The sequence below is a fragment of the Vanacampus margaritifer genome, chromosome 5, assembly GCF_051991255.1.
Source record: "Vanacampus margaritifer isolate UIUO_Vmar chromosome 5, RoL_Vmar_1.0, whole genome shotgun sequence".
NCBI classification, from domain to species: Eukaryota; Metazoa; Chordata; class Actinopteri; order Syngnathiformes; family Syngnathidae; genus Vanacampus; species Vanacampus margaritifer.
Window position 1 is genome coordinate 18,395,996 of NC_135436.1, and position 72,089 is coordinate 18,468,084.

Below are 72,089 nucleotides of genomic sequence, written 5' to 3' on the forward strand. Positions count from 1 at the left end.
CTGTGATTGGTTGTTACCTGAGACCTGAGCAATTGTGATGTCATTTTGACTCGACAGCAGGTAGCAAAATGGCCGCCTTCTGATATTGATGAAAACTGCTAAATTTTGCTGCTTTACTCATATTCCACTAATACAATATTAACCAAAATAGAACACATTGTCAAGATTTTTGGAGGGGTTTACTTTCACTTTAAGAGTAAGGTTAGGATCAAGTGGGTCAGAATTAAGTTAATACAAGACCAAATTTGAGTTAATACAAGGCTCCTTGATATCCACGTATACACTACCAAACTTTTGCATGAACCAACAGAGTGCATGGATTTAAATTACTTTCATGGATGGATACTCTACTGTAACTGTATATGACTCACTACATCTCTCTTTTAAAAGATTAAACTGTTGATAAAAGTAAAAACAAATGGAAACACAGTGTTGTTTTGTATTATGTAAGTCTGAAAAAAAAACGTAGTTTGTGTTCTTGTATTTTATCTTACCTCAGGTGTACCTAATGAAGTGTCACTTAACTTTTGCCGACGTTTATTTTTGCTGTATGCGAAGAGTCCTTTCATGCATGCACTCAATGGAGTGGATATGGCAGAGGTGCACACTGAGGTGTTATTGATTTGACAGACTCAAGCCCACAGCTTGCGTTTGAAGTCTCTCCATCCTTCTGTCATAATGTGTTGTCTCTCTGCTTCTGTAATGGGCCTTTAACTGCCAAAAGTCATTCTTCACTTGTAGTAAACAACAACACGCCTGTTCCACACCTGAGATTTTGGTTGTCAGATAGAAGAATGGCACAAAAGTTGTTCTTGAAGTTTCCCCTTTTGATCATTTTTCTCTTCATTTTATCTATTGTTATTTTTTCCCCGACACTTTCTGTCCTTCATCTTCCACTTAGCCTTATCCCACCAGGCCTCTTGTCCCTACATTGCACTCTCACAATGCATTTGGCTAGCTCTTACGAAACGCTCTTTTTCCCCGAGCTAGGCTCATTCTTCTGTATCCTGCCCTAAATTTTTACCTTCCATTAAAAACACAGATCCCCAAGGTTTATGATGACATGTTTCAGAGCTCCTCTCTCTTTAGGTGGTTTGTCAAAAAAATTGGATATAAATATATTTATGACTTATGACTAGTAAATTATGAGATTTCACATTTAAAATGAGATTGACTGGTATGAACCAGACGAATGTCAAAAGATATATGAAGTAAACTTACAACAAGCTTGCAAAGGTGATATGCTGAGTGTATAATATTGAGTTTAAGGCTTTCATGATCCTAGTAAAAGAAAGATGGAAACTGCCAGTGGTTGATGGCGCAAGATGCAACGAGCAGGTTGCATGTGTGCACAATGGGCGATGGACATTGGGTCTATCAAGTATGAAAAAAGCCCCAACACTGTTAGCAACTGTCTGCATGTGCGAGATGCGATGTGACAGTTGAGCAGAGCTGTGAGGGCAGAGATGATTTCACAAATGGTAGCCCAAGGGACCATTGGTTTTCATGACGGAGAGGAGGAGGTGGGCAGGGGGTAGCGTGGGCCATGTGGAGCACACTGGAGAGGAATGGATCGAGAAGGTCGGGAGGGTAAACAATCTTGAATAGGCCCAGGATTTTCCCGTAGTCCTCTCTGCTTTTTTAAATAAATTTATTTGGGGGGTAAAATTAGACAGTTGTGGAAATTATTTCATACTAAAAAAAAATTTCATGAGGCTACATAATTTGAAGTAAAAAAAAAACAACAACAAAAACTCCTTGGGATCCTGCCGGAGGAGCTGGTTGAAGTGGCTGGGTAAAGGGAAGTCTGGGCTTACCTCATAAGGCTGTTGCCCCCGCGACCCGACCCCGGATAAGCGGTAGTAAATGGAGGGATGGATGGATGGGAGGTAAACTGAAGAGTCTAAATTGTCCAAAGGTGGGAATATCAGCTTGAATGGTTGTATAATTATTACGGTTGTCAGGCAAAATATTTTAATCGTAATTAATCGCATGACTTCAATAGTTAACACATGATTAATCATAAATGTTATATCTGTTTTAAATTTACAATATAAAATTTTTTTCTAAGTTTTTTCCAAGTTTTTTTTAGTCATTTATACATTAATGTCATAATTCATAAAATTTAGTTAAAAATAAAAAGATGTATTGTACTGTAAAAAACGAGCGTGATATTGATTTGTGTTGAGGTAATTTTTCTGCCACTAGATGACATAATTGCATTTGTAAGATGTTGAAGTCTTTGAATAGTTTCATGTTGACAGATTTTAAAAAAAATGCCTACATACATATGGACGTAGCACTTCCATGATAAGCACAAGCCTGCAGAATTACAAATGAATAAATCAAGGGCTCTCAAAAACAGATCACACAAGCCATGAGAGTTATAATAAAAGATTAATTTATTGTGGAGATGTTGTATTATACTGCCGTGGTAAAATCTAGGTGTACCTATAAATTGGCAACGGGGATAAAGCTGCCAAAAAAAGCTTCACTGCATCTTCCCGTTCACTTTATGAGTCTGTCTCCACACAAGTAATGGGAAATTGTTCATTCTTAATATATTTTCTTTAGTTTACTGAAGTTATTTCCTTTAATTTGCCACCTTGTCATCTATATCAATCAAATGACTGATAATGGGCACATCTGCGCTATTTCTTGCAACATAGCACAAAGTGACTGTGACTATTCCTAATGTTTCTTTTTCCATTTAATGTTTCGACATGAACGACATCTGGATGTGCTAATGGGAAAAATTGACACCATGATGATTTTAACACATTCACATTTTTTTCCACATGGAGCCTCTTGAGTATACGTTGAAAAGCATCTTCTATTCTAATATCATGATTCAGACATTACTTTCTAGTAATGCATAGTTAAAGGAAGATCACATTTAGTCATCAGCCGCACCCCTCTTTACATAATTGCACACTCTAACAACAGTTGTGTCAAAAATAACCCAGTCAAAAATGGACCGACTTTTTGAGTTATTCAACCCAAATTAAATTAATAACCCACAGAACAACCCAAACAAATAGGGTTGCATTTGGGTTAGAGTTACTACAAGGCATCTTTTTGGGTCAATTGAGTTACATTTTGTTAAAATTCTTGTGTATGTGTATCTAACATTGTGGCTAGTGTGTTGGCAACATTTTATAAGATGAGCATATTCCAGATTGCAGATGACATTAAGCATCAGTCTATCATTACAGTTCTGTCACGTCTCGGTCATGCACACATACTACATTCACACTTGAATCCCTGCTTTCAGCAAAGGCAAAATTAATCACAGATGTCATATAGCGGGAGGATGACAGCGTGCACAGTGCACACACACATACGCTGACTGTGTGTGTCAGCAGTGCTGTGACTGTGCAAAGCAAGAGGGGAGAGAATCCTAAAAAACATTTAATATTTTAAATACCCGCACCGATCTCTCACTCAAGCAAGCCCCATTAATTAAAAGGATATGCCCCGGTGAAGCTCAAATGAAATCTCCCTCTCATTCATTGTAGGATACGTCTTTTAGAATGAGTTTTAGCCTGCCCGTGCAAAAAAAAAAAGCTTATAATTTAGGCTGCAGACTTTATCATAATTGGATAAGGGTGATTTATGGTAGGTAGAGAGGAATGATGAGGGAGAACCGCACCCCCTTCACACTTTCTCTCATTCACTCTTGCAGCCCATACACTGAAGGAGTTCTTAATTAGTCTGATTGACGTTCTCATCTCATTGGGAGAGTTGTTTGTGCACGATCGGAGGGGTTAATTTGTACTCAATTTGGCAAACTGGGGCTGAAGAGAGAACTCTTCTTTAAAATTCAATGACTGCATATCCAGAGACAACCTTCATAACAGCGTGTTGTGTTTCTGTAAACCTGCTGTCCCTGGTTAACTGTACATTCAAATGGTTAATGATACTTAATTTATATGGAGCTTCTCCTCATTACAAGGCCCTCAAAACGCTTTACAGATTGACTACTCATTCACCTCCTGATGATGCAGCATCAGGAGCAACTGGGGGTTCAGTATCTTGCTCAAGGATACTTCAACATGGTCATGGGGTTGAACCCACAACCTCAGGGTTGTGAGAGAACCACTCTACCACTGAGCCATGTCACCACGCTCAAGTAAGCTAACCCTAACCCTCCCACATTCCAAAAAATATGCATGGCAGATTAATGGCCGACTGATTCCAACAGTGTAATGGCTTCAGCTCATCGTAAACTGTTACTGTTGCTACGTATTGGTCTTAACAGCCTACAAAAAATGATTTCATCAGGATTAACACCTTTTTATGGAAAGGGTTGATTTTCTTGATTCCAAAGTGATTGAGAAAAATCATTACCCAATTATATTACCGAGCATGACCCTACTACTTAATCATAGCCAAAGTTTTCATTTTTTTGCAAAATAACTCTATTCTGTGCCCTTGAACTTTTTTTGTGCGACTATGCATGAGTAAGCGTGTGCATATGCATGTTCCGATGTATTTCCATTTCTCTATTTATTCATGTGTCATTGGTTTCCTGTGCTGTGGCTTTGCTGTTGGATGCTTGCTTGGGGGCGTGCGACCATTTCAGGTAAAATGACAGTCCTTTCCCTTCGCCTTCCTCCCTAGAGGAAAATCCTTTGGGAGGTCTTGTTGTTGGAGCAAAACTTTGCTGCGTGCCTTCAGAGCGGAAAGTAAAGGAGGTTGCTTGCCACTCTGCTGTGGAACATGCATCGGGGAGTTGAAGCTGGAGCTAGACAGAGGAGAGCAAGAGAACAGCGGCAGCTTTAAAAATACCTCTGCATGGGAGCTTTTAACTTGTTCACTGCTGTAGTCCATCTTGGGGATAAAGGGAACATCATTAATTCATACAAACCAATGGAATAAATTGTAACACTTATGTAGCCTATATATTACATTCATCTCTGTGTGCCATAGATACACACTACCAATTTAAAACACATTAAACTTGGGAAGATATTCTTGATAAGTGTGCTGCATTCTAGCCTTTTATCACAGATGCATAATGAATGAAAATAAGTGGAGGGATGACAATAATGAAGCTCTCACATTGTGAGAGGATGTCAAGTTAATGACATAAACAACACAAAGGACATGTTACTGATAAAATGACAATTACCAACTGCTGACACCAAGTCGCTCATTAAGATTTGGGCACTGCTCGGAGCAAGACGTGTCTCTCGTCTCCTGTCACTGCTGTTACACTATTTCTAATAGCTGTGCCCCGTAGCAAAGTAGTCAGTGGCCACTCACCTTTTTTTTAATATTATAGTTTATTATAGTGTTTGTGTGTCATCCGTGCCATTATTTCTAGCAGCGACGTGAACTGGAACAAAATGGGCTCTATTTTTGTGCCCAGTACAAATCTGGCGCGAGGTATGGTCTAAATCTGCGCAGGTGATGGCTGGACTAAGTTTTGGTATTTTTGCAGACCCGTGCAACCAGGCGCAGCATGTCAAATTTTAAAACAAATGTTGCCTTTGAGGGTGTGAACACAGACCATTTAATTCAATGGATCCTCTCATTCCCTTTAAATGTGCACACGAGAGGCACACTATTAGTCCTTTACATGACGAATAAATGATTTGCTTGAGTCCTGCAGTAGGTCGAGGCATGTAAAGTACATTTATAAAGAACTGCAAGCAGGCCTCTATGATATAAAGTTGTGTAGGGAGATCGCAGATCTGTGAAGTGGGCACTTGGAGACCACCTTCCACCTGGATCGTGTCTGGGGATTTGGGGACCTGGGGGCGGTTGGGGCTGTGTTGGGGTGGGTGGCGGTGGTGGGGGGCGGGGGGGGGGCGTGGGGGGAGCGGGGGTTGTGGGCCGGTGGGGTGCCTGGTGGGCCTGTAGTGCCCCGTCCTGCTGCGTTGGGTTGGGGGCGCGGGCCGCGTTGGGGTGGGGGGCGCTCCTGCTCCGGGGTTTGCTCTCCGGCCGGTGGCCCCTGCGGGGCCCGGGGGTCGTCCTTTGGCGCGGCCTGGGGGGCCCTGAGGTGTTGCGCTTGCTCTGTCTTGGCGGGGGTCGATGGCTCCCCTCTTTGGTGGAGATTTTCATGCATGCTAGATCCACCACACCAGCATCTATCGAGACTCAGACACAGGTCATTGATTCGGTGGAGGCTGGTGTCTGTGGATCTCACTCTGCTTCGTCTGTCCTTTCTACCTTTCCTCAGTTTCTCCTTTGGGCCCTTGAGATTTCCCTGATTTGTTGGAGTTTAGATGTCTCTGGGGTTGGTGAAGGTTAGTGGCCCGGTGGGTGGTGTCGGTGCTGGGCTTCGCTTTTCTTTCTTTTCTTTGGTCCCTCTTCGGGTCTCCTGGCGGCCCCACGACTCTGGCTGGATTTTGAAGTGTTCGGTTTAGGTGAACGGTATGGGAATTCTAATTTTTTTTTCTTTCTCACGCACGCACGCACGCACACACACACGCACGCATACACACACGCACAAACACACATACAAAAAAAAAAAGGAGAACAATGATGATGACATGTCAAATGATCAATACTGAGATCTCCCAGAAAGAAAGGGTAGGTGAATGACGGCCCACTACCATCTAATCATGTAGTGTACAAAGGCAATACAGGATCGATTAGCCAATTTGTGGTCATCCGGAATGCATCTTCATTGAGCCTACGCTTGTATCATGTTCTTTCTGCACAGAATTAGAGCATTACCTTTCGCACATTTTTTTGTGCTTTTTTTTTTTTAAACCTTTTTTTTACCCAACAGATGCTACAATTAACTTAGGACAAAAATACAAAGCAAAACCGACAGTATTAAATTAACACCTACAGAGTTAAATTTGGCACTTCAAAAGTGTCACGTTGATCTGGTGGGGAGGAGGACCCAAATGCAGGGAGGCAGGAGAATCACGGCAGGGATGCATGGAAAAATGAACACAATTTATTTGACAAAAACACTAACAGGGGCCCTGGGTAAAGCTCTAAATAAACAAAACCAACAAAGTTCTGAAAATACCAAAAATCAAAGCAACAACACAAGAGTGGTGACAGCGACAATGATCCAACAAAGGAACGGAAATCGTAGAAGAAGAATCAGCGAAGAAGACGAACTCTTTTTTTTCCCTAACTTTATTGCAATCTACAGAACAAGGCTTTCTTTACATGTATCAAAACAACATGGAAAAAGAAGAACACAGGAGAAGTAACAATTGCAGGTGATTCAAGTACAACACCGCTTGTTGAACGTGGGAATAAAGAAGCAAAATATGAATACAAGCCAAATGACGAGACAACGAGAGACACCTGGACAAGACACAAGTGGCTGGGGGAGATGATTGGATGACACAAGGGAACAGGATGACAAGTACAGGTGAAAACAAAACCGAGCAGGACAGGACACAAAGCCAAAACAATAAACCTAAGCATGTTATACACAAATCATAGTAAAAAGTGTCTATATTGGTCCACAGTAAATATAGTTAAAACAACACTTTTGAAGGTGTTACTTTTTTACACTGAGATGGAGTTAAAACAACTCTGATGGTAGTCGAAATTGAAATGGTCAGTGCTGATTTTACCCTATACTGTCTAGTGTATTTTTTGACACTCAAAACCAGTTGATTTCATTAACACTAGAAATATTAATATTAACTAATGAATGTGTTAAACTACAGTCTCTTCTGTGAGTGAAAATGACTTAATGTGCCCAAACTCCTTTTGTTTGAATGTCAGTGTTTCCAAGTGACAAGCGAGGAGGAAAATGGCACTGACTCTGAAATTGGAGAAGTGCAGGTGTGAAGGTGGAGCTTAATTATATCTCTGCAGATTTACTCTAACACTAGGTGATCAACTCTGTAAAATAACACCTACTCTGGACACCACTTAAAATTACACTTCAGCAGTTAAAATCAACTGCCAAAAAGTTAACCCTGAAATGTTAACACTTGAGTTGTTGCTGTGTAACAATGTAAACTTTATATCATGTGGGTTTAATAATTTGTAGTCTTCTTTAAAATGTGATTTATTTTCAAAACCTGTCATTTTCTACAGGCCTTCAAGTAATTACAGTGTCAAGAGATTGATAAGTGCAATGAATTGATTATGGAAAAAAATCTCATGTGGGAAACAGTAGAATGCAGTTGTAAAATTAAAAACACACCATTTCATCAACTGGTGGTCAACAAACTGCTCATTCTGCAAAATCTCACAGTGAAATCACACCTACAGGAGCCTTTAAAAAGGCTCATTTGCATAAAAACAAAACACCAAATCCTGTCAGTGAGAAATAAGATGGTGCAAATTAGACTTAAAAACCTATTTAATATTTAACCAAGTGATGAACTACACTATCCCAACGAGTATGCCTTCGGGCATGGTGAAAAAAATGGCTCTCATTAGTAAAACTGAAATGAATAATAAAATAATATGAATTTCTGCAGGCATGCAAGACTGCCCTGGGTGGAAAAGTCAATGAAGATTATGAGAAGAAAATAAAGATAATATCAAGCAAGAGCCTGGGACTGCTAGCGCTAACGGTTCTGGTAGTTTTGAAACCCGTATTTTCCTATGTGATATAAAGACGTATATATTTTAGACACATTCCAAACACACCTAACAGGATGTTTTGACTTTACAATACTTATCAACATTATTTTAATTTAAAAGTATTGATTACTAAATGGTGATTACACCATTTTTTCCAGTCACTGAGCTGCTGTGAGGGAAATGTCAATATTGATTTCCTTGTTGGTGGTCTTTTCGACCTTCCAAACAGCGTGTTTATCTTTGTGCAGCATCATAATGGAATTAAGTGAAAAAGAAAAGAAAAGCCATATTCCTAAAATGGGAATTATTCAAACCTTCTGAAGCTTCTTCAGATGTGGTCTATTAATGAAGTCATACATCATTATAAAAATTGCTTATCGTTCAGCTTTTGCTTTAGTGGGGCTCAGTATTTCACGCTCTCTGCCAGTCTAATGAAAACTATAGAATAATAATCGATTTGGAATTAGTCCATCATTAAAATCTTCTCATTTTCATCCTCTTCCTGGCATTTGATGTGTTTGTCTTTTGTCAGCGATGATGTACACTCATGCTGTACTTTATGACTCGGTGCCCTCTCTTTTCAAAACACAAAAAGCAAAACAATCAATCACCTTTTTGCATATACTCCGACAATATGATCTGCCCGCAATACCTTGGTTGTAAGAACGGAATGCAGTGCCATAAAGTGGAAGCATGTGTTGTTACTACAGCCACACGCTTTGCACACCGATGTGATTTATAGCATCGCTTGTCGCGTTCCTATGTATATCTGCCCGCATAATTACAAGCAACAGCATTTTCTCTTGTACTCCAGGCACTCCGCACAGGCTCATGTACATAATTTATTTACTTTCCGACACATTTTAAATAGAAAGCATCAAACCACAAAGTAACCTTGGTGAATCATCCAAGTGTAGTTATACTGCTGTCACTTTGTGGGAAAACACGGTGGGAACTTGCTAATTTATCACCTTTCCTTACACCCGCGCATAAGTCGTGGTTAGAGTGCAATGTTTTTATTAACAGTATCATTGTGAAATATGATAAGCATGAAAATGTAATGACTGGTTATTAAGTCATTTTATATATATATACAAACGTCCGTTTGGTTTTCCTCAGTAGTGAATAAATGAATGATCCCATTTGATAACCCAGTCGCCTGCGTTTCAATGTGACTTTCTCGTCATTTGCCCTCACGGCATCACGTCGATACTATCAATATCCTTTCTGCTCAGTATTCCATCGACAGTATCTGATGGATTATGTATGAACTTCAACTTTTTGTAGCCAGTCAAAAAGGACCCTGCCCCCCACTTGTAGATGACCAGACAGAGAATATAAAATGAATATTTCATAGGGCTTCAACGTCCGCCAGTCAAATTTATGTAGACATCCTGCCAATAAATGGGTGAAGGACAGGTGGAATATAACGTCCTTGGGTGCAGCGTGCAGCAGCTGGTATAGGCATGTTGATACAAGCTCTCTTTTTGATAGAATCAGTGGTTCACGCCTTTAATCTAGTGGAGCAGCCAATTGTAGCGTGGTGTGCTGGAAGAAAATGAAAAGTCATGTTACATAGAAGAAAATATCTTGGTGAGAGTTAGATGACTACAAATTTCAATTGCTCTTTCACTGACTTTTGACTTAAGACAAACTAATGATGGTAGAGTTTCTACATTCAGAGATTGTGTAAAACGGTGGGACTTAATGAGAAATCTATAATGCAAGGGAAAGATGCTCTATATGCTGACTGAGGTAATACAATTATCGGCATGAATTCGAGACAGATGCTTTGTTGGAGCTTTAAACAAAAGACATTTCAATCGTCAATTCTCAGATTTCATGCACCTGACAAGCATGGATGGAGAAATGTTCGGAGAAATTCACGGGTTTTTTTTCCCCCCTTGATGTCAATTTTTGAGACATCAGTTGGTGAAAGGACTGAGCTTATACTCACTGTATAGCGCTTTCTACACCACAGGTGCTCAAAGCGCTTTTCAATGCGTCACATTGTCCCATTCACACACGTCATGATGTATATTTTAGCACGTGTCAAAGTTTTCCATAGCCGAATATTTTCTTTCTCTTTTTTAATCTTTTCCTGTGTGAATGGGTGAGTAAGTGTTATGTTAAACATGTAATGACTTAATAACAATTAATATTGCATGTGTTAATTAAAGAAACAGTGTGTAAAGTTTTGTGTCATCTAGTTCAAAGAAAGGGCATTTTGAAGCAGTAGTCTTGTTTGAGTCACATTGAAAAAGTTTGTAAATCTAGTTCAACTAAACTAAAGCATTCTACAGTCAGCTTTAATCATATTAATCATAAATAATAAAATTGCGGCGAGTGAAAATGCTGAGTTGCTAGCAACTCTTGGAAACTAACACCCGCAATTGCTGGTAAGCAAAAAACTTCATGAATAAGCCTGTGTACAAGATACAGTATAACCATCACAACACATTACAAACATAAAGACATTTCCAACAGCCTGTTGTTGTATCAAGACTGACCTGTGAAAGGCAGCATAGTGCCATAAGGAATCCCGGTCGTCAGAAATAATAAATGTAAGGAAAAGAAATAGAAACAACTAGGCTAACTGTTAGCCTATATGGCAGCTACATTGCAGTGGTAAACTATTTTGTTTGTCGTCCTGGAAACCACATTCTACAAACATTCAACACATCCAATCGCTCCTCCATATAAGAGTACAAGCTTGTCTGCTCTTAATTGGCCATTGTTCCATTGTACGTTACAGTCACAAAGTCCATGAGTCATTCGAACATTCGACTTCTGACTATCTGGCCTTTTCTGCCTGGAATAGAAAGAAAGATGCTCAAATTCAGTCTGATCATTGATATGTGTGCTTTAGTCTAACTTTCCAGTTTGGCAGAACGCGCCATATAGCCTACATAAGTGTCATATTTATGCTCCTGTTTTCCATGAACTCACACAAATTTGCATCCGTTTTAGTGCATGGCAATGTAGTTAAAGCACAGATGTCTCCTTCAATATTTTTTTCATTGTGAGTGGTTAGTTAGATTGTAAGCCTGAATTGGAGATGCAAGTTAGTAGAGAGGCTTCTCTGCATGTGAAGCAAATATTTGCATCTGGAGGAATTGGCACAACATCCTGTGATCAGCTGATTACCATAGTGATGAAAAGCTTCAAAGAGAAGTGTGTTCTTCTTTTGGGGTTGAGCTCTGAGTTATAGGTTATGAGCGGCAGTCTTGGCTGTCTCTGCGGGCCTGTTCTGCTCAGCAGCAGGAATATGGAACACTCCACTGTTGATTATAACAAAGTGAGGAGGGGGGGAAACAAAGCTTACTTCCTTCTAGCTGGAAAAAAAGCAAGATTTTGACAGAGCTCATTATCGTCTCTGGAGGTGATTGGGCTGTTTAAAAATACAGCCACAAGCAAGAGGGCGGTCAATAAAGAAAAGAGCTGAAGAAGGGACATTCAATAACAGATTGGAGATTTGTGATGAGAAGAGCATTATACTGTTTTGAAGTGTCTCTTAATTACTTCTCAGGAACTGTCATTGCCCTTCCATAGCCATAAAACAACTTCTATATTCTGTTCCTTACTAGGGAATAACCAGGGATGAGCATGGTCATCAGAAATTTGCTGACACCCCACTTCTCGAAGCACTTGAGGGGGTCAAGGTAATACGCAAAGTGGTGCGGGGACACTTTTATAGCAACGCTCACTCCCCTTAAGTTAATATTTGTCGCCATGTATGCCGAGTGGAGAATATGGGGGTGTGGGTGTATTTAGTTAACTCATAGAAGCAAAGGGGGATTTGGATGCTGACACAGTCTTTTTGTACGTGTGTGTGTGGTGTGGGGAACGATGCCAGGCACGCCTCTCTGTCTCTCTTTTGGACACTGCTGCTCAGCAATACAGCACTGTAGCAACAGGATAGATTTCTGCTTTGAATGTGTGTGGAAGGGGAAAGGATGCCATACGTGAGTGCGGCACTGGAAACGAATACAAAGTCACTATGTGTCAAAGTAGCAGCAACATGCGGCCCTGATATCGAGATAACAAGCACACGAGTGGAGCACGATGTAGCCACTTGGACAATCCCTGCAAATATTGCATCCAGTATTGTGGCTCATTGCTGAATTGAGGTGGCATCCTGCCAGTGATCAACTTGTGTGAGTATGAGAGCGAGAGAGAGAGAGCGAGAGAGAGAGAGAGAGAGAGAGAGAGAGACCCTTCATAACACGTCAAAAATGCAGGAGGACATACTGTATATTTCCCATGTACGATTCTATTTTAAGCCTCTAAGCCCTTTGACACTCTTTTGTGATCAAAGTGGAAGTCAACCTTAAACATTTCTTGACAATAATATGTTATATGTGACCTCACTAGTCTAAACATGACATTCTGATTAATAATACATTTGTGGAATATGAGTTATGCAGCAAAATCCAGACGTTTTTGTCCATCGCAGGGGGCGGCCATTTTGCCACTTGCTGTCGACTGAAGATGACATGACAGTTGCTCAGTGCTCAGGCAACAACCAATCACAGCTCACCTGTTTTCTGAAGCTGAGCTGTGATTGGTTGTTACCTGAGACCTGAGCAACTGTGATGTCATTTTGACTCGACAGCAAGTGGCAAAATGGCCGCCTTCTGATATTGATAAAAACTGATGGATTTTGCTGCTTAACTCATATTCCACTTATGCAATATTAACCAAAATATCATATTTATACTAGTGGGGCTGCATAGAACATATTATTGTCACCAAAAAAAGGGGTTGACGTCCCCTTTAAGGGCTGTATAAATAAACTTGACTTGAGTTGACTTGTCATATGGGACAGTCCTAACAGTGTTCAAAAGAGAGCTTAAAACGATGCTTATAAGCTGTGATGCCGGTCAAGAAAATATGTCTTTTCAAATTTGGTAATTCAGAGAAGTGGTATCATCAAGAGTAGTATAACACGGGACAGAGCATGGGACAGACACATTCAAAACAAAGTTTAAAGAAGCACAGATCTCAGTCCAAAATAGTTTTGCATCTTTAGATTCCCAGGACATAAATACATAAAGTCCATTTGAGCAATGGGTAAAGATCCGAAACGGTAGCCTATATGCTTCATTAAATATAGCTCTTTCAAGGAGTACCATTTTATTAACATAATTAAAACGGATGTGAGACAACAATCCAAGACCATGGGCTCTATTTTCATAGATAGCGCATCTACTCCATGGTGAAATGGTGGTAGATCCTGATTTTCGGATTGCTTGCCAGTTTAGCAGACTGGTCTCTGCCAAGCTGGTTGGACAGGCACAGCAAAGGATGTTTTTGGGAGAGGGGTTTGGCGGAGTGACAATTTTGTGACAAATTGGACAATCAAGGTATGAGAAAGGCACAGACACAATCGGTGGTACAGATTAGCATCGGCCAAGTCAAGAATCTAGTGCAGGTTAAGGTTATGCTAACATGCTGGATTTAAAGGGGATGAAAGGAATCATTTTTGATTGGCCATCATTGAAGTCAGCTTTGACCAGCTTTGAGAGGCAGCTTCCCCTTTCGCAGATCCACTGGCCTGCACTCATCTGTGAAATTACCAACATCGGGTCTAACACACCTCGCAGGTTTTTATGCCGGTCAAGAAAATAGAGCCCCATATCTCATCTCAGGTTAAAGAGAGTCATTGCCAATAGCAATGAGTTTTTAATTTGTAGATTTGATATGGACAATTATTATGAGGAAATCCTTGGTTTCATCAAATATACACAGTATGCAACGGGCATTTAATCAATTAAGTCTAATATTTTTCTCCTTGCGCCGCCCCCAAATTTTAAACCTGGTAGCACAATTGCCCTGTATGAGGTGTAATGCATGAAGTAAGTAAACGCCAGTAGTAACTAACTTCAGGTCTAAATACTAATACAACTTTTGGTGTGAACAAGGCCTGTGGTCAGAAGTGAACCGTAAACACGACAATAATTTATGATTTATCTAAATGTTGCCATTTGAACCCTGTAATAGGTGTCTCTTGTCACGTTACTGCAAGACGCACTTCTAAAGGCTTTTCACTGCATGAGAATAGCGAGATATTCTGTGAAATTGCACTACCAAAGAGCAATGTTAGTTCACTTAGTTAAAAGTGAATCCAACAAATATTCACATACATTTAACGGTTCCGAATAACCACCCATGCCATGTAAATTAATCGACAGGAAGGAAGACCAGCGACGTCAGGGTTGCTGGTAGATGGGAGCGCCACCAGCAAGGGTGGGTGTCGGTCAAGGACAAGGAAGTGTCTGGCCACCAGTCAATCATTTCACAGGCTCACCAAGCGCTCCAGGCCAGAAGTCAGAAGTGGAATTGCTCAGTGTGTATGTGTGTGTGCATGTGTGGGTCCGTGACTAGCATATAACCTAGTATTTACATTAGCTGTAATGTGAAGTCATGGGATTACACACAGATCTGACATGGGCCTATTTCTAGGCTTTCTCCCTTTGATGTCATGCAAAAGACCACTGCCTCGCCCATCAGCAATGGCCCCATTAAAAAAAAAAAAACATTGTTCTCTTTCACTATTAATTAAAAAATGGGGCCAAATTTAAATCAGAAGCATACATATATTCAGTCAGAAAAACTGAAATAAATGTGCTCATGTTTTAATGACGCACTGTTCTAAATTTAGCTCCATTGTGTTTCTGTGAATGCTATCAATTAGTGCAATGTTGTTCTGCTTGACCACTGCTTGTTTCCATTGAATAAACACAAGACTCTTATCTTCTCAAAGTTGTACATTCAGGCAATTCAGTTTTGACAGAGTATGAAATATACTGTACATGTGCAGTACAGACATGTATAGTATATTTTTACTATAATTATACCTGTAATATATATTGATAAATATATTGTATGGAGGCAGAAGAACGGTAAATTAGATGTCATCATTTAACACGTAAAGTGTTAAAACAAGTTAAACGCCATTATTTATATTATCACATGTAATTATATATAATTAATTATATATTCCATCTACTGTTTATCTCTTGTGTGGGGCCAAAACCACACAAGTCACAATTTGGTAAATGTAATATTCAGTCCACACCATATATATATGTATATATATATATATATATATATATATATATATATATATATATATATATATATATATTCATCGACTTTCTTCTGCATTTCAAAAATATGTTAGGTTAATCAAGGATCTTAATTGTCCATAAGTGGGAATGTGAGCTGATTTATTGGTTTTCTATTCTGTATGTGTCCTGTCAAGTGTGCTAATCAGCTGTATTTCACCTCTCAATCAAAGTCACATGTTATGGGATCCTGTGACCCTAATGAAAAACAAGTGGTACAAATTTAATAATAATTAAATAATTGTTATTTATTTATTATAATCATATATACATACAAAAAAATCATCTTTTGTGCACAGCAACTGTTTGTCACCTAAAGACGCCACATGCTGACACGTGACAATAACTTAATTTGGTCAATGCTGCCATCTGCTGTTCTACTGCACTGATGTTTCTGCTTTAGTTTTGTTACTTAGAAGCAGTGCATATCAGAAAGGAAAGTCATATTGTATTGTTTATTCATCATGGAGTTGTACTGCCTTATGAGAATGTTCAGATCAACAACAGTTTGCGTGGGTGCATTTTTTTTAAATGCATTTTCAACAGATTCCACTTACAATTTAAATATGTTAAGAGAAACTATGAACACCGAGTGTGAATTGTGTTTGTGCCTTTCTACTGTTTTCTGTAAGACATTTGCTATATTTGTTTCTTTTTATTTTAATAATTTTCATGTAATTGCCAATCGTTTCATCTGTATCTTTGCTTTAGTTTATAAAAACTGATTCAAAATGAATCTACCTGGTTAGATAAAAATAATCAACAGCATCTACCTGGTTATATAAAAAAGAAAATAATCAGCAGCAGCAGTATCCCTGCAAAAAGTTGTACAAAATTGCAATTTAATTACCACAGGATGGATTGTGAAAACGTAATAGAGCCAGTCAATTTGTCACAGAGGCTTCAAGTATATTAAATCAAGAAGGCAACAGCTTGCAGCCAACTTGGATAATTCATTAATTAAGCTTAAATTGTTAAGAATTTAGTTGATTTATAGCCTGTATCTCTCTTACTTGGGCTTCATCATGCCAAAATCAGTGCAGTCCCTGAGGCATGAAGGGAAAAAATCATTACACTTTGAAAGGATTAAAAGAATATATAGCGACACCAAAACCCATCTTAGTATGCTTGAAGAAGCTAAGCTTCTCATGCCACTTGGTTGACCTCCACTATAAGTGATGTCACATACACCAGGAGAACTTGGTTCCAGGCACTTGAGCCTCTGACAAAATCAGCCACTGTGTTTAAAAGGCGGAGGGGGGAGGGTACTTATCAGTGTGCAACAGCTAGGCTGCCAAAATAGTTGGAAATGAAAATGATAGCAGGAGCAAGAATAGTGGGCATGTGAAATGTGCTGTTGTTTCAATTGAATGCTGTAATTAAGACACACATAGCTATGAGAGGTATAAATCTTGTTAACATATTCAATTTATTGTGGTTTAAAAGTAGGCAGTCAGAAAATATGACCAAGGTTATTTTTGTTAACTAAAACTAACGAAAAAACTAAAACTATAATTCAAAAAACAATTTAAAAACGAAAATGCTTTTTAAAAAAGTGTAAACTAACTGAAACTACATTTTTATGTTTACAAAACTAACTAAAACTAACTATAATTATAGCAAAAATGTCCTTCGTTTTAGTCTTTGGTAATCAATTAAATGCACGAGCCTTTGGGGATGATTTATTTTTATATTAACCCGAATAAGGACATTTGTAAGTGTGTCGCACAAAAGTGACGTCATCTAGCCGCAGCCAATAGAAAAGCACCTTCAGATGACGTTGCTCCCAAGGTGTTTTTTTTAAATATTGCGCACAAGTAATACACACTTTAAAAAAAATAAAACTAATACTGAAACTAACTAAAACTAAACTAAAACTAAGCATTAATGAAATAACTAAAACTAATAAAAACTAACAGAAAAACCCTGAAAACTTATTAAAACTAACTAAATTTAAAAAGCAAAACTCAAACAAAATAAAATTTTACTAAAATGAATTCTGGTCTGTAAAAAATGGTGGCATTTCGGAATGGCAGTAGGCTATGTAATTGCAGCCCTATGCAACATTGTCTGTTCATGGCTGGTGCATTTGCTTGATTATTGCAGACCTACATAAAGAGTAACATGAGCAAGAAGCCTCCGCTTCTTTAGCTAGAACGACAGCCGTCGTGATCAAAAGTTTACATAAACTTGTAAAGAACATAGTAATATCATGGCTCTCCTGAGCATCCAGTTGTTTCTATAATGCAATTTTTTCTCTGATAGATTAATTGGAATGGATACTTTATTGTCACAAAAAAACATTCATGAAATGTTGTTCTTTTATGACTATATTAGAAAAGAAAAGGTGAGCAAATCTGCTGGGTCAAAAATATACATACAGCAATGCTAATTTTTGCTTACATGTCTCTTGGCCATTTTCACAATTAGAAACTTTTGGAAGCCATCCACAAGCTTCTGGTTGAACCTTTGACCACTCCTCAGAATTAGTGCAGTTCAGTTAGATTTGTTGGCTTGCTTACATGGACTTGTTACTTTAGCATTGGCCACAAATTATCAATGGGGTTATGAATGTTTACTGTGACGTTAAAGTGTCCGTTCCAAATACTCTAGCAGAAAAAAAAAATCAGTGTTGTAGAAATAACTGGAAGCTCAGGAGAGCCATGATATTATGTTCTTCAAAAGTGTATGGACATTTTTGATCACGACTGCATGGTCCAGCAAACGTTAGTCCAGGCCTATACAGTATGTACTCAAATATAGCTCTGTATGAACTATTTCTGGAGGAATTCTTCATAGAGAACCCACAGATGAAAAAGTGTAATATTGTAGATAAAAGTGTGATAGTTTTATTTTATTTTATTAAGGTATAAACATCCATATTACCGGAATAATCTAATTTAATCATGTAAAACAATGCAAGATATGAAAAAAAAGTCAAAAATATCCACCCATATATTTCTCATTTGCAGTGTAATCAGCTTCACTGGGTTCCTTGCCCCCAAGAATGTGGATTGACCACTGAAATTTTGATTTTAGGTCATCCAGGAGGCGAGATGTTGAGAAATTCGTTTATAAAAAAAATAGCCATTGGTAAAAGTCCAAGATGGCTGATATAACAACCTTGAAAAAAATGGCAACAAACATTTTCTGATTTGTTAGGCTGTAGGGTTTCCAAAAACATATAGTTTACCAAATCTCCAAAGAAATCCTACGAAATTAAACAAGGAACCTGACAAGTACTTGTTGGCAATCAAAAACAGTTGGTAATACATTTTCAATGCAGGTCGGTGTGAAAAATCTAATTCATCATCCGGCACCACAGGTGGCAGTAGTGTACACACACTTAAACAAATGGGTGCTTCTATAGCCTCAGCGAAAAAGACTCTTCCGTACTCGTCACTATACATGACGTCATGGGCCTAGTTTCGTTTTTATCAGAGCTTTTGATAAGCTAGCGTTTGTTAGCATCTCCCAAAACGGGCCAGATTTGACACATTACAATGGGGATCGAAGAAGAAGCAGACCGGACCCTTTTTATCAGAAATTTGGATGCACGAGTGACGGAGGAGCTTTTATTCGAGCTGTTCTTACAGGTGATGTTTTCTTTGCATCTGCTGGCTTTTGCTAGTCGGTTGCGAGCGCTAGCTGGTAGCACAACCCCGTTGATCGAAAGGTGCCCTCCAATTACATTCCCGCTAAATATCATCGCAGTAACGTTAGTTCGCTTTCAAAGTAAAAATGAAAGTGTGCAATCGGGAGAATTAAACAAAAGAAGGTTTATTGCAAACTATGTTAGCAACACATGCTAGCAACGGCTATTTAGCCACAACATTAACAAAACTCTCTCAGCAGGCAGGACCTCTCATCAAAACCAAAATTCCAAAAGACGGAGATGGCAAACAGAAAACGTTTGGTTTTGCCGTGTACAAACACGAGGAGTCGGTGCCGTATGCCATGCAGCTCCTAAACGGGACGTCGCTGTTTGGTAGAACGATCCATGTGCAATTCCGATCAGGTATGTTAATGTTTGCGCAAATGCCGTTTGTTTTGACACAATTTATGGAAAAAACATGATCCTATTACTCCGATAGGCAATTTCTAAATGCAAATGAAAATTAACTACAATATTCACCAAGCAGGTGAATCCAAATATGATAAAGTGAACGTTACAATTTTTGCTGCTTTTCTCTAACTCATATAAATGAAATAATGAAAGGCAATCTACTCTTTTTGTGTGACTAAATTTAAAGAAACGGATTGATATTAGAGAGAGAACTAAAGTTTGTCATGTTTTTTAAGGTTTGTCAAATTGATCCTCCCAGACCTGATCCAAGTCGATGTAAATGGACCTCTTAAATTAAATATAAATGGAGGTGAAATGTCTTAGGAACCAGTTGCGATTGTTTCAATGCCCTTAGAAAAGGGGCGGGAGTGTTGTTGCTTGGCACATAAAGACATGTACAAGACATTCTGGCGGATCAAATTAATTGTACTGCTAATAGTAGATGAATTTGTCACAAACTCCTTAACCATTTTTAATTAAATGGAGCAACTATGCCAGCTGTGATGTCACCATTGACTCGTTCTAGTCTTATTTTCCAAGTGCATGTTAAATATTTCACTGTCAGTGAGGCCTTCAGTTTATGCCGGAGTTCCTCTACGAAATAACCTGGATTTGTAAATATTTGTTTGAAAAAACACTTCGGCTGTGGAAATAAAACTATGCAATCAAAAAATATATATCCGTTGAAAAGGAGTATATATATATATATATATATATATATATATATATATATATGGCAATAACTGCAAATACTGGTAATGTAATGCACAGTTTTCTATTTTGAGGGCTTGTCTAAGCAGGGCACTATATGATTGAATTTTTGCAGAGAAGGGTTACAATAGTTCTAGAATTTTCATTATAATTGGTTTGTATTTCATTTGGGTTTTGTTTGTTAGTTTTAGTTTCTTTTCGAAAATGTCTCATTTTAGTTGAGTTTTATAAATGTTGGTGTTTTTGTGTGTGTATTTCTTGTGTGCAAGATTAATAATAATAAAAAAATTGCGATAATTATTGTGTAGTAAAAACTCAGCAAAAATATGTTCAAAATAACCATGTAAGTGGGCTATTGCTTGTATAGTGCTTGTACCTACAAAGTACACAGAGTGCTTTAACACTGCCTCCTCATTCACCATCCACAAATCAAAGGTACTGTATAACAGACAAATTGATTAAAAGACAACTAATCGATTATCAAATTAATGGATAAGTATTTTAATAATTGAGGAATCATATTGGAGACATTATTTAACTTAAAATTGTCCAAATCCTCTGATTTCAGCCTCTCAACAGTAATTATTCTGATTTCTATCATCCTTCATGAAAGCAGATTGATTATATTGTGTTTAATGAAAATAAAATATTGGTAAACATTTTCTTTTACATTACAATGCAATGACTGAGTAACTGAATCAGTTTCAAAAAGGTTGGTGAGTACAACATCAGCGCTCTAGTGTGATATTGCTTAATTGTTGTTTAGTGATCGTTGTAAAAATATGTAACTTTTACGTTTTATAACAATATGTCAGGCTTATAACTGTTACTAATGTAATTTTGTTTATAGGCAGCACCCACAACAACAGTCCTGGGAACTCGAGTCCTACAAGTACTCCTAATCCTCATGGACTGAGGTGAGCTTGGAGAAGTGGCTTTAGTTAAGACCGACGCTTGCGGTTGATGTCACTTTTTTGTGTGCTTAATGAGGAGATCAATATTTGATTGTGTTGCTCTTGCAGGGTTCCGCCACAGTTCGCGTCTCCTCCACACACTCCTCCATCTCTAATGCAAAGGTCTTTCTCGTCCCCTGATAGTCTGCAGAAGCATGCCATGGTAAGCCCTCTTACTGTAGATGGACAAATGAAGCTTCATGAAGCACTTGTGATCTTTTTTCACTCCTCTAGATGGCCTTCCTGGTTTAAAGATGCAATGGGTAATTAATCATTTTCCATTGCACCTTTAAACCATGAGCACCATCTAGAGTATTACAGAAAAATATTGATAGTATTTCATGAAGCTTCATGAAGCACTTGTGATATTTTTTGACTCCTCTAGATGGCACTCTTGGTTTAAAGATGCAATGGGAAATTAATCGATTTCCTTTGCACCTTTAAACCAAGAGCACCATCTAGAGTTAAAAATAAATAAATGTTGAAAGTGTTTCATGAAGCTTCATGAAGCACTTGTGGTATTTTTTCACTCCTCTAGATGGCCCTCCTGGTTTAAAGATGCAATGGGAAATTAATCATTTTCCATTGCACCTTAAACCAGGAGCACCATTGAGAGGATTAAATAATTTTAAAGTGTTTCACGAAGCTTCATTTCCCATCAAGACTACATAAAGATGAAGTGCAGCTTGAATTTTGTTGATGCCCTCTTCCAATACAAAATGTATTAATTTCCGTTCTTCCTTTCCAAGATGAACATGATGTCTCAGCAACAGATGCAGCAGCTTCAGCAGCTTCAGCAATTGGCCAACAACTTCTCCAAGATGCCGAGGCAACCGTCTCCAGGGGGCGCAGGCAGCTTCAGGCAGAGTGACAGCCCCCCCTACCAAAGCCACTCATCCCAGACGAACAGCTGCAGAAGAAACCAGCGCTATGCTGACGACGGCCAGAGACATCAACAGCAGCAGCAACACAGCAGGAACAACAACAACCAGCAGAATTCCTGGGGGGGCGGCAGCCATCACCGCGACGGCCGGGGTGGCAACAGGCACCATGATGACAGGAGCGGTAACCATGGTTACCACGATGGTAGGTGGAGACGCTACTGATCTAACAGACTCATTTATGAACACGTCAACATATGCTCAGGTTGTTTTGTACAAAAAAAAATCGAGTATCTTAAACCTTTTTCTTTTGTTTACTTGAATAATGTTTTTAAATTTGTAAATAATGTGATCCAGATCACATCTGGCTAATGACAGAAATGTGATTGTTGTTTAAGTTGACAGAAAATGATATGGCTTTTGTATTGTTTAACCCCCAAAAATTGGTGCTCAGAGTAGTTGTACAATTTTCAGGTAATTTTCCACACAAAAAAAATCCACCAGCACCACCTATTGCGCAACATTGAGCTCTCAGCTCATTAAAAATGTTACTTTTTTATTTTTTAATCTTGACTTTGTAAGACGAAAAAAATCATGTTTTAAAGTGATCATGATCATAAACATTCTTTGGCTCAACATTTGCATCCTGTTTCATTGCTGCACAAACTATTGTATGCCGTGGGGATTCGTGGAACGCGTGGCCTTATGTGCACCTATAAATGGCCCACTGTGTAACTAATACGCTTGTGCTGCGGGTTAGGAAGTAATCTACAGGTGGCGCCACGCATATCCTTTCAATGAAGCCAATTACCACGGTAAACGTATCCCCGGCCACATGATCGGCTCCTACATGTGACCTTTCTATTTAGGATGTTTTCGAGGCTTGCCGTGGATTTGTCACCCACTCTGTTCGCTCCGCCACGTGCAATTACGTGAAGGTGTTTCTTGTTACCCCAACGTGGACGCAGACCAGCTATTCTAGGACAATCCTCTTGGAATAGGAACCGCTTTGATCCGCGGCATCTCATGTTGCTATCGTTCTCTTCGCATCCGTGACCAGGTGTCCCGGCAACAAAGTGATGATCACGTCCCATAACAACCAACGCGGAGGTCATAATCTAGCCTTCCGAAAGTGCTTAAAGCCGCCGAGTTGCATGCAGGAGCAGGAGCAATTAAAGCGTCGGCTTCATTTGGCAGTAAAGGTGTATTTACACTATTCTGTGTGCGCTAATCAATTTTATCCTCTGCAGGGTGTCAGGCGGAAGGCCTTTATTATTATTGTTGTGACACATGTGGTGGTATTACTGCTTTAATTGCTTGATCTGGCTGGCGTCTCCTGCTCTCAAGAAGCCAGATTAGACAGCCTGCTTGCTACTGGATCCACTTAAACTCCACCATAACCCGATGACCAACATCACACCCTCAACGAACAGTCTCCATTAAAATACATTTGAATATTATGATTGCACTTCCTGATAGCTTATAGCCAAATTAAACACAATCAGGTACACCTACCACAATTACAGAGGTCCGGTAGCATAATACTTGTGCTTTTTTAATTAAATTTTATTTATTTATATATTTAGTGTGTGTGTTTTACTTTTGTAAGATTTTTTTGTGTGCATCATTGCATGTGTACCCAAATAGGTAAGTTACCCTGTTGAATTTTAACGATAACACACTGGCTGGCCACATCATTAGGTACACATATGAATGATGTCCAATATAGAAATATAAAAAATGTCTAACAAAAACGTTTGTGGTAATTTTCTATGTTTTTTTTTTGTCATTTCATTGTGCAGGTGTCCCTAATTAGGTGACCACCGAGTATATTATGACTGCAGAGTGCTAGCTCCAATTTCTTGACTTTCTAATTACTACCAACATGCGTTATACTTCATCTAACGTTTTACACTTAAAATGAGAAACAATTATATCACTACATTATTATTAAAAGAAAAACAATGGAAATGTCAAACATCCCTTTTCATGTGGAAAAGTCCATCATTTGATTTTTGAAACTGGCAGATTTTTTTTCCCCCCGTACAAACTTCTGAACTAATTCTATTTTCTGTTTAACTTTATCGTTCTATTTTATTAATTGTTAAAACACAGGCAACAATTGTGAATTAATTTTAAAATTAGAAGATGCATCGTTATTTAACTAATAAGGTTATTTTGTTCCTGTATCGACTAATGATTTTTTATAAATACCGAAGTACTACATTTTCACAAAAATAATGATATAAAGATGTTGACGTTTTCCCTGTAGAAAAACTAACTTTAACACAATTTTATATATATATATATATATATATATGCTCAGCATAACCTATACATGTAGGCCTACTCATGAACAAAATAGAAACACATAGGCACTTGCAACAACAGCAATTGTAAACTTTTGCTTTATTTTAATAGCGTCAATCAAAGCTGAGCACTGCACACGGCAGATTTGTTTTGTTTTTTAGTGTCATGTGCGTATTTGAAGTGAGCATGCACAACTATTTTAACTATTCTAAATAAACAGTTATTAAACTAAATTAGAAATTAGGGCGAGTTCGAATGCTTCATTTCAATTTTACAAACTACAAAGGGGGGAAAAGGAGACAATTGAAATGAATGTAGATCGTCGTCCGTATTGGTCTCAATCGCGACAGTCCATCAGAGGAGGGCGGGAACAGATGGAGGAAGCGTGAGAGAGAGACGAGAAAACGAGCGAGAGAGAGAAAGACCCGCGCTGGTTTATATAGAAGTGGATGCGAGTAAGTGCGGGTCTCAGTCAGCTCATCTCTAAGCAATCGTCCTTACACAAAATGAGAGCAGCGGCACTAGTGGCGTAGCCAAGTGGTCTGACGTCTCCCCCTTCCCTGTTTCCAAGTCTTTCTTGCACTTGTTTCGACACTTCGCACTCAGCGAGCCAACATGCACTGTCAAGCGGAGGTGAGGCTCTCCTCCCCCGGCCAGCTGAAGGCTGCCAGGCGACGCTACAAGACCTTCATGATCGACGAGATCCTCTCCAAGGAGGCTTGTGATTATTTTGAGAAATTTTCCCTCTACTCCGTGTGTCCGTCGCTCATCGTCCGACCGAAGCCTCTTCACTCTTGTTCTGGTAAGAAAAAGATTCTTTAAACTCACCTGATTCATTCAGTTGACCCAATTGCGGGTTCAGCGCGTGGGGACTTTGACGCAAGGACAATTTAATATTTAGTGTATTTTTAAAGTTAACTAGACAACCATCGATATAACCTACGCAAGAGGTGACGTGTTTAATGCAATAATTTGACTGATCCCTGTAGCCTTAAAACATGTTATATTTATTTAACATGCCTCATCACTGTGCCTATTGCTTCTATTCCTCAATTGAACACAGTTACTATTTTATTCTATATCATTTCTGTTTTTCAATTAGGCCACAACATTAACACTCTGGGAGGTTATAAATCACACCAATAAGTGTTAAGTATGAACATCGCTTGTGCTTATGGGGAGTCTTTATGTTAAAGAATTCTAGCTCAGAGTGTCTAAGCTATGATTCTGCATGATACAATTTTTTTTAAATGTCATTTTATGTTAAGATTAAACCTCAAACATATATACGTTAATTAAAACTGTGCAACTTAATTTTTTTTTCTAAAATCTTGAAATTCAAAATTTGTTATAAAAAGGCAAAATGAAATGATGATAAAATTGAATTCATTTTACAAATTTAGATAGATAGATAGATAGATAGATAGATAGATAGACGCGTCAAGAACAACTAATTAACCGTGGGGATTCTAAATAGCTTCCATGTAGTCAAAGGCTACTGCCTGCTCCACTGACCATTAAAGATAATTGCTCTAAAGTCTGCAATAATAACCAGTGCAACTTGATGATGACAGTGATGGTGGTGATGGGTGGTGGTGGTGGGGGAGGGGGGTACAAAAATAGGAAGAGTGATCCCCTCATCCCTGTGATATGGTGTATGCGGGAGGGCATTATGGCTGGCACCACGACGCTCCGATGGATAGAGTAACCTGCTTCGGGGCACTGGAACACGGTGCCCACTTATTTGGGGCTGCGGGGGTGTGAGACACATTATATTCTCCAACATCTATTGCCTTTAGTGCTTGATATAGAAGCTGTCAGGTTGATGTGGGCCTCAGCAGTGAAAAAGTTTGCACTGAATTTGAGGACTTGGCAAGTGTCGTGACCGCCGACTGCCAGCAGATGGCGCTAAAGGATACAGCTGTCCGAAGAATCCCTCAGTAGGAGCTGATAAATTAACCAATTGTTGCTTTTGGGTTGGTTATCAGCTTCTCGATACACTTGATTAATTTTAACATAGATCAGGAAATGTATTCTAAAAAGCAAACAACATAATGGCAGCATGCAGTATTTTATATGGGAGACATGGGCCAGGGCTTTTAGTTGAACATCCACTGTGACCTAATCTCACTTGACAACTTGATGAAAAATCCCATCAAAACAAGTAAAGGGTGTTTGTGCATGCGTTCATGAGTATGTGCTGGCTCAAAGGGAAATCCAAGCCAGCAAAAGCGTTTTCATCCCATCCTAAACCCTAAATCTGTGTCAGACAATAAAGCCCCCATTAAGCATAATGCTGCCTTGTTAGGCTTGATTACACCCATGTCAACACATACAGGCAAGTATGCACAAACACACAGGCGCACACACTTTTCAGTTAAGATGACTTTGATCAGCCAACCATTTCCACACAACCAACTACAGTGAATAACTCAAGAGCTATCCATTCATCCGAGACTCAACCTTCTGGTTTTGTTCGTACGTAGATTTGGGCTTGTCAAATAAAACATGAATTCAATCATTGTTCTGAAACTGAAAAAAATAATAATGCAATTAATAAATTGAGAGAAACAAACATCATTATATTCACTTTTTAATGCCACCATTTTATATAGAATGATTTCTCGCGTCCACAAAATATTTCACAAAATGTTTCAATTCAAGCAGAAAATCGCATGGAATAATGCCACAAAAATGTTAATTAATACTGTAGCATTTTAGCTTACACTTTGTATCATATGCTCCAAATAAATACAAAATAAAATCAATCTAATAAATAGGCCTCTTGATGGTGTACTGTGTACAGATAAAATAAATAAACCAAATAAATAAATATACATGCAAGCCTGCTCTAACAAGGTCCAAAATTTGGACATACAGTACATGCTTTTATTACTTATTACATTTTATACCAACATAAAAATAAATAAATAAATTACATGACTTAATTAATAGCAAAATGTATTTTCTACATTTTAATTTTTTTAAAAGTGGTTTATAGAAATCATATTAATTTTTTGAATCATTTATTTAAACATGTTTTGATTAAATACTACTTATTAGGTTTTATTTGTTTGTTTTGTTTACCTGATAAAACTAAAAACTTACATCATTTTTCATTGGGCGACAACTTATAAAATATTAATGTATAGGTTTCATGACGCAACCTCACAAGCTTAATTTTTTGGGGGGGTTGGGGTGGGGGGGTGCTAGCATGCATACACTCAAAGTCAAGTTCAAATGTAATACAGTTCTTTTTGTATGCTTCCCATCTAAATTCTTGTAAGAACAGTCAGTTAACAAGTATGTACGTGTCCAATGGAGGAAATGTTGTTGATAGTATCTGTAATAAAAAGGAAATCGAACGTCTTGATCTATTCTTAGCCGTAATGGTTACCGTAAGCATTTCTTACATAGCGACCTTGATTATCAAGCGTATCTGTTGCACTAGTGCTCTTTGCAGTTCCTTAAACAGTTTATTTGTAGCCCATTGACAGGACGCGGCGCTTGTCAACAGCGTGTCAGATGCGAGCTCATGCTGTCAGTGGAAAGTCACCAGCGACGCTGACATTCTCCTCTTTTGCGCCTTCTTTGTGTGCCTCTCACTCAAACGTCAAGCTCTTTGCTGACAAGATGTCTTCTCTTTGTCCGCGAATCACCCCCCCCCCACCCCCCACCCCTCCTGTGCCATTCAACGGCCCAGGCAGCAATTCAACTCACTACTATCGTGAGTGCCAGCTGAGGTGATTTATAGCGAGAAACACATTGTGATCAAATGTAAGTAGTAGCTGTGCAGCACCCAAATACACAAAAAAATATCTTGTCTAGGCCTGTTGTAATGGCGGCATTCTCATGCTGGAGGATTAGTATGACCTCAGCACCTTAACATGATGTCATCGTTAGCCGCAGGTACTGTCTCTTTGTGCGTGCGCGTAGAGAGCAAGCAGGTGGAGAATGCACACCTTTATCATGTATGCTCTCCGTTTATCCGTGCAGGTTATACAGTATGTAAGCATCTTTACTACGGCGCGAGACGAGGCATGCTCATTCTTCCTCTAACGTGCGGAACACAAAAACATAAAAAAAGTCAGATTCAATGTCTAGTTGCTGGTGCATTGGCGGATAAGTGGGGGGATTTACATTCAGCCGCCGCAAGATTACGTACAACTGTGTATATGTGTGAATATAATCCAACCGTTCATTCATACTCTCGGGCTTGTCATCGCAAAGGGTCACGACTGAGCTGGAGTCTATAGCAGCTGATTTTGAGCCAGAGAATTGGGAACAGACAAACTAACATGGCAGCAGTGGGAAGCCATGCAAATTCCACATTGATTCAAACTAAGGCTTGACCAACTATGGGCCTTAAATCATCATCTGATTATTTTTTTCGAACCATTTATAGCAGTTGAACACAACGCTGGTCTCATTATTTACTGTATTCTGGGCTGGACTGGCACCAAAAAATTGGGCCCTGACATTTTGATTTAGCCCACCTGCTTGTAATATGAATGGGTCGGGCAAAAAAAAAAAAAAAGAGAGAGAAATGATGATAACATGTCAAATCGGTAAAATTACCGAATAAACAATACTGAGCTCTACAGAAAAAAATAAAAAATAAAATAATAATAATAATATTAATAATAATAAATATATATATATATATATATATATAAATAATAATAATAATAATAAATAAATAAATAAATAATAATAAAAAAAAAATTAATGTGTCGGGCAAGCAAGCAAACAATGATTTCCAAGCCATGTTATTTATTTGCTGTGGGGTGAAAGTAATAATTGACATTGACCTAAAAAAATCAAACGTTCTATTCTCAAGACATCTTCTTATAAAATTTGTCCTCATGACATGATTCCCGACCACCCCTGGCTGCCACGTCGTAGTTCTGCCACTGATTGGTTCAGTTTGTTGTTTGAATAGATTAAGGGGCTGCACCCTCTAAATTGTGGGAAAATTACTGAATATTGGCCCCAAAAGTCATTGGCTCACTCTTTATATGCAAGTAGCCAGCTCAGCTCTGACTGTATTATACAGAAATCTATACCATAGCCCTGTATCGGAAATTACCCCAAAATATCAAATTAAATTTGTTGACAAGGTCATGTTGTAGACCTGTCATTCAAAACTAAGCAAATGTTAATTTTTAGAAGCAACGCTGAGGTGGGCAATTCAGGTTTTCCAAGGAATTAACTAATTTACACACAAACTAAACTCATTTGTTTAAAAAATAAAAACATAATACAACATAATCTTAAAGGTGTTAAATATGACACACATAACATAGATTAATATCCTTATAACTTTGATAATTAAATGCATGGTTCTGGAAACCGAAAAGATATATATGTTGATACTCTCAGAATATAATAATCTGATGTCAAAAATGCTCCCCTGAGCCGTCAGTATTAGCATCAACAGTGACAAAGTTTCATTTTGCTTGAAGGATGACTGTTATTGCGTTGTTTGAGAGGCTGATGTTTCTGTGGCAGATACGGTGTGACATTGACTTTCATTGACCCGCCACATCCATTCAGCTAAACCTTTCGCTCGCCCCCTTCCCTTCCCTCCCATCGGCTCCAGACAAGTGTTACTTTTTATTGATTCTGGCGTCTCGCTGCTTTGTGTGCTCTGATAGAGGGCACGTTTGACTGTGTGCACATGCGTGACTGCATACAAGAGTGAGAGATCAAAAAAATGGAGTTGATCGCATCGGACAGTGTTTGAGGTTTTCTTACAGCTGACTCAGTGTGTGCGTGTACATCATCCTGTCACCTGTTGGGATTTAACGTCCTCTGCAAAATAATCATTCATGTGAGGGGTCGAGGGGAGTGGTGTAAAACACAAGACTGCGTCATCGGGTTCAGCGGCCTTTACAAGAGCGAGGTCAAGAGTAAAACACTTTTCATAGGAAACGCTGGGCAATTAACAATTGAGCAATTGCGCACGGTCGATAATAGGATAAGAGCTTTCTTAAAACTTACAGCGACCCCGCGCTCATCTGTTGCTCGGATGTTTATTACATGGACTTACATACTGTGTGATGTCTCAGGCTCCTCTTCACTACGTGCCTACCCACTCCTCTCCGTCATCACACGGCAGCCTCCCAACCACCCGGGCCACCTCCCGCACACGCCTCCATCCCCGGGTGGAGTGCCGGCCCACCTCCCGCTGCTGTCGCCGCAGCACGGTCGAGGGTCCGAGCCGTCGCCCAGCCAGACACCCCTCAGCATCAGCAGCGACTCCGAGACAGAGCGCGGCACCCCGCGCCTCAAGAAGCCCCGTCGCAGCCGCACCATCTTCACGGAGCTGCAGCTGATGGGCCTGGAGAAGAAGTTCCAGAAGCAGAAGTACCTGTCCACACCGGACAGGTTGGTGTAGCTCACTCTCTCACTTGTACTGTTCTCCAAACAATAGGCAAAGATGAAGTTTAAAACTGAAGCATAAAGCAAATATGGATTAAACATTGTATATTTAAACACCAAAATGTTTAGCCAAACCACATCATTTCATCTAGCAAAAGTTCACTGTCTTACAATGCTAATATAAAAACCTACAAACAGAGAAATGCCAATTAACATGGATGGCTGTAAAAAAATAAATAAAAAATCTCTTATCGATATTGAGGGTGGCACGGTGGCTGACTGGTTAGCATGTACGCCTCCCAGTGCAGAGGACGTGAGATCGAGTCCGGGCTTCGGCCTTCCTGGGTGGAGTTTGCATGTTTTCCCCGTGCTTACGTGGGTTTTGTCCGGGTACTCCGGTTTTCCTCCCACATTCCAAAGACATGCATGGCAGGTTAAGTGAACACTCCAAATTGTCCATAGGTGTGTTTGCGAATGTGGATGGTTGTTCGTCTCTGTGTGCCCTGTGATTGGCTGGCAACCAGTTCAGGGTGTACCCCGCCTACTGCCCGAAGCCAGCTGGGATAGGCTCCAGCGCCCCCCACGACCCTTGTGAGGACAAGCGGTTAAGAAAATGGATGGATGGATCGATATTGAATCAATTTTCATTTTCGAGCCCGATGTCAATTCATAATATCACAAATCAATTATTTTGATATCTCCTTTTCTAATAAATTCTTAAGAAAATAGAATTTTAAAGGCATGTTTTTGTATCAGAACTGTTTTCTTGAAATTTACTGTACACATGAATTTAAGTTATTTAAGTATTTTTCTTACATTTACAAAAGGCCTGACTTATTATAGCATTACAAGACAATTCAGAATATGTTAAATGTATACAGTATTTACAATGATTGAATTTGAATTGTGAAAATATTTTCATCTTATCCTTGCTGATATCAATGCTTTTGTGAATTGAATATTTGTAGAGTTTTTTTTTTTATCATGTCCTAGACATTTAAAAATAATTGCTGTTCCATAATTAGTCAAAATCGGATTTAAAGTGAAGTGAATCGAATCTAATTAGGAAAAATTGTAATGGAATCGAACTGAGTTCTTGTGAATCGAATTCAAATCGATTGAGGAAATTAGAACCGATACCCAGCCCTCTTAAACATTGAAACATTTACTTGAGCTAGTGGTGCAGCAGGCTAAACCAGCTAGCCAGTTTGTAGCTTGCTCCCTCGTACTAGTCCGGACGACCATGTCAGCTCACATTTTTCATTGCAAATATTATTTAAGTTCCTCGAGTGAATACAGTCCATCAAACAGTTGCCTTTTACTTGTTTACCCCATGTCACTTTTAAACGTACCCCTTTTGTGAAGCAGAGCATGGCCAGTTATATTAGCATAACTTTAACCTATAGCTAAAGCAAACTCCTGTATCCAAAATGGTGGGAATAATAACCAGGTTTGCTCCCAATGTCGCGCAAGTGAAACTATTTTGTGACAATTTGTCCTCTTGTGGCCGAGGCCTCAAGTCAACAACTGGCCCCCTACCGCAGTAAAAAATAGTAATCCTGCTAAATAATATGAATTTTTACCAAATGTATAGCTGTTTGTAATATGTTGCTTTTTCTGTGACTGCAACAAAAGACGGATAGGCCTACCTTTTTTCGTATCCTAATTACATAGCACTGTACATGTATTCCGTTACTCCCCAAGCCTGATTGTTGGCATGAAGCTTAAGTCCCAAAACATTTTTCAATTAGAGTGCGCCAAACACACGACTGCCACCTACCTTGTGCGTGCAAGCCTCACATACAAAATGAATGGGCCGCCTGGTGTGTATTTACACCCTGGATTGGTCGCAAGTCCAGGTCACCTGCTATGAAGTCTAAGGAGTGGAACATTACACCATCGTTGCAATATGGTTCCTTTCCTTAAATAAAGCTACATCATAGACTTTACTGATGGTGCCAATCAAAACTGAGTTGTAGTATCTATGCAAAGGCAAACTTGTTAATTGTACACATACAGGTGTAGCTAATGTTTTACACACACAGCTAAAAAAATAAAAAAAATACCTTTGCTCTTCAACCTGATGCAAGAGCATTTCTACTGGTGTATAAGCATCACTTAAGTGTGGTATTTTGATAACCTGCATACCTGGCATAGAGTACATATCCAAAGTACAACACATACACGAACACACAACTTCACAAAGCCGCAAACGCAATTATCAAGCGGTGGTTAAGCTAACGTTGTGATTTTTTATTTGTCCCGTGGGGAGCGTCTCGTGTAATGTGAATTTTGGCCAAGCCGGAGTATTACCTCACCATTCTAGTTCAGACAAGAGTAATGTTTTCACCCTGGAGCTCTTTAATGGTAAAATAAAGAAGAAGAAGGGAGGGGGAGGAAAGAAACACAGCCGCATTCATGAAAAAAGGGGATGCCGGCCAATGCAAGCAAATGTATTAAAGTGAATTACGACAAATCTTTCAAACACGTGCAGGTGTATATAATAGACACTTTGCTTCATACAATAAAATGACGTAAACGAGAGCCCCTTTTTTTTCTTTTTAATCTGTAGTTTAGCGCTGTTTGTAACACTTGATGTAAAGTTGTTGGATTTTAGATATGTAGTACAAACAACTTTACATTCCTGCATTCATGCATGATTGAACATTAATTATGACAAAAGCGTTAATCTATCAAAGGTGTATCTAATCTAAATTTGGGGGAATTCCCTTAATGTAAAATTAAATATCTCATTTATCTTGGCCAGAGATGCTGGAAAAGTCACTCTGTCTCCTCTTAGATCACATCGCCAACAGCAAAACAGCTCAGTGAGCAAAACCCCCTTTTATGTACGCGTGGCTGGACCACAATTTGGTCTTGACAATAATATTGCATTCCAGCATTGATATGAAGATTAAATAAGAACATAAAGTGGAACCTCGGAGTTTGAACGTCTCGGAACTCGTACAAAAAAAAAATCGGAGTAAAAAATGCCTCGGAGTTTGAACTCATTTTCGGAGTTTGAATACCAAAGCAAAGCAAGCTAAGCCGAACGTACCTTGAAAACGGGTAGCCGAGTGAAACCGAGTGGAGCCGAGCAATGCCGAATGCTCACGTTGCGGTAGTTGAGATGATGCACTGCTCATTTCCAGTCAGATCGTGAATACTCCCGGAGGTGTTCCATACGGTGCATTTTGATTTTTTGCGTTTTGATTTTTCCACGACAATTTTCTTCGCCATGGGCCCAAAGAAAGATAATAGTGTTAGTGGCAGCAAAGAAAAAGATACAGTGCTACAAGTGCCCCTTAGCTGTTCAACAACCTGCCTGACGTTAAACAACGCACGCAAGGACCGCTTAGTAGTCTAACAATATGCCCAATGTAAAATACACAAACTCAGCACTGAACTAAAGCTAGCATTAACATAGCATTTATCATCCACTGATGCCACACACCACAACAAAAAAGGTAAGGTATTTTTTATTGTTTAAATACTGTACTGTACTGTAAATGTACAAAAACATAAATAGAAATTAAAATAGGAATTTTCTGTTTTTGGATCTTTGGAACGGATTAATTGCATTTACATTATTTCCTATGGGAAAAAATCTTTCAGAGGTTGAACAAGTCGGACTTTGAACACTTCGCAGGAATGAATTATGTTCAAACTTCGAGGTACCACTGTATTAACACATTAAAGCAGTCATGAGAGACGTGATGCTTCAATATATCAAAATAAATAATATCCTTCATCTTTATTGTTGTGATTGCATAAAAGCAGACATAGCCATATTGTACTGAGCAGCCAGGACAAAGATGAGCATACTGCTGTCCAACGCTGCAATACATTTCAATGCGATCTCAATGGTCAAATTGCATGAGGAGAAACTCCACATGGTCTAAGCTACAGTAATGAAATAACACATTTTAATTAGAAAATTTGTTTCCGTCTCATTACTATTTGTCCTACTGTTTGTCACTTTTGTTTGAACAGTGACATTGTATCTTAGAACAGACATTTTGTCTTTGAACAATAATGATTTTATGCAATCTGTGTGCTGTCATCATCATTAGCATCATGGCAACAGCAATAATTATATTAGGTTACACCCAAGACTAAACGGTTAGTCACAGTCCCAAAGGAAGTAGTTAGTAAATAAATGCACTCAATTGTTTCCACAAAACAAAGAGCCTTTAGTAAGTGAAGTGTTTCATCTTACAGATACTTTTTTTGGTCTCGACTTGGACACAGAATAAGAATACCACACACTGACACACACACACAAATGTTCAGATGTCCTGCTTCTAAAAGTCTTTGAGGAGAGTAGACCAAGAGGAAATCGCATTTTCAGATAAGGATCAGATTACCTTTCAGCCAGTAGCCTTGTTAGTCATGGACCAAGCACATGTGGTGGATGCATTCACTATTTCTCTAAGAAGCCACTTATTCAATGACTGATATTGGTCCAGATGTTTCAAACACTGCAGATGTGAAAAGCTTCCCACTTGCCAATTTTGATGCAAGATTCAAAGACAGCGGGCCTTATTTTCAAAGACAGGAGCATGTGCGCTCAGCGTATGAACTGGCACGTCTTCATTTGTGCGCCGGGGCAAGTTCAGTTTGCGCCTCGCTGGGCGCTACGGCCGACCAAGGGATTTTTCTATTTATTACATACCCTTGGCGCACTGACAATTTGATGACAGAAATAGACTAGACTTTAGACCAGGTGAAACCGGGTCTAAATTTTGACGCAGGTGTTATAACACAAATTTGATGCTTTAAACGAAGCGCAGGCAGACAAATTCTGTGCTCAGCTGATATGTGTAGTGACTAGTGCACTACTGGGTGTATCAATAAATTCACGTCATTAAGCACTCTGATGAACTTCAATACAAACCCGGAAAAAATGAGACTTGTTAAACGAATGCCTCTATTGACAGTGCCATTAAAAACAAAGCATTACGGTGACTTGTTTTTTTTTAAGGCAGCAATCGTAATCACTTGAATCTCTTTCAGGTTAGACTTGGCACAGTCCCTTGGCCTCACACAGCTTCAGGTGAAGACCTGGTACCAGAACAGGCGCATGAAGTGGAAGAAGATGGTGAGTAATACCAAATAATATATATACATTTATTATATAAAATATCAATTTACGATTTCATTGTCATATGTTTCTATGTCTTTGAAATAGGAAAGACACACAAAAGTAAAATGCACTTATACTTGATCAAAATTATGACTAAACAGATGATTAATAACCTAAATTCAATATGCAGCCTGTATTGTAATGTCAAAGACATATTTTTCTGTACATTTTGGTCAGCTTCCAAATTGTACAAGCTTTATGCCATTCGAGTTTAAGGGTTCCATATTTTTCGCGTTAAGATGACAGCTTGAAATAATTACGACACACCTGTGGGGGGCAGGGTCGAAGGAGTACGCGATGCTAACGGCAAAAGTGAGCAAACACTTTGCCAAAGAGGGTCAGGCCAACAAGTGAGATTGTTGACTCGGAAGATAAATGGGTGCAAAAGGGGTATCCAGCACTCATATGTCTTCTCTTAATGACTATATAGCATTCACTGCCTTTGACTACTGAGGCCATTCATTACAAGAATAGCCCACAGAGATAATGTGTATATTTGTAGGTGCTCAAAGGAGGTCAGGAGGCACCAACCAAGCCTAAGGGCAGACCCAAAAAGAACTCAATTCCCACTACTGAGGAAATAGAAGCTGAGGAGCGGCGGCTGAAACAGGACGAAGAGGAGCATCTGAAAAAGACAGAGGCAAACGCCACGCCGGCTCGCGGAGAAGAAACGGCGCCTCAGCTGGATCCTGAAGTTTTAAGATCTGTGCCGACCGACGACCCAAAATGCGAGAGCGCGGCGAGGCCTACGGAGGACGCCGAGCGGGCGATGCCTCTCCTATTACCGTCAGAGACTCACGCAGAGAGCTAAGCTACAAGAACGCAACCAAAGACTCGATCCCTTGCCCCAAAGCCTGCAAACAAATAGTGCCTCAGAATCACTGTAGATGTACATGTTGTGCTATCAGAGGAGCTACACAAATTGTCAGTGGTGAAAATACACTCAATAAATATAAACGCCACATTTTTGTTTTCTCCCAGTTCATGAAAGATGTCAAATTTCCTTATGAAAACAAAGGACACATTTTGTTTGTATTTGATCTAATTGTGTTTCTTGTCTTTGCACTCAGTGTCTCTGTCGTGGTTTCTAAGAGAAGCCAAAGAAAAAGCAAATCCTGTGGAGCAAAGCCTTTGGAGGTGCACTGAGCAGATGTCTCAGAAGATATGCTATTAAAAAAAAAAAATTCAAATTGGGAGATTAACACAGTGACAGTATTTTCCTTCAGTTCATTGGACTCAGGAAATGTGGGAGTAAAAACAAAAGTGTACATTCTGTATTATTGCTGAGTGTAAATACGGTACATTCTTGCTGTTTACCTCATTCACTGCCATTGACGGCTATAGACATCAACAATTTATTTGAACTATTTCTATTAGTTCAACTTTTTTTCTCCCACTTTTGTTAACAAGAGTATGAAAACCTAGATTTGTTTTATTGTACACTTAGAACAGATCTAAAATTTGTGATTAATTGTGAAGTCATGCGATTAATTACAATAAAAAAAATTATCGCCTGACGCCCCTAATTTTTAATAATCTTTTCTTTTTAAATCGTGTCAAGTAATTAATTTTTTGTAATTAATTGCATGACTTCAATAGGTAACTCACGATTAATCACAAATTTTAGATCTGTTCTAAATGTCCAATATTTTTCCCCCTAGGTTTTCATACTCTTGTTAACAAAAGTGGAAAAAAAAAAGTTAAACTAATAGAAATAGTTCAAATTAATTTTTGACATCTATAGCCATCAATGGCAGTGAGTGAGTTAATTACTTTTGAGGAAAAATGTTGTGGAGGACTGACCAAATTCAAAAACTAACCCAAAACGTAGCAACTGCAGCACTCCATGTGAGTTATCCTTTGTGCTCTTTGAGACAGATTCTGCTCTGTTTAAATTGCCATTTAGGTTGAAATCAGAAGGTTAGTCATGAGTGAAGATGATGTAAAAGTACATCCATTTCTTTACCAATAACAATTGTAAGAAAATGCATGCAAATGCAGTGTGGTCCAATCTCAAGTATACCTTAAATAGTCGCAACTTTGTGATATTCACCGATATCGATCTGCCAAGCTGCCTCACATGATGTATATGCCAAAAAGTTGGGATTTGCCTTACTGTGCTGTAACTACAGTATGTAGCATTATATCACTGCCAAAAAAAATCATAACAAATGCTCCAGTGCCTTGTGGTTTTAGAGGGAAGCAAATATATTTTAAAGTTACTTTCAAATTTATCATTTAAGTTCTTCTTGGAAGCTATCCAGTACATGTTTGTGAAACATTATACCTGCAGATACTGTAGAAATGTGTAAATTCTAAGATATATGGTCCTTTTGATATCTATATATATACAACAGTATTTTTAACGGCTGTTTGAAATTTGGATGATTAAAATAGTTTGTATGTCTAATGTTGCAGCCGTCCAGGATCTTTTGCTTCTCTTGCGGTGTCAGGACGGCTCCTCTTTCTGCCTCAAAAGCCATTAGGAACTTTTAAGCTGTCAGAGATTCTCCAAAGAAATAAATCACAGCCTCTTTGCCAAAGATTCACAGCAACATTTAAAGTGTCAGACATTTTCAGCCTGCAGGCTTTTGCTGTCTTTAACTGCCTGTGACGAACTTGGCTTCAGAAGCTTTTTTTCCGCCTTGCAAACATTTTTGCAGCTTGAACATGAATCCAACACATGTATTTGCAATTGTTTCATATGAAAAATGCAGTATTTTTCTGATGTAAATAATGCTTGTTTGCTGAGCTTCCTTTCCTTTTTTTCCAGGTTTGTGTGTTTATATATTTAAATGCCCGTAATGGATGCCAATTCAAATTTCCATGGTATTATTGTGGCTGCTTTGAGTTTTCATAGATTGAATTCTGTTTTTACATTCAAACCTTCTCATAAATCATAATAAAGCAACACAAATGAATGAATTGTTTTTTTCAATTTTGCTTCATGATAACCCTACATCCATTTATAAACATTTTACCACGTCAAATAAAATGCTGTAGGGCTGAATTGGGGCTACACAAATTTCTGAGGAGCCTATAGCCACCGCCCCACCCCCCAAACAACCCCCCCACCCTCAGCGTAGCACCATCCCTGGTTGACATTTGGCCTACGTGGGGGCTGGACGCTGGAATGGTTGTCATTCAATCGCAAGTTCACAACACCCTACAGTAGTAAAGTATAAATTACCACAAAGTCATAAATAACGGTTGTCAGACAAGCAGGACAACATGTCAGCTACCGCATGAATATTAGTCAAATATGTCTCGCCATTTCAAATGGTTTACCAACTCCTCAAAGACTGCCTAAGCCTTTCATTTCTGTTAGGGTGTTATTGAGTAATAGATTGGAAGCTAAAAATCTATTATTAACTTTAAGATGAACAATAAGGCATCCATAAATACATGTAGGAAATGAAGTCAACTGATAACCATCCACATATCCATCTTCTATTCGCTTATCTGCTACGTGTTCTGTAAGTACCTTGTTTGAATTAGCCATGTTGCACCACGATGTGTTATGAGAGTGTTTACTTTTACGTTGTTGCTGGAAGCATCTGATTGGTAGAACAATAGACCGCCGACAAAAGCAAAACCACCAACACAAAAACACAAGTCATGACATAAGTGACATCAATGGAGTTTATGCCATTCATGAGCCCGTGCTCTGCATTCTTCATATTGACCATCATTCAATTGCTGCAGCTACTTCCACGAACAGAAATGTAGTGAAATGCAGTTTATCTTTCAAATTAAGAGTATAATACAGGGTGCTATGTTAACAGTGTAAATCTTGCTAACTTAACAGTGTTTTAAATATAAATTTATAATGTGATTTTTGCTTTTTTTTATGTTGTTATTAAAACCACACACACACAACCACACACCTCCGTCACCCGATTTATTTAATTTATTTTGGATTCATGTTAGGTGTCATGTTTTGTTATTTAATCTATTTTAATATGTCAAAAAAAAGTATATTTGATCTTATATTTTTGCTGATTTAAATAAAAATGATATCTTGTTTCGAATTTTATAGTACAGTGGTACCTTGGAGTTTGAACATAATTCGTTCCTGCGAAGTGTTCAAAGTCCGTTTTGTTCAACCTCCGAAATTTTTTTCCCCATAGGAAATAATGTAAATGCAATTAATCCGTTCCCAAGATCCAAAAACAGAAAATTCCAATTTTAATTTCTATTTATGTTTTTGTACATTTACAGTACAGTACAGTATTTAAACAATAAAAAATACCTTACCTTTTTTGTTGTGGTATGATGGCATCAGTGGATGATAAATGCTATGTTGATGCTAGCTTTAGTTCAGTGCTGAGTTTGTGTATTTTACATTTGGCATATTGTTAGACTACTAAGCGGTCCTTGCGTGTGTTGTTTAACATCAGGCACATTGTTGAACAGCTAAGGGGGGTCCTCTTGCCAGTATTTACAGAAGTAGTCACGGTAGTTACAACGGCGCAATAATCTCCTTCCTATTTCCACTGTGGTTTGTAGCACTGTATGTTTTTTTTTGCTGCCACTAGCATTGTTGTCTTTCTTTGGTCCCATTGCGAAGAAAATTGTCGTGGAAAAATCCAAATGCACTCGCGAGTATGGAGCACCTTCGGGAGTATTTACGATCTGACAGAAAATGAGCAGTGCATCGTCTCAACTACCCCAACGTGAGCTCGGCTCCACTCGGCTTCACTTGGCTACCCGTTTTCAAGGTACGTTTGGCTTGGCTTGCTTTTCTTGGGTTTTCAAACTCCGAGGCATTTTTTTACTCCAATTTTTTGGTTAAAATCTGATTTGTACAAGTTCCGAGACATTCAAACTAAGAGGTTCCACTGTATTATCGCTCGTTAACTGATTAATGACCTTGATGAATGTACCTTTGGTTCATTGAAAGATTTATGTGTGGCCCCTTTGGATTTGCATTTCAGTACCCCTGTTCAAAAGTACTTTAGTATTCGAGTACAATTTTTGTCTTCTCTAATAATTTCCCACAGCACACTTGATGATCTCTCACATCAAACTAATGTGCCACAGGATACTATTTGGGATTGGAAATCACAGCTTTATATGACTATCCAAATAATTCTGGCTTGTACAGTAGGTGGAGTGAACACCAGGTTGCAACCATCCGTGCCACATCAAGCTTTTGAAGACACATTGTCCTTGCCATAAATTTAAGTGAAGCATTTAGGCACTCGGTGTTTTGACATTTATCATCTCTATCTGGTACAACAGAAAGGATGGATGGCCTTTAGTGCGCCTAAGGGCTCCACTCTGACCCTATGCAAAGCAAAGAATGCTAAGTCTAAAGTGTATTTTTAGTGTGAAACACCGGACATGGATGATTTCTAAAGCAAACAATCAGGGGTAGCACTGAGTGATGCGTGATGCGCTTTGACGCCTTGTGTAAACACTCTTAATGTGCGTCCTATACTTGTGCATTTCAGCAGAGGCTCTTACATCACACATTTTTTGCATGTACTGAATTTCAAATACAGCATTATACCCATACCTAAATATTCTTATTTGTTTGTGTCATGACATTTCACGCTCTCAACATATTTTGTGCACAAATCACCCTCCACCCCTTTAAAAAAAAATAAAAAATAGTCTCATAGTTTTAGTCCAGTTTAAATCACGTTTGTTAGTTTTTATCATAGTCAACCTCATCTCACTTTTATTTAGTCCATTTTTAGTTGACTATAAATGTGGCATTTTAGTCTTTATTTTAGTCCAAAAAAATATCATTTTATTCATCTAGTTTTAGTCAACAAAAACTGCCAACGTGTTGGTCTAGTTTTAGTCATGTAAAAGTAAAAGGTATTTAACCCCTGTATTTTTTTTGTCAGCAGATTCTGTTGAACATTTTGGATCTAGAAGTATTTCACCAAAAATGTTCTCTCATCTTTTGAATGAAAAACAACTTCACTCACAATTACAGTAAATCAACAAGTGGCTACTATGGCTTCATGCTATGAGCTATTAAGTTAGCCAGCATTAGTTAGCGGTCGGATTAGCATTATTGTTGGAAAGTTAAAGTGACAGATTAGCAGAGACAAGATTTTACAAAATCATATTTTTCGTCTCGTTTTTGTCCATACATTTTAGTCCAGTTTTTATTAAGTTAAGTACGTCTCGTCTTTTTTAGACGCCAAAAATGCATACTGATTTAGTCCCAGTTATTAATGAGTTTTTTTTAGTCTAGTTTTAGTATGGTGAAAAATGTGTGTTGACAAAATTATTGTTGTTTAGTTTCGTTGATGAAAATAACACTATGTGCACACATCATAGGTCAAATATTTATTTGAAACACATTCAAAGTTGTTATGCTTGTGAAAGTTCTTCACATCTCAATATGGACCAAAATAGTATCGGGATAAAACAATGAGTTGGTGAAATGTGAAATCTGCTGGGAAGCGGGATCCAATGTTCAAAATGAGACTGTCACGGTCAAATCGGGACATCTAGTCACCCTACCCTGAGGCGTACCTTGAAACAGGTAACCGGCCCATCCGCCCATGTGATATCATGCACAGTGATCTTAGGTTGTTGTTTTTTGCCACAAAGAATGAAATAATAACAATGATACCATATGCTGTATTTTTCCTTTTCTTTTTTGGGGGGTGATGGAGGTTTTGAGTGACTTTAGAGCAAGTCCTAAATCAGAATAGTACAACTTCAGTGCTGTTAAACCGCTTTGGGTATGACTTGCACCAATGCTTTTAAAACTGTTATAATATCTGTGACAACTGCAGGCGACAACTGCAAACATTTCCCTCTCATGTTTCCTAGGAAGGCAAAAGGTCTAGGCTGGCAAGGTTTCAAGGTTGTGCACTTTGCAGGTCTCTGCAGGAGGCCCTCCAGGCTAATTGTTGTACAGCAAGGCAAGAACGACTTCCTGAAAGAGCCCTGCAGTGTCACACTGGCGGCCTAATTGGAGAACCTGTTATTTTCTCACTGGTCCAAGTTCACCTACAGGTCACCGGAGTGGAGTGGTGTCAAGCTTGAGCTCCGACCCTCCCCAGAATCCACCCACCCACTAAGACATCCATCGCGCATCTTCACCTGTCAGCTTAGTGCAGGCAATTAGTCCCGATTTGACACACTAAGTGGGCGTAGCTCGCTCGCTTCGCTCGGAAGTTGTTTCTAAATGTTGACACTGGAAGCAACAGCAGGGCTTAACTAAGTAAATACAGGTGGGTAGTTTCTGTGGTGCGCACAAAGTGGCCCATTGTCTTTATTTTTAACAGCAGTCATGAGGCATGGGCATTGCCTTGTCTCGTGTAATGCATGTACAGGACATGTGAGTGATGTTGGCTGTTACATGTTGAGCAAGATGTGTCAGTTTGTCGTCACCAGTTTGGCTTCAGTTGGTAATAAAACGTAATGTGTGGCAATGACAAGTTCATCCCAATTGGCTGTGGAGTATGCTGGAGGGAATTCGGTTATTCATTCAGAAATATTTAATTGTGCTTGTCCTTTGGTTAAAATAGAGGAAAACATTTTGTACTGCTGGTCGTCTTAGTAATACAGCAATTATACTCCACGCCACTTTTGACATTCCAGCTGTCAATAGCTGAAGGAAAGAAATGTGACCCCAAAATTACGTTTTGTATCATATTGCGTTTCCGTTTCACTCTTGCTACATGCTACTTGCACTGCATGTAATGTGATATCTTTATTATGCTCATTATGTCTTGCATGTGTGTTCTCTGGGTACTCTGGCCTCCTCCTATATTCCAAAAACATGCATGTAAGATCCATTGAAAGGTCTTAATTGTATGAATGTGAGTGTGAATGATTGTTTGTTTATACACTGCGATTGGCTGGTAACCAGTCAAGGCAGTCCTGGGTCACGCCAGGGCCGTAGCCAGGAATGTTTCAGTGGGGTGGCCCGAGTGACACATCACCTCATTGTAGGGTGGCCATGGAGTGACTGTACATGTGCACAGTAAATTCTGTAGAGTCAATTTATACCAAACAGACTCAGTTCTAGAGTAATATTTACACTTGGAAGAGAGTAAAATAAAGAATTGCAAAAAATAAAAGTGACTCAATTTAGGAACAAACTCACAATCTTCAGCTTGGGAGACAGCCGATTTACTTCTGAGCCACGCAGCTCCTTGAGTGTTAGTATATCACTTATGTCAGCTGCAGCTGATTCCATGATTGCATGGACTCTTCCCAACTCCAACAGACCAAAAAATATATTTGATCTCTTGAATAAAAGCAAACAGTAGGAGGGGCATAGCTTAGGTGGTAGTGAGTTGGTCGTGAGTTGGAACCTTAACCCTTGAGTGAGTTTTATTTTATTTTATTTAAAAATATATATTTTACTCTTTTCCTAGTGTATATCTTAGTTTACTCTAAAACTGAGTCTATTTTGTTTTTATCTAAATAGAGTCAAAATTGACTCGAATAGAGTCAAATTTGCACTACAGAATTTACTGTGTGTGTGTGTGTGTGTGTGTGCGTGTGTGTGTGTGTGTGTGTGTGTGTGTGTCATTCTTCATTATACCATCCACAATCATGGTTTCATGCAATCATATTTACACATACCCAGAACAAGGCCCATCACACTCACAATTAAGTAGGAACAAGCAAAAAATAAAAATAAATAAAAACAACTTTTGGCTGATCTTAATGTACTAAAAATGCAATTTTCTTTGCCATTGCTTTGCTTTTGAGTACTATCTCATAGTATACTTACGTCCAATGCTCTGATTTGCTTGCCAACAGCCAATAAAAGTCACCAATACTCACCAACAGCCAGCGCCATTTTCCATACTACGATCAATGGTGCATTCATTCAAATGATATCTAAAAAGCATTTTAGCACAATGACACATACATCTCAATTGCTATGGTGTGAAAGTAATCATTTTGATTAACATGGACTGCAAGAATGAAATGTTCTAGAGTTTGCATTCACATCAGTTGTACATGTATTCTTTAAATATGCATTTGTATAAATCACTTGTCTAAGAAAATTGCATCCATGTGGGGAAAAAAGCAGAAAAATTACAGATATCAAATTTTTCTTCTTGGTGTGGGGGTGGCCGAGGTGGTGGCCAGAGAGTGACTGGCCACCTTGTAGTTCCACCCCTGCCTCTTGCCCAAAGTCAGCTGGGAAGGGCTTCGGCTCATCCATGAGCTTAATGAAGACAGGTGCCAAAAAAAAAGGATGGTAGATACTCATTATGATACCAAAAGGTCAACTATGCTGTAAATTTTGCACACTTCAAAGAGAAGTAGTTGACGCACATGCAGGCACGCAAGGGGAGATGTCGGAAAGATGGGAAGTGAAAAATGTGACTGTGCTCCTGAACTCAATTTGAGGGGACTTCTGTGCTTTGCTCAAGGGTACTTTGGTGGTAGTAATGATTTAGAGTAGCATCTTTCAACGAGTCACAATTTCTTTTGACTCTCCAGTTTCCAAGCCCAAATCCTTGATGAGTGACTGACATCCCAATTTTACCTTATCAAAACTAAATGGAGTTTGGGATTATTGTGGGAAGTAATCTTGTGATATACTGTTTGTTGACATTGATATTTTGGCTGACTACCTAGCAATATACTTTACTTTTTTGTAAAATTCATTTTGCTTCTTTGTCATGAAAACTAACCCCATTCTTCTTGACTCTTAGAAAGATGAAAAGGCTAAACTGCTCTTTCTTCATTCTTCAGTCTTGACCCTGCAGTAAGAACGAAGTTGGCTCACATGTTATTTGGAAGGATTGTCAAAGGTTTTATTAATGGTTTGACACCTTTTTATAATTAAGTAACCTGTGTTGCTATAAATGCAGCTCATGTATACTGTACACACTATGATGCACTCAATAGAGCTCCATTTGCTGGCCGCACCTGAATATTGCATTTTAGGGGAAGTATTGACAAACATCCCAAACATTCAAGTTTAACTCTATTAATGCAATCGATTGTATTGAAGTTATGTTGTCGCTATTTGCAGCAGTGTTTGGGCTTTTCTTTTTCTTTTGGTCTTTCTTGTTTTGCTTATATTTTTCGTCTGTACAAGTTTGGGAAGCACTTACGGACATTAATGAGACCTTAAAGTCTACAGTATGGCGAACAATTGCAACTGCGTAATACACAAAGCATACACACAAGCAAGCATTTCCTTTTCTCAGCTATGACTTAAATATTGTACTTGTTTAAAACCCCTGGGCGTTATTTTATTTTGAAATGGCTTGGTCAGAACCAACAAAAAGCCAAAAAATGGTCAAATAACGCCCAGGGGTTAAAATTCAAATATGTCAGGCATGTGCCACTTATGATGAGGCAGGAAGTGTCACTGTTAACTTGTCTCATTGGGATTATTGCGTTAATTGCAAACCAGCTGTGCCTCACGCAGACACAAGAGTGTGCCTTGTAAGTACGGTATATCACTATTGGACGCCGAGGGCCATGACATGAAGTATTGCTTTTTGACAAGCTGACACGAGAACAGACTTTGCATTTTTATGAATCAAGCATACATATAAAGACGCTGGAGCGTTAACGACTCAGTCCCTTGAGGGAAGTGACAGTGTCATCAATGAAGCAATAGCCCCGTCAACAAAACCTTTCATAAAGTCTTGATGGAAGAACTCTTAAAGACTAGTTGCAGTTGTTTAGGTGTGCCATGTCATTGAAAGACGTCAAGCAGCAACTTAAGAGTGCTTGCAATGCTTAATAGTCAATAATGTAAATGTAATGGACAAACAAAGAAAACTCTCACAGAAATTACCTGTAAGCCTGTAATGACTATAGAAACAAAAAACACCATCACAGATTGCTTCTGCCTTCTACCATGCATTTATTAACAAATACTTTTCTGACTAAATTATTTTTGTGTGTGCCCACTGATGTACTGCAAGGCCGTTCTGCCTAATGTATTTAGAAGCGCAAAGCAGAACTGCTCGCCTCCCTGTCTTCCCTCCAGCTTGTAAATCAATCAGTGGATGAGCATGTACAGTACAGTATACAGTAGTGTATATGAATGAGTGAGTCTGCATGCTTGTTTTTGCTGCAAGGATTGTGAGTGAAGTCGCTGATCGCTGGTTTAGGGATGTATAGGATCCACCTTCTGCGTAAATGCATTAAGAGTAAATGAGAAGAGAGAGAGAGTAAAGGAGAATAAAATGAAAATAAATGCTTTTCATTTCCGCTAGGGGGCAGTAATTTACATGACAAATTTTTTGACAACTGCCAAAAAACTTAAATAAGAACCTGGACTCCAATGGTAGTCTTTTGCGGCTGAAGCCAGAAGGCAGCCATCTTGCGTTGCCACAGTTACTGGCAGTTTATGTTCGTTTTTCACTGAAAACACAGTTATGAGTGCATGTTTTACGTCAGGATCCCTGTACAGGGAGTCCTCGAGTTACATTGTGGCTCCCGTGCCTCGTCCGTAGCACCTCCTTTTTTGTTAATTTCCCACAGTAATCATGCCATTTTAAAGTAATTTAAAGTTGTGTTGTTGTTACCTCCAGTAACGGACGTCCATCAGCAGGTCGGCTCCCCTTCAGGCGCGTCACATTTCCGTGTTTATAACTCCGCTCTGCCGTCCGTCAGCAATGAATGTCCGTACGGAAACACAAAATATTGGTTCCGGCTCTTCCGGATCGCACAAATATGTTTTTTAAATTACTGTACAAAGTATTTTGATGTATATATCGACTTTAACGAGGAAATCCGACTGAAATCAAAATTCGGGTTACATCGCCAGCGTAGGAACGGAACTTCGCCGTAACTTGAGGACTGTCTATATAGAGTAATGAGAACCTCTCAAAGAATGAGCTTCACAGCATTCAGAGTATATTATATCAGTATCGTGAATTATGACATTTGTTTTTACTTAATGGGCTTTGCTTTCCTTTCGTTGTTCATGGTTCTCACAACATGGTGCAGATGAATCTTTGAGTAGCACGCAGAGATATACAGACTTAATGGTATAACTGAACACATAGTGAAGAAAATCAGTGTATTAGAGTTAGGCAACGCAAGATGGCCGCTGGTGGCGTTCCTTCTTGCTACGCCGTTCTTATATACTGCAAGGAAGGAAAACAAATGGCTGTCTTTCTACAAAACTTAAAAATAATAACAATAATTTGTCTTTTTTTTCCTCATCGAGCCTTTTTGTTGCACGTCTGGAAATTACAGTCGCTGTGTTTGTCTGTGAATTACATCTAGTGGTATTTGATGCTCATGTACAAGTCCCTCATGAAAGTCTGGATTTTTCAGGGCAGCACGGTGGCAGAGGACGTGGGATCGACTCCAGGCTTCGGCCTTTCTGGGTGGAGTTTGCATGTTCTCCCCGTGCTTGCGTGGGTTTTCTCTGGGTACTCCGGTTTCCTCCCACATTCCAAAGATATGCATGGCAGATTAATTGAACACTCCAAATTGTCCATATATATGTGTGATTATGAGTGTGGATGGTTGTTTGTCACTGTGTGCCCTGTGATTGGCTGGCAACCAGTTCAGGGTGTACTCCGTGGATGTTAACATAGTATTTTTTCATTAGAAAACTCAAGAAAGTGCTATATTGATTACTCCATTTGGTGTGATTGGCCCCTAATGCATGGGATGTGAAAATGTCATGTCAAGTGGAGGCCACCATCAGTGTCTCTCCATGGACAGCTGTTTGTCTTTTCCTGCTGCGTCTGACGTTTTCATGTGGGAGCTCATTCATCACCTTAAATGTAAAACTTTAGGGGCCCATGCTCCAATCTGCAGGACGCTCTTTGCTGACACATTGTACAAGATCATTTCTGACCTTTCTCTGACTCTCAGAGGTGTGAAATTCACACAATGTACACAAAATAGATCATTTTAGGATTACTTGTACTCTATACTTTCTTCCATTCTGTGCAAGGTCTTCATTTAGAAATGCAATTTGTGCTTTTTAAGTGTGTTTAGTTGGAGAGGGGTTGTCGGCTGGGTGGGGTGGGGGTGGGGGTGGGGGGTGTACTGCCAGCTGTGTAATGTGGGATCAAGCAAGTGGCCGAATGACTGAGCAATTGCGTATTTGTTGAAAGCTTGTTTCATAGGTTGTGTCCAAATGTACTAAATGAAGGGAACCAAGGAAACATTTGTGATTTGTGTGTGTGCGTACTTTCCTTATGTGGTTTCTTGGACTCTTGACATTGTTGGATGTAAAATCAGATTGAAGTCTCACTTTTGACAAATCCTGCACTAGGATGATTTCCTGTGCTGACAGAAAGGACTTCCCTTGTTGCCATCGATGAACTTGCATCTTTCTCATGTGTGTGTGTGTGTGTGCGTGTGTGCGTGTGTGTGTGTGTGTGTGTGTGTGTGTGTGTGTGTGCGTGCGCGTGTGTCTGTATGTGTAAAGGCTTAACGTCACTTAGATTGTGATGGCTTGAGCCAGCAGGCAGGTAATGATCTCAGTCGTGCCATTTTTTCCGTCTTCAAATATTTCCACTGTGGAAGAAAAAATAAGTCTTTGTTGATTGGCACACTGTGAGCTGCTTTTATTTTCTCAACATGTTTAGTTAGTTCTCCTGTGTCAACTGCTGTGAAGGGTCTGCGTTTTTTTTCTTCAATGCGTTATTTTTTTTTAATGTGTTTGCCTCATGTCAGGGTGCACCCAGGGGTCAGCACTCAGCAGACTGTACCCACTTTGCAAGCCATATTTTTATGAATGAAAAAAATTCAACCAAACATTATATTCAACTGCAACACTATCATAATAACAACGTCTTTTCCAAGAAGTAGTGAAGCATCTGTTAATGACCACATGCTTCATGGCAGCATGACTCATTTGTGAGTTATTCAGAGGAAGAGTTGCCACTTGTTACATATGATTGGCATTCATAACAACTGTAATCCATACAAATCATCAACATCCAAAGCGACTATTATTGTTTTGCTAAATTAGGAAGATTACCCACACTTGTGGTTTACTAATAGAGGCAATTCAAAATAATCATGCAGAATGTTCATTCTGTATGTGACTTCATGTGTATCGAGGGTCGGCAGAAGGGAAACTGCAGAACTAATAACAACAATAATCCAAAATTTAAAAAAATAAACAAATACAATTAGTTAAAATGCATAATTTGAAACACTATTAGAATGAATGCTTATGCCACAAAATGCTGCCTAAAATCTATACATTTCAGTCGGACATAGTTTAAAAAATTGAAGCACCATTTTTGGACCATTTTCTTATAGGGATGGGTGAGTACCGATACCAGTTATTGGTACTCGTGGCGGTGGCCGATACCAGGATCAGCTGCCTTCTTGCGGCCCTTTTAAAATCAAGAGCTAGAAATTTAGAAGAATAGAACATTTTCATTGTTTTCATGCAATTTTAAGCAAAAATGCTATGTTGGATATATAGGTCTTTCTTTAAAAGTATCTTTCTTTAAAACACAGCAAATGATTATTATTATACTACTTATTAGATTTATTTATTATTTAGATTTATATTCATGATATTTTTATCATTTAATTAATTGTTAAAGTTATTGATTTTTCCATTTAGCATTAGCATTAGTATGGTTGAGCACATTTTTCAGCATATTTTCCTCATAGGAAATAATGATAAAAGAAGCAATCAGGCTAAACGCCAAACAGTTTCCATTACAAACACTTAATTAACTGGGCAATATTTTTTTAAAGCAATTTTTTACATGCCTCCATCTTACAGTAACTGTATATATAATACTGATATATAAAATACCAACCGTAATTAAAAAAAAAAACTTCTAATGTATATATTATAAAGTGTAAATTGTGTCACTATTAGGCTAAAGCAAAACACTTGTGACTTTCATAAATAGTGACAATATACTTCATATATATAGTTATATATATATATATATATATGTATATATAAAGGGGATATTGATATACTTCATAACATTAGGTATTTTCAAATTATTTAGCTACTGTTTTAAAATTTCTCTAAAAATAATGGCAACTTTCTACAAAATTATTTAATATTAAAAACAAGTTTCACAAATATATATTTATAGATGTTTACATTTCCTCTCATCATCATTGTATCGCACCCTTTCATTCATTTTTTTTTTTTTTTAATTGCGCTACAAACAAAACTGCCTTTATATTTGAAGACGAACCCGAGTGAGTCAGTTACTCTTAACTTGCTGTCATGGGGCATCAAAATGTTCGGTTCCATGCACAAATGAGACTGCAAGGCCTGCCAAAGGTTCATCCCCTTCTCCACCTGTTGTGATGCTGGTTGCTATAAACATTTGAGCAATTTGAAATGAGTATGCAATTCCGTAATGTTTCTTTCAAGATGTTATCTGCACTCAGCTGGCTCTGCGCCATGCACTCCAGGCTGTGCGCACAGGTTGAAACACATATGTAGTCACTCACAAACTCACATTCATGGGCCCTTAGTGCATGCGCGTGTGTGCGGTTGAGGGTGAATGAGGAGGGGATGTAACAAGGATGAGAAGGTGGGATGGCTGTCCTCGGCCCTGACACGACGAGCTCTATTTGCCCCGAGCAGTTCGCGCACAAACAACATTGCTAGCTGGTGAAGCAAAAGGAAAAGGCTCTGAGCTTTGGGTAGAATATAGATCATTTCATAAGCACTTAAAGCTGATGAAACACAGAGCAAGGCAGATGGACGAGACATATAATGGCACATTTACGCCTTAGAATGTGTATGTGTTAACTGACAGAAAGACACTCTGTCACTGTGTCAACAGCTGGCAAATGGAAGGGGCGAATGAAAGAAATCCATTCTTTGACAACATATATCACACTGCGGAACAATCCTGCAATTATGAATCTTTTATCCGTTCCTGACTGAATGTCTTTGCATTAAACTGCTTTACACTTTCACAAAGACAGTAGAGAAACACATAAGTTATTGATTTTTCCATTTAGCATTAGCATTAGCAGTATGGTTGAGAGCATTTTTCAGCATATTTTCCTCAGAGGAAATAATGATAATAGAAGCAATCAGCCTAAGCACCAAACAGTTTCCATTACAAACACTTAATTAACTGGGCAATTTTTTTTAAAGCATTTTTTTTTACATGCCACCATCTTACAGTAACTGTATATAATACCGATATATAAAATACCAACCGTAATAAAAAAATAATAATTCTAATGAATATATTATAAAGTGTAAATTGTGTCACTATTAGGCTAAAGCAAAACACCTGTGACTTTCATAACTAGTGACAATATACTAGCGCTCCATATATATATATATACTATTTTTGAAACCATATCACGTAAGTGTACATGCGCTAACACAACCACCATCCAATAGAAAGGTTTTACGTTTTAGTTTAAAACCACCAGGATCTCTTGCCATATCCAGTGTGTGTCGTACCAGCTAGCTAGTGCTAAGCTAAGCCGAGAAGGTCATACGAGATTTTACTTGCTGCGTTATTTTCTCAACACTGGGATCACCCGTATTTGAAGTTTACGCGCATTTGTTTGGGGAACATGGATATTATTTATTGTACCAGGACTGAAAGACAAGCAGCCAACTCAAACTAATGAAGTTGTGCATCCAAGTAGAAGCAAATGCTTAATCTTTTGGCTCGACAGATAAAAACACAATCAGAGAGGACACGGGCGTGGAACTACTGTTCTCAGGCCAAATAGTTATTGCGATTGCAATCATGTGATACTGATGCCATGATACAAATATACTGTGATGTAATATATTTTTTAGGGCTTTTCATTTTGGTGGCAGCATTTGTTAGCATTCTTAAATCCTGAAGAGACTGTAATTTCCTCTCATATGTAAAATAATAAATATATCAATTTGATCAATTATTTACTCTCTACTCTCAAACTGCTGTGCTTCAGACTGAATGCTAGTGAATGACAGTCACCATTTATCAACTCCTCATTCCAGGCAAATATTCCCCCTATGATTCAGACTTGTCAGAACAATACAAGCCCTCTCTGGATGTAACCACCTGTTACGCAGATTTATTGCTTTAGAATTGTCTCTTGTGGTTTTCACTCGAGTGTTGAGTGCAATGGTTCACACATGGACACGTACTATCAAGGTGGAAGGTATCATAATGCACTTTTATATCTGTAGAGGTCTGTGTATAATTACTTGTAAATGTACTTTGTGCATCTTGACCTGCTGCACGACTCAAGGATATATGTGCTTCCTTCCGCTATGTCAATAGCTGGGTTTACATGGAGCCATGTTTTCCGATTAGAATGAGTCCGAATGTTGCTTCAATAAAAGTGTTAAAGCTATCACAACTACTGTGCTAAATGAACTCCGTCTTGATAAATCATGTGATCGATGTCTAGCGGCTGCCACGGGGCTGATCTGATTAAAGGAGCGGAGCATGTAAACAGCAGGTCAGAATGGATCACGTCACATGTAAACAGGTGGCCACAGATCTTCATTCAGAATGATTTTAATCGGAGTAACTAAAAAGGCTCTACATAACCCCGGCTATAGCGTATCAGAATGCATCTCATGTATGACATTTGAAGGGAATGAGAGGAGGCGATTAATAGAGAAATAACTTGACTGTGTTCATGATTTAAATGGTGCAAAGCACACTTTTTTTTTTTAAATACGCCACACTGCAAAGTCTGCAAATATACCAAAACTTAGTCAAGCCTGCCCCTGCATAGATTTACACCACTTTGCACCAGACTTGCTCTGGGCACGAAAATAGAGCTTTAAATAAACTGGTTGAACATGATTTTTTTTTTTTTATGAAATTGCTGCGGTGTCACAGATCATACGTATTTTTAATCACTACTTTTATTATAACTAAAACAGCCATTTTTTTTCTTAAAGCACAGTGTACTGTCAAATCAATAATTTTCTTCTGAGTGATGAGCCTCAAAATGGCATGCCAATCAGAAATGTCTAAATGTAATATCTGTCCCTGTGTAAAAAGGTAATAGTGAGTTGCTGTGTGTAGCTTGAACTTAAACAATTTTTAGTTTTTGCTTTGTTTTGTTATTTAATGATACTAATACAATTAACATGCGTTAGTGCAAATGGAAAACATAAAACTATTTTGGCTCACAGGAAACAGTAATTAGCAGACACAAGGCAATTAAAGTAAGACATGCTGTAGCATTTCCTGTAGGACCAGTTTAATAATGATGTTCAGCATGAACATGTCCAGAGGTCAAACCTAAGTCATTTAAAGAAGATCAAAGTACGAACACATTTGAACTCACTGTAAATGCATTGACAAAATGCATTAAAGCCTTGATGATGTTTTTCTTTCCTGCAGAGTGGGTGGGAGTGATCCAATTTTCTTGATTAATGGGGTCTAGGTGCTTCCTGATTGGTGATTAAACTGGAGGCTAAAGAGAGGAATTTAAAAAAAAAGAGAGAGAAGAAGACTATAATCACTGCAGGTTTTGGAGTGATGAATCGGATGAACATCCAAATGTTGTTGACCACCAGATTAAAAATAACAAGAAGTCACACATGCCAAAAATATTGTTTTCTTTTTCCACCAACGGTGAAATGGTACCAGGGCCTCAGAAGGGATTTCCTTTGCAGTCAAAGGGCTTATTTGAATCGGATCTGCTGCTGATTGAAATGAATCAGCCAATATCACAACGCCTTATAACTCGATCCCGGGGACAGATGGAGCAGTCATCTGAGAGGACACTTTACTTTAATCCTGACTTCACTCGTGTGCTCTGCCATTCTGGGATGTTAGTGAGAGGGAAGGGGGGCTGCCTGATGACCCTTGAAGCTTTGAGACACATAATGGAAATGCACACTCAAACATACGTAGTCTCTAAACACACAATAGTCCAAGAGGAATCTGTGAGTTGCCTTGCAAGGGCAAAGTAATATCATGGTGGACAACAGAGGCCGATCCAAAAACAACAGAAAGGTCTAAAAGTGAGTGTTTTCTTAGTTTCCCATCTCAGGCAGCATTCAAAGACGTTTGCTGTTGGTGTCGAAGGTCAACTTGTCAGACGTTGTCTTCAAAATCTGGCAATGACTCTCGGTCGCCTTTCTAATGAGGTCATGTTTTACAGGAAACCTAAAGTAAATCCTTTAGTTTTTTTACCTTTTTTTATGTACTGTCAATGTTCAAACGTTTTAAATTTATAACATTGGTCAGTTCCCACATAGGTTTGTTATTTACTTTTCAAATTATTGACCAATCAAGGGAGTTGAAAATGGCTCGCTCTTTTTTGATGAGCCAATGCCAATTGTTCAATGGTTTGTTGCTTTTTTGAAAGGTCATGCTTTACATTTATTGAAATGTCTGTTTAATTCCATGCAGATTTGAGAACATAGTTTTGTTACATCTGCATTTCATCTAGTCCACTGTTCACTCTTCTTTGAAAGGACAGATGTGTCACAGGCAGAATTTGCCATTGCTTTGTAATTGTAACAATTGCAGATCTACTACTAGAAATAACAACAATAAACACACCTGCTAACGTTTGATTGTTGTTGATGGTTGTATTTGATATAACCTCTTGTTATTCCTCAACTTATTATTAGAAGAAAATCAGTTGAATATTGTGACTGTTGGAAAAGCGACTCAATGACACACCAAACAGAGGTATGTTTATTTAACAAGCATGAGTCAAAAACTACTTCGGAGACGGGTGCGGCTTGGTCCAAGGAAACTATTAAACTAGTATTACCTTAGTTAGCATTATGACAATTCCAAACAATGGAAGAGTTTAGCTATTTGCACCACCTACAGGACACAGTTACTCCTGAAAAGCCTGCAGAAAAGTATTGAACTTATATGACAAACCTTGATAAATATTGTGTAATTATTTTATCTCACAGTTGTCCCTCCAGTAATGTTTATTTTTATTTTTTTTATTTTTCTTCTGGAGACCTCAGTATTGTACATTCGGTAATTTTACCGATTTGACATGTCATCATCAGTGCTCTCTCTTTTTTAATTTTTATTTTATTTTTGTCCCTCCAGCAATGTATAGTTAAGATGTATTGTAGAGCTGTCAAGCGATTATATTTTTAAATCAGATTAATCACATCTTAAAACGTTGATTAATCACGATTAATCACTTAATTAAAAAGGCTTTTTTTTATCAACATGTTTTTGCCTGCTAAATTTAAAGAGCACCTGTTATTTGTTAATTTTTCCCCACATTTAATGTTATGAGGACGCCTTCAATAAATTGTATCCACTGCACACGCTCATCCTCCTCTTTTTCTAATCAGTGAATTACTTGCATAATTTAAAATGGAAAAAAAATGACACCAATAGTTTGACATGAACAAATATTCTGAATGTCATACACAAACATTTATTAAATGCTTTACTTTAATGCATGTAGTTATGTTTATTGCTCAAACACAACCTGTGCTACATTTAACGTAACCATCCGCCGTCAAAATTAATAGTGTGATTAATCTCCGTTAATACATGATTAATGTGATCTTTTTTTGTGGTTAATTCATTAGTTAACACTTTAACTTTGACAGCACTGGTATTAAGACAAGTTAAGCATGAAACATGTTGTCAGTGTTAATGCCTGATGGATGGCCAGACTGAACTGCTTCCAGTGGAGGCTCAATGTCACCATTGTTGAAAGTCAGCCTTGGATACAAACAGTTATAAACAAATCTAGTAAAAGTCTTTGTGCTTGAGTGGAAATGCACAAAGAAAGTCAGTGTTGTGTGTTGACTGACAAAATCTGAAGGACATAAATGATTTACTTAGCCTCTAATTCCAGGGCAGGGCGAGCAGAACAGTGGACATTCCAGTAAGAAAATATACATTTACTGTTTGCACATTGTGATGCATGCACATGCAAGCATACACTACAGATCAGTCATCCTTACATTTAACAATTCTTTATGATGGTAGCATAAAAAACATGTCTACAAACATGTTTATTTTCCATTCAGATTAAAGAAATCAAAATCAAAATTCATTGACTTATGATACGAATGTAAATATGAGTTGTTTGTTAGGTTCCATAAGTGTTTTCCCTCAATTAGCAGTTCAAACAACTTGCATTATCCACTTAAGCAAATAGCATTAAGCGGGAATTACTGAGAACAAAGGTCTCGCAGACTCTTCCAGACCAGTGCACACACAATTATCATTTTCATAATTGGATTAAACTTCAAAGTGAGGTTTGAGACCTCCCACATTTTAGTTAGTGGGGGAAAAAAGTTGATGGTAGATTTCCATCTCATGAGCTCTTTGGATTCTCTCTGTCAGTTAAACAAGGATGCTCGTAAGGGATTCTTCATTTTATGGAGACAGTAAATCTATCTTCTCCAAAATGCTCTTTCCCGCATGTAAAAAAAATGTTCCATATAAAGAAACAATTGGTATCTTCTGCTTAATCTCCTCCCCTTTCCCCTTTGTCCTCAGGTGAAAGGAAATTGTTGGCACATGTGCACATGCTGATTGCTCAGCCACTCATGATGTATCAACCTCAGTGACAGTAATCCTGGCTGGTGTGAGTGTAAGTGTGTGTGTGTGCGTGTATACATGCTTGCATCCCTGCGGGTTCGTTGTGTAAGTTGTTCGTAAGGCGCCTGGTGTGCGTCGACAGCAATCTGCTAGGTGAGCTTAATGCTCAGATTGACTCCAACTGATGACACGTGTCAGCACGAAGCATCCTGTTCAGTCAGCAGTCAGTTTTTACTGTTAACATTCACCACCGTAACAAAGTCCAGCACTCAAATCGGCTATTTGTTCATTTCTCGGACGATTTTGCAATATATAGTGACTAATGAGTTCCTTGACATTACTTGACGCCTGGTAAGGTGAACACCATCCATTCTAAGATGCTGAATGATGTCTGATTTGTTAGTACTGCAGTTTTTTTTTTCTTGACTGCAAAGTCAAGTCACTTTTTTAACTGTTGAGTGCAAAAGCAAGTTAGTCATTCTTAATGATGAGGATGAGGATGATAATTTATGAACTACAAAACACTTTAATGATGATGATGGCAATGAGGTATGAACAATAAAACACTCACTTTAATGATTAATGACAAAAGTTTGAAATTAAATTGTCATAAATTCACATTGCACACACACCTAGAAGTTAACGACCGTACATTGTAAGAAAAACAAAAACAAACACTGCTCTTTATTTGTCAACAACTGAACATGTGCTTGTTCACAGAGGATAAGAACTGTCAAGAGCAGCAGTTAGAAGTCTGAAGTATTGTGTAACCTTGCAAGTATAATTTTTCCATAAATGTCCATATGACTTCATAGGCACTTCTGAGGTTCAAGACTTGAGATCAAGATTTTGACACCGTGACTCAAAAGTTTGTAGTCTTTCCAATGGTCTTTCTCTGTAATGCATTACAGTGCACCACGCACCGTTGGTTTAAAGTCACTCAAGGGAACAATGACCCATTGTCGAGCATTTATGTTCTTACCAAAGATCAAAGCATGAAGAACATTGTAGGTCTTATTTAAGGACAAGTGCACAATGGGGTTGACAGTGGTGATGTCATCGGTAGAAGGCCTAACTAGAGGCTCTTGGGCCAATTGAGAAACCTGTTCTCAATTCTGTAGTGCTGTATTTCTACATAATGGCATTTGCTGTATTTTTGTGAAGACAACTGACATATCTATCTAGAAACTGTCAAACTGTCATCATCATAAAATCTATCTGCACAGGCAATATATTACTGTAAATAACATCCTAACATTCTTAGCAAACACTTAATTGCGGTGTTTAACCTTGTAGCCGTGTCACTCTTAGGTTAGCTTAGCATGTAGCATGGCTTCTCCTTTGTTTCTGGTCATGCATTCGTGTGTATGACACTTGTAATAAATGTAGCTCATTCGTTGCCACACAGGTGATGCATACTGACTTAGGAGCGACTCACAATGTGTTTAGGCGCACTAGTAGCCAGCCAAAGCTGTTGCTAGCTAGCTGCTTTAGACTGTTGAGAATCTTCTGCCTAGATTTAGTCATAACTGTTTTAATTTACTTATTTCTCCAGCAGAACTTTTATCTGTGGATGTGTCTTTGTAAGTGCTGTCGCAATTTCTGCTCATGTCATCATGTCTAAAGGACCTCGTCTGTTTCCACATCAATGGGCCATTGTCTGGGGTTGAACTCAATGTGTATTGGATGATATGCTGAAAAAGTGTAAAAAGTCTTATCTGCTTCCGGCTTTCGTCATGTGTATTGAACTCAGGGCTGGGGGCTGTTTCGTGGGTTTTTTTCAAGATAGTATAAGAATGCTGTGAGTCCGCTGAAATAACACGCTTGCGAGAGGACTGCAGCCATTTGTCTGTAAACTTGCTTGTGTCCAGAATATTCTGTAAAATAAATCCTTCGAAGGACCTGTTCACCGATCTCCAGTCTGTATTCAGAAAATCAACAATCTCTCTACTCGAACAACAACGAACACGCGGAAGACAAAAATAGTCTTCTAACAAGACCCATCTCGCTTCTTCTTCTTTCTTTCTTTTGTGAGTTGTCTTGGTGTTTAATACACAGTTTTGCTATTCAGCATGGTAAAATGTAGCTCAAAATGCAAATTTTGACCTCCAAACTGCTGTGTGAAACAACTTTTTTCAAGTCTCACATAAGAGTATAAATTTTACTTAATAATGGATGAGGGTATGCAATTTGTTAGTGAGCCACATAAGTTTATTGGGCCTTTGCGGATGTGCTCAGCTACTAGTTTCTTACAATATGCTCACAACTTTACATCCACTCTACATAATGCCATAAACTTCACACATTCAGCAATAAATGCTTATTTTTCAGGCAGTGATTTTATTTGTCAGAGTAAGTGTGCGTCTTATTAGCATAACCATACAAGGGAGCTACAGTGGATTTAAAATTTATATAACACTTATATTCACGCTCATTAAGATTTAATAACTTTCCGTGGGGGTATACTTAGTGCTTCCACTATGACAGCACTTGTACTCACAACGGAAGCATACAATATAAATTTTGGATGGATAGGCCTATTACAAAGACAAACCGGTGCCAATGGTTTTCATCTCATGCCATTTTCAATGAGCTCATCTTTCATACACTTGCAAAGGTTTCCACTTGTTCATCTGAAGAACCCAATCCTCCCTGAATTAGACAGAGATTAGAGCTGGATTACGCTCCCTCTGAGAATCCCCGCCAGAGAGCAGCTATTAAATCCATCAGAGGAGACCGTGGGCAGCACCTGTTACTTTACAGCCGCTTCGATGACCACCGTCCAGCGCCTCCTTATTTATTTATTTATTGTAAGAAAGTCTGTAATATTGAAAGAAAAAAAAAGTAGTTTTTCATCTCCAATGGCGCAATTGCACTTTAAAGCACTGTCGGAGGAATGTGTTTTGGATTTTATAACATTACTTCATACCCTGGCAAAAGATGGCTCTGAGAGTGCCTGAATGTGGCCCAAGAGGCTTTTGCCTAGGTGTGTGTGTGCCTGCAAGCACTTTACAACCAGCTGTATGAGTCGTGATCCACTAAAATGCAATTATCTTGAAAAAGTGTGCCGTAAAGAAAGGTAATTGGAAAAAAATTGTGTCAAGATGAGTTAATAAAAACTGGGAGTTATTTACATGTCTAACTGTGCAAATGAGTGTTAAGGTTGTTGAGGTTTGGTAATGGAAGAGTGGAGGGGAGTGGACGCTCGCAATTAACAACCCCTATTAAAAGCGTTGCAGAATTGCAGGTGCAACACATCTTATGGCAATAAAATATGAGAAGTCGCTTGTCCTTAAATTACTGGACGCTATAACCTGTTACGACACATTTGCACTGCTTTTATGAGTTTCAGGTTGTAAAATGAGATCTATCTTAAGAGAACCTGCTAGGGAATAAAACACCGTCATGACACTTTATGAAATGAAAATGAATTAAAGCATTCTTAAGAGATTTAAGGGATGATCACACCCCACTGCCTCGGTCCTCATTGTCGATTAGTCAACCTTGCAAAGAAGACCACACCTAACTGCTGCACAAACTCTTCAAAGATGTATTTACACGGGGAAATGACAGGTCGCGCAAGCATGTAATGGTTTAGCGTTACTCTAGCCACAGTCAGTCAGTCGGAGTGCACTTTTTACTGTGTTTTGATAGCAGCAGATAAAAGAATAATGAGCGGAATTGAAGGCCCAAATAAAAGGATACAAATTTATCATGTGTGCAGTGTGGCGTCGGTAAGTGAGGCTCTGACTCAAGCTTGCTCCTTATCGGGACACTCATCTCCTAAATACACCATTACTCTTTGGCAATAAATGCAATGAAACAATTGACAATCGCGAGACAAACAGGACAGGTAACAGTGCATTAGCAAAACAACCTGCCATTGCTAGGGAACGTCCAAACAAACAAAGTCAGGAAGAAGTATTTGGGTGTAAATCAGCCTGAAGGGACAAGGGACCAGTCAGTCATTGAAGCAAAGCGAGCCAGTTTCACAAGGAAGGCTGGCCAAGTATCATCGAGACCGAAATGCCAGCGACTAATCGTTTAGCGCATTCATTTCCTTCCATTTGACTGCGTCTCTCTCTGTTAATTGCCGGACATCGATCCCTGCCAGAATTGCATTGTGACATCTCATTCTAAAAAAAGTTTGCAGTGAAAATACCACAAATATGCATGCAAATATTTGGTACATGGATGCTGCTTCCTCTGTCACCATTCTAAACTTGCATTGACTCCTCTCTTCTTTATCAGAAACAAATAATGCGCTATAGGGTTTTAGTCTGCACACTGGCCAATCAAAAACCTTCCACTTTATTACTTCTGCTCTTGTTTTTCCAGTGCGCCTTGGTTGCATCTCGCTAGCAAAATGTTTCTGTAGACTTCTGAGATTTTTTTGTGTGTGCAGCTGACGCCATGTTGTTTATCAGTGAAGATTAATGTGCCTATTCCAGAAGAAGCCATGCAAGCCCAAGTCATGACAATACCTCCACTTTCACAGATGAATTTCTAACTTTGGTAATCTTTGTCTTGTCAGTCCATAAAACTTAGCCTGGCCTTGCTTTTGTTCTTGCTAACGGGTGCTTTTCATCTTCTGGTGTAGCCTCTGTTGTTTATTAAGTTTTCTGCGAACAGATAATTAGGATACCTTTCGCTGCTTCCCCTCTGGTGGATGTTGCTAATTTCACTAACAGTTGCTTTTGCATCGTCTTTATGGCTCTCACGGTGTTTCTGTCATCAACTGCTGCAGTTTTGCTTGACCTACCTGTTACACGTCTGTTAACCTGGTACACTAAGTAGTTACTTTCCTCTTCAGGCCATTCTGAATGACTCTATTGGCAATGACCAACATTTTGACTTTGGACAATGACTGTGATACATTTTCCAACAGCTCTTAGCTACATGAATGCTTGTTTTCCATACAAAGGCAGCTCTCCAATTTCCATGTTTGTTACACATCTAGCTGAGTATGAATTTAGTCTTCACAGGCAAAACCAAAATCTGAAATGGCCACAGACAGTCAGAGGTGCTTTTTGTTTACATAACCAATGGAATAGGACTCAGTCAATCAACAAAACACACCTTCTTTGGTAGATGACAGTATAGTCAAGTCAAGTCAAGTCATAGTTTACTTTCAGCCGCCAAATTGTCAGGTGTGCCGGGTGCATGTCAGAGGAAGCGTCCTCTGTACTCTAGAGTACTTATCATAGCGCAGAGAGAGAGAGACAAAATTCCCAAACAAGCACATTGAGGATTGCGTTGGCACAAAAATCAGGAAAGTTCCATTTTTGAGTGCAGATGCGCTGTCTACAATAGAGCTATTTATCATTAGTTTGTTAACTGAGTGACTTACCTTTCACTGTTAATTTTCACTATTGCCAATTGCGATCTGAACCTTTCTTTGCATCATCTTTAGATGTTTACCACAATGTTGTTGTTTTTTATTGTCAACCACATTGCTTGTTAGACCTACTGGAATCTTCCATCATAGTGCTGTTCTCTGTCAAGCCAGCTTGTTATGAGCTGGTGGCTAATGCTAGCTGCTAACATACTCCTTCAGAAGGAGGCGTTACATAAAGTATACAGATAGATGCGAAAAGGGGCATTTTACAGGCAATGGTTTATGTTTTATTTCTTAAAGTGACCATTTTTGTGAAAATTAGAATTAGTGTTTTTTCAGTAAGTTCTCTTGTATAAAGAGTTGACCCGCCATACAGTATTTCAAAATGTGCTGCTCCCCATGAAAATAAATCCTATATACAGTATATTCTAGCATGTGCAAGGTCAATGTTCTAATTTGACCTCTTGAACCTGATCAACTCAATACGAGCCATGCGAGCTGAGCACGCGAACGAACGTTCAGCTCGGAGCATGTAATTTTCTTTCCGCTCAAGTTGCGGCGGCAGATGACAGATGAGGTAAAAGGCTCCCGCCAAGTGAATGTGAGACGTGCGCACACTAACTGCGGCCTGTCAGTATCGCTGCTCAGTTGAGGTGATACTCTCTCAGTTTCGATGCAGTTCCGCTCCACCGAGTAGTCTGGGGACATTCCTCGAATGAACAGGGCACTCTTAAACACACTTGCACACGCCCCTGTCACATGCTTAATTCAGCCTTGCAGGGACTTCGCCATCTCATAATGTGTTTTACTCTTCTTGACATGTTAATCTGCGGAATGTGCGTGAAAAGATGGCGAAGGCCTCTGTGAGGCTTAGTGGCCTGCTTTTCAGCACCTCTGGATCATTGCGGCGTGACAGGCATGAATTAATAACCTTACACACAGATGTATACACAAACACACACACGCATGCATGCATGAACACACACACACACACACACACAAATTGCTTGCAACATGGCTGGTCCAAAACAATATCAATGGTCAGTGATTTGTATTTTTTTTAAAAGAATGAAAACTTACTAAGCCGAAAAAACAACCAGCTGACCTGGGTTCTCTTATGTGTACGTCACATGTTCACAAGGAGGAGAGCCAAAGAAGCTCTCCCATTTCAAAGGGATGCATGATTCCAGTCACATATTAATATCCTCGCAAATCACATACTATTTTTATGCAGGATGAGAAAAAGATTATGATCAAGGCTGACGTGAAGTCTAAGTACTACCCCTGTGAGGTTCTAGTAATGATTTCTTCTGCACATCTTCGCTGTCAGAATAGATAGCATGATTGCATCTCCTCATTTGATCCACGCCGGCTGCATTGTATCAGCCCAGCTGCTGCTATCATCACTCCGCACTAGCGACTTGGTGCCGTGCCGCAAAATCGGGCTAATGGGCCCGGCGTTACTTCATCACACTTCTAAGTGTTGCTCCATTAAAGACAGGCGGCAATGAGTGCAGTGGCACTAATAAAGCCATTCAGACGAGAGCAGCTCCCTTGAGTTTTCTAGATTCGACTTGAGAGTCGTTGACAAGATTGTCCAAAAGACGTGGGTGTATCATTCTACTACAACGTTGACTCTGAAGATTTAAGTGTGTAGACCTATATTGATGATGTTAAAACATATGTCAGCAAACTTTGAAAACATTTAGAGTAAAGACATATTTTTTAAATAAAATAAAAAAAAAACGATCGAAAATATTTAAAATACCTTGATCAAAGGTATAGGAAAAAAGCTAAGTTTTAACCTGGATTTAAAAGCATTTACACTCTGGGCTAACTTCACTTCTATTGGCAGCTTATTCCATTTGTGTACAACTTAACAGCTAAAAGCAGCTTCACCATGTTTACTTGGAACACTGGGGTTCACTAATTGATTTTTTTCAATTTCAGAGCCCTGCTGGATTTCTATTCAATAAGCATTTCTTGAATATATTCAGAACTCAACCCATTCAGTGATTTATAGACCAGTAGCAGAATTTTGAAATCGTTTCTACAGCTGATTGGGAGCTAGTGTAAAGCCTTAAGGACTGGAGTGATATGTTCTGATCTCTTTGTTTTGGTCAAAACCCGAGCTGCAGCGTTCTGAATGAGCTGCAATTGTCTGATGTTCTTTTGAGCGAGTCCAGACCGTTGCAATAATCGAGTCTGCTGGAGATAAACGCATGGATACGTAGATAAGCAATGTTATTTGCATGGTCTAAAAAATGTAATACAAAAAAATGTGGTATCACTCAAAATTGAAAAGGCTGTAATTAACTTTTTAATAATGCATTTATATATTGTTTAATGAGGGCTGATATTAAACAGATTTGCATACGATGTTCAGACGGTAATGCAGATAGCAACACTGTGCTCTGATCATTGATTGCTGCCAGACCAATGAACTTTGAGTTGGGTTGTGAACTTGTTCTCTGAGGGGAGACTCTCACTGTCCTGTTGTCAACAAAACCTAACTATTTTCACAACATTTAATAGTGAAGAACATCCCTGCAAAGCTGATTAATTACTGCAGCCTCCATTGTAGCAGTGTCAGAGAACGCTGTCCATTAGGGAAAAAAACAAAAAAAAACGTTAAGCCTGTTTGTACAGCACAGCCAATGCCTCCGACTTGTTGTGAGTCTATAAATTAAATAGCAATTACCCAACTGCTTTACAAAGCCCCGACTTTGTGCGTATGTGTGAGGAGTGACATTTTGGCATGTCTGTCGACACATCGCGGTGATCATGCTGGGTGTGAGCACTGCTATAAATCATCTATGCAGGCAGAGTTGCTGTTATGACGATGACACGCTTTGCCGCTCAAAAAATATTCATTGCGAGTCTAAATTTAACGCTGCTATCAAATCATCACAACAATTAAATTGCTGCAAAGGAATTATGATTTCTTGGTTTTGTGACACCTGAGAGTGTTATCCTCAACTTTTGCCCATTTCCTTGTTCAAACAGACTCATAATTCTCAGGATTGGACATGCATAACTCCTCTCCTGCCAGGTGAATTACAGTTGTTTTTCCACCGTGTTATTTTCCCCTCCATCACTTGTGATCCCAGTGAATCCACAGGATCACTTCATGTGCCATCAATACATGTCATTTTAGCTTATATATCCAGTTACAAATAGGGGAACACATAGTAGTCGCTTAGAAACAAGGTAGAACATCAAATCATAACATACCAGTCCCATATCATCAATTTTCATCTGAAGGCAGCAGGTAAACTAAGATGACAAATGGACTGGAATGCAGACTGTCACTCGGTGCAGCGCAGACCTCCGCCAAGGCCATTAGTTGCTACCGAATCTCAGGGTAGATATAGAAAAAAATTCAAACTCTAACACGCTCCATTGCTTGGCCTATTTGTGCTGCACGGAATGGTGCGCTTAGCAGTCGACCTGTGGCTATTGTGATGGTATGTTGTGTGATTTCTTTATTATTTTAATCTATCAGTACCGTGTCGAGCAAAAAAGAAAAGAAAGTTGTCCAACGAATATGTGCAATATAAATTCACGTGTATAAGGAAACATGTGGTGTTCCACAGGGTTCAATTCTGGGGCCTCTGCAGTTTTCCTTGTATCTTCTGCCCCTAGGTTCCATCTTAAGAAAACAGCGGTGGGTGCTCTATAAATATAGAGGTGAGGTGAGTGATGGGAGTCAGCGTCCTAACTGCATGATTTGCAATACCAAGTTGTATCCAGCAAAACTAAAGAAAGGAAGGAAGGAAGGAGATACGGAATACAAGAGCACAAAACTTTCTGAATGCAAGGTGAAGAGAGCCATATTCAATTAAATCCCTGTTCATTTTGTTAACCAATGAGCACTATACCTATGTCTTGAGTTTGAACACACACACACAAAAAAAAACACATTTTATTTTTCAATAAAGAAATAGTCTGTGAATGTACATAGGAAATTGGTGGTGTTTAACTTCAATATCTCCAACATGCCGAGATGCCGAACCTGCAATCCTAATTTGGATCAGCACCAATATGGGTGCTTTCATAGACACCCACCTATGTGATATAATTTTATCGTTATGATTAATGTATTAATTGGAGAAGCCACAAACACGCAACACTCATGTTAATAAGTCCACCCTTTAGCAACACTATACAATTCTACTTTCTAGTAAAGTATACCATGAATTTGTTGCTGTGGGTAATCATGGCAACTAACCAAAGTGTAATGAACCATCCTTCAGTGTTAGTGCATTCCAGCTATATTTTCTGTGAAATGTCAGGTACAGTGGTCAAACCACTGTAAAGTCTTTCCTGACAAAATTTCACATTTTTAACTTTTGCAACTGATGCAAATAAATTTGTTTTAAAAAATCTATAAAAATATATCAAAACAAATGTTCATCGCAAAATGTAAAAACTACATAACTTCGTCTCACCCCTCAACATTGTGGAGATACCCCACAAATCACTTTGTTGTTTGCTTGATGCTAAGTACGTGGTATTTTTTTGGGGGGTGGAGTTTAACTTGTTTAACCAGAATGAATGTGTACCGACTCTGGCTGGAAGTGTTCGGTTTAGGGAAACGGTATGGGATTTTTTAAAAAAAAATTTAGGTTTTAGGTGAACTAATGAATGCACGCACACACGCACGCACGCACATACACATATTCACCCACAAAAAAATAAAATAAAAAATACCCCAAAAATATATATATTAAAAAAAAAGACAAAAAAAAGGGAGAGCAATGATGATGACATGTCAAATCGGTAAAATTACCGAATGAACAATACTGAGCTCTCCAGAGAAAAAAAAACAACAACATGTCAATCATATCCGAATGACCATTTTTCAATGCATTGCCACAAAGGGTTAAGAAACAGCTGATAACAAGCTTTTGAGATAAGCTAAGTCAACACCAGTTAATCTGGGCCGTAAAACGTGAGTGGGTTGCAAGCAACCCAAAATATGTCATTGCTTTTGTAAGACTTTATCACCCCATGTCCGATTTCTGGACAAATCATTTAACAAAATGTCAGAAACATTGAGAACAATTGCATGTTTCAGTCATCATACCTCCTTGACTTACCTTCAGGCCTGCTCTTCACTGAGTTTTTATTAGGTTCAAGCAAAGACATCCATAGTATCTGCCCCGGGGGCGAAAGGTTGGAGGAAAAGGAAGCAAGCAAAGCACCTATTCATAACTGTTAAAAACTTAAGCCTTCCTTTAGGTCTTAGCTGCTGATAGAATAACGTCCATTGACTGATAAGGAGGAGGGGGTCGTCTTTCAGCATGCATTCTCCTGCAGGGCTTACTTGGAGAGACGCACAATTCTCCATTCAGCAAAAATAAGCAGTGGCATTGATGAAAAAAAAAAAAAACAAGTGCAAAGGGTATAGAGATCTGTCAGCGAGTGAGGGGCAATTTGTCAGAGTTAGAGATCCAGAAAGAAGCCTAAGAAATATTTGCGTCTGAAAAGGGTCTTGCAGATGACTGACAGAAAGACAGACAAAAATGTGGAAGAACTGAAAATATGTTGGCAGCTGCTTAGAGGCTGTCAGGTACACATCCAGCCAGGTCCAATGATGTAATCATGGGTTAGCCAGTTCAACAAGCGGCAGGGTCGGAGTGGAGGTTCGGCCCAGCAGGTGAAATGCAACAATAGCTCGATTCATTTCCCGTGTATGCCTCCAAGGTGGCGACAGAGTCCTAACACTTGGAGGAGGAGTTGGAGGGCCATTAGAAAGCTCTTAACATCCTTTACATCTGTCCCCCCTTTGAGATGGTTCAGTATCAGAGAGTAACTCAAAACTAGCCTGATCTCACTGCAGGGTTCTTGCTGGTGCTTCAAATTCTTGACAATGAAGTTTAATGTTGCATTTATTAGAAAAAGTTCTTAAATAAAATTGTTAAATAATTTTATCCCCCCAAAAAATCAATTTAAATCAAGGAACTAATTTTTGTCGCTGTCTACATTGTAAAACTGAATGATCGCATCATATTAATACATAAATAAGTCAGTAAAAAAAAAAGTAATTTGTTCAACTATTGCTCTAATTTAAAAGGGAGACTGTATAATAACAAAAATGTGTGCAGTATATCATTAAAAAATGAATTTAAACATGCAAACTTTACATTATTAAACGTGAATTTAATTTTTAAGTTTGATGTTTTACCAAGAAACATGAAGTAGATATGCACGACATAATTTGTCTTCACGGGCCGCACAAATTATAGGGTGGGCCGAATCTGGCCCCCAGGCCTTGATTTTGACACCTCTGGTTTAAATTGTTTGTGTGTAGTAGGGAATACATTGTTTATGATAATATGCAATAACGTTTTAAAATCTTTGGTATTATTATTTTGTTTTAAAAGCATCCCCGATGATGACAATATTTTTTCACATATATTAATATCTAAGCGTGTTTTGTTCTTTAAAAAAATATATATATATTGGTTTTAAGTCTGCAGATGGAAAATTCATTAATTCATATTACCTTGTAGGCTGAGAATGCAGGAGAAAAACTCACCACGAATGGGCGGAGGGCAGCAACATTTTCGTATTCATTTTCTCTCTGTCGTCACTTTTAAATCATTATTTTAGTCATTATAATTTTTATTTTAAAAATGTTTCATTTGTACTTTCCACTTGCCATAATGGTGCTTCAGCTACATCATAGTATTGTATGTAATTTTTTGAATTTTCTGACTTTTTAATAAAAACTAATAATAATTTGAACAATTTAGTTAAATTAGTTTAATTAGTTAAATTATGTGTAAATAGTTTAATATGATCTAAATACATAAAACATTGTACTTAAACGTTTCCTCCTTCTACTATTATAAAACATACTTTCTGTAGCAACATTCCTTTTGGATAAGTATATATTTATGTAATACATATATGCTCGAATTTGACCTTGGAAAATGTTTATGAACCCTGACAGGCCTCACTTTAAAAAATATGTATCTTTCAGTCGATCTTGAGTTATTGTTACGGCCTTGTCATCTTGAATATGAATGATTGGTGTTGTTGTCATACCCTTCATCGCCACAGAGGGGCATTGTACTGTGCACATTCATGAGCACTTTCAGGTAAACAAAAGCATTTCAAAACTGATTTACTCTGCTTATTTCGTGAATCAAATTCTGCTGGCAAGTCAAATAGATACATTTTAGGTACAATACTCCACTCTCATTGTATAATTGCTTGAAATGGCAGATAGTAGTGCAGGTGCACAGGTAAGCTGTTTTGTCAAAATGACAAGGTGGCTGTTCATGATGACAGATTTAAAACAAGTATTACAAAAGGACAACCGCCACTCGCTATCCATTGCCTTGTTATTTCGCATTTGAGTTACAATGCTTAGCTAATGCATCCATATTTCTTTTCACAAAAGATGGTCCGAGTCGGTAGTGCAAGCTATATTTACACCTGGATGCTAAATTATACAGTGTGCATTAAATGAGTCACAGTGTTGAAATGGAATTTGTTTATACAGCATGAGCTGAATGCTGTCTGATTGTAGGGTGTGATTATACCAGGAAGCACATAGTGAAGACACTTTTTTTTTCTCTTGGCATGCCAGGTGTATTGCTTTTTTTTTTTTTTTTACGATCGTCACAACATAAAGCGTATATACAAAGTGTATACACCATTGTTCAAATGCCAGCTGTTTGCTTGTTTTTGTGACGTAAGTGCCTCTGACTAACCCAAAATCAGAAGAAGCCTGAAGTTTTTATCTAAAGACTGGCTGGTATTTGGAACGTTTCATAATTTCATTCACCTTCAAATGGTGGCAGGTGTGAACTGACTCCCATTAATATTAACTAGTTCATTCTGAACACTTTTTCTTCATTTGGGAGTGAGTCGGCGTCTATCCTTTTTTTTTTTAATTATTGTTGTTTCTTGAACAAATTGTATCATTTGTTTTCATAACACAAAAAACAAGACACGCTAAACCAAGGTCTATGTAAACAATACAAAAATAATTCTGTCACAACACACAAAAAAAACATACATCACAGACTTGACCAAAAAACTCAAAACATACGGTAGTTGTTAAAAACAGACATATTCACATAACCTACAGATACAGTATAGAAACGTACACATATCCGACTCCACACTCACACATATACACACAAACACAATATATTCCTGGTGCTACTTTCAACATGCAGTCGTTATGGAAGAAAGAGATTTAAAAAAAAAAACATTCCGAAGAACAAAAAAATAAAATAAAAAAGACAATAATTTTTAGAAATGGTAAGTGAATATAATACATTATTTTAACTCAGTAATACTAATAGTATTGGGCTAATTACAGGGCCTCAAATATTTGCTTAAAAAAAAAAATCGACTTATTTTATTATTTAGTTTATTATTGTCCGCTGATATAGTTCTCTCAATATTTAAATAATATTTCATTAAAGATTTCCTGAATGGTCTGTATTTTTCCAATGTTGCAACAATAACTTAAACAATAAAAGTTGCCATCACACTGGATATTTTAATTTTTTTCACATTTTGAAGTAAGCAAGTCTGTGGCGTAAACAAAAATCTCTGCTTACAGACGATAGAAACCAATCATGAATATCAATCCAGGTTTCATGTTTTTTTCCACAGTACCAAAAGGAATGAATAAGAGAAGCGCTTCTTCGACATTTTAAACAAGTAGGACGGGAAGATTAATCAAATGTATGAATTTTATTCCTGCTATAATAAATTGTCATTAATTCATGCTAAAATCATTAAAACTGTAATCAACCAAATGTAACATGAACTTATAAATTACTTTTAGTTTCCATTAAACATGTCCAACTTTCTATTATCATATTGTTGGATTAAGGACCACATTTGCATTAAAAATGGCTGTTTTGTCAGCAAATAGTCTTTGTTACCAGGGAAACGTCTAAAGTGAGTCCTTGCAGAGCTGAATGACAAATAAGGTTCAATCAATGTCAAGCTGCACAGGTGCCAGGTAGCTCAATCCTAGTTTAGGAATATGTAATGCAGTTGAAGTTAATGGTGGCAGAGGGGAACATTACCCCGCGGTCATGTGCTCGACATCCGATGTCTGCCAAATACACATGCACAACCCTTCGTCTTATTTCCAATTCACATTATGGCACACTCATCAGGCCAAGCGTTCTTATTGGTCACAGGAGGAGACGTACGCATATTTTTGGAGAATGGTTTCATTTATAAAGTAAGTCATAAAATATCAGAGGTTGGCCC

General features: G+C 38.5%; 2 protein-coding genes across 2 annotated transcripts; both read left to right on the top strand.

Moving 5' to 3' along the window:
• The first annotated feature begins 19,025 nt into the window (after positions 1 to 19,025).
• Positions 19,026 to 22,897, top strand: rbm7 (RNA binding motif protein 7). Its single transcript, XM_077567009.1, has 5 exons — positions 19,026 to 19,246; positions 19,506 to 19,668; positions 21,278 to 21,344; positions 21,450 to 21,543; positions 22,130 to 22,897. Exons 1-5 carry the CDS (start codon positions 19,154 to 19,156, stop codon positions 22,484 to 22,486), a joined length of 774 nt encoding a protein of 257 aa, XP_077423135.1. The 5' UTR covers positions 19,026 to 19,153; the 3' UTR covers positions 22,487 to 22,897.
• Positions 22,898 to 24,859: 1,962 nt separating this feature from the next.
• On the top strand, positions 24,860 to 38,648 carry barx2 (BARX homeobox 2). Its single transcript, XM_077566183.1, has 4 exons — positions 24,860 to 25,373; positions 30,643 to 30,961; positions 35,972 to 36,056; positions 36,604 to 38,648. The coding sequence occupies exons 1-4, from the start codon at positions 25,187 to 25,189 to the stop codon at positions 36,910 to 36,912; spliced, it is 900 nt and encodes a 299-aa protein (XP_077422309.1). The 5' UTR covers positions 24,860 to 25,186; the 3' UTR covers positions 36,913 to 38,648.
• Positions 38,649 to 72,089: the final 33,441 nt, after the last annotated feature.

Bases quoted from the DNA above. Each gene is read 5' to 3' on its own strand.
- rbm7 (XM_077567009.1), top strand. From the start codon at position 19,154: ATGGGGATCGAAGAAGAAGCAGACCGGACCCTTTTTATCAGAAATTTG. The intron at 19,247-19,505 runs GTGATGTTTTCT...CTCTCTCAGCAG, and splicing joins TATTCGAGCTGTTCTTACAG to GCAGGACCTCTCATCAAAAC. The intron at 21,544-22,129 runs GTAAGCCCTCTT...TTCCTTTCCAAG, and splicing joins GTCTGCAGAAGCATGCCATG to ATGAACATGATGTCTCAGCA.
- barx2 (XM_077566183.1), top strand. From the start codon at position 25,187: ATGCACTGTCAAGCGGAGGTGAGGCTCTCCTCCCCCGGCCAGCTGAAG. The intron at 30,962-35,971 runs GTTGGTGTAGCT...AATCTCTTTCAG, and splicing joins TACCTGTCCACACCGGACAG to GTTAGACTTGGCACAGTCCC. The intron at 36,057-36,603 runs GTGAGTAATACC...GTATATTTGTAG, and splicing joins GCATGAAGTGGAAGAAGATG to GTGCTCAAAGGAGGTCAGGA.